At 42.2% G+C, this 72,089-nt stretch overlaps 1 protein-coding gene across 1 annotated transcript; it reads right to left on the reverse strand.

The window, feature by feature from the left end:
• Positions 1-11,228: 11,228 nt before the first annotated feature.
• Positions 11,229-60,231, reverse strand: LOC126336205 (uncharacterized). The gene is made up of 3 exons (XM_049999709.1): positions 60,181-60,231; positions 56,303-56,497; positions 11,229-11,820 (listed from the first exon to the last, which is right to left on the reverse strand). Exons 1-3 carry the CDS (start codon positions 60,209-60,211, stop codon positions 11,621-11,623), a joined length of 426 nt encoding a protein of 141 aa, XP_049855666.1. The 5' UTR covers positions 60,212-60,231; the 3' UTR covers positions 11,229-11,620.
• Between the last annotated feature and the right edge of the window lie 11,858 nt (positions 60,232-72,089).

Genomic DNA, 72,089 nt, shown 5'->3' on the forward strand with positions numbered 1-72,089 from the left:
TGGCACCAAGGCAGAAGCGACTCTCATCGCTGAAGACGACACGTCTCCATTCGTCCCTCCATTCACGCCTGTCGCGACACCACTGGAGGCGAGCTGCACGATGTTGGGGCGTGAGCGGAAGACGGCCTAACGGTGTGCGGGACCGTAGCCCAGCTTCATGGAGACGGTTGCGAATGGTCCTCGCCGATACCCCAGGAGCAACAGTGTCCCTAATTTGCTGGGAAGTGGCGGTGCGGTCCCATACGGCACTGCGTAGGATCCTACGGTCTTGGCGTGCATCCGTGCGTCGCTGCGGTCCGGTCCCAGGTCGACGGGCACGTGCACCTTCCGCCGACCACTGGCGACAACATCGATGTACTGTGGAGACGTCACGCCCCACGTGTTCAGCAATGCGGCGGTACGTCCAACCGGCCTCCCGCATGCCCACCATACGCCCTCGCTCAAAGTCCGTCAACTGCACATACGGTTGACGTTCACGCTGTCGCGGCATGCTACCAGTGTTAAAAACTGCGATGGAGCTCCGTATGCCACGGCAAACTGGCTGACACTGACGGTGGCGGTGCACAAATGCTGCGCAGCTAGCGCCATTCGACGGCCAACACCGCGGTTCCTGGTGTGTCCGCTGTGCCGTGCGTGTGATCATTGCTTGTACAGCCCTCTCGCAGTGTCCGGAGCAAGTATGGTGGGTCTGACACACCGGTGTCAATGTGTTCTTTCTTCCATTTCCAGGAGTGTACTTGGAAGTGCCCAGAGGACGCTGAAAGGTTGCACACTGATTACACATGGGTAAGAAAGAGATTTCCAAAATATATTTCAAAATCTAGGACACTCACAGTGGTAAATGAAGACACCGATTACAATTGTTGCAAGTATTAGAGGGAACAACGGGTAACGTTGGACTGAAACAACAGAAGACAAATTGGTAGCTTTGAGAGATGAAATACGGAAGTCGGCGGAGGATCACATTTGTAAAAAGAGAAGGCCTTTTAGAAATCTCTGGATAACATAGAATATTCTGAATTTAAGTGAAGAAAGGAGAGAATATGAAGTGCGGAAACTAAAACGAAAAAAGGAATTCAAATGTATGAAAAATAGCTGAACTGGAATTGCCGGAGGTGAAAAGTAGCGCTGTAGGACGTCCACAACTAGAAGAACTTATTATTTCATTTATTCTTCACATTTGCAGCCTATTAACTGAGAACATAAAAGAGGACATATAAGTCACATTTTTTGTGGCTGATAGTAAATGTGTATATTAATTATTTGCTCCTACTACGTAATAATAAAATGACCTAGGTGAAAAATAGATGTTGCCTAAAGCAAGATAAAAAAGACCTTTGAAAATAAGATAAAAAGCTGTATGAATATCAGGAGCTCAATAGAATATGAATAGTAAGCAAAGAAGGGAAAGCTGAGGTGTGAAAGGAATATAAGGAGTGTCTATATAAAAGAAACAGACTTTAAGTTGGTGTTATAGTTGGAAAAGAAGTAGGTGAAGATTAGACAAGTGATGATGAGATGGCAGATATGATACTAAGAAAAGATTTTGACAGAGCATTGAAAGACCTAAGTGGGAACAATGCCCCCGAGTAGACAACATTCCCTCTAATTTATTGAGATCTTTGTGAGAGCTATCGATGACAAAATTATTCTATCTGGTGTGATAAGTATATGTGGCACGTGAATACCCTCGCAATTCACGAAGGATCCACTAATTACAATTCAAAACAAGCGAGATAGTGACAGGAGTGTATACTACCTAACCATCACTAAGTCATGGTTGCAAAATACTAAGAAGGATTACCTTAAAAATGGATAATTGTTACACGCCAAACTTATGGGATCAGTTTGGGTTCCAGAGAAATGTTGGAACGTATGATCAAATACTTCCCTACGGCTATTCGTAGAAGTTAGGATGAAGGGAGGTAAAACTACTTTTACAGTATTTGTACATTTAGAGAAAGCTTGTGACAGTGTTGACTGGTCAAAACCGTCACAAAATTTTATATAGCAGGGACAAAACCTGGCTGGGAATGTTTATTTGCAGCTCGTGTAGAAACCAGACTGAAATAAAAAGACTTGAAGAACATGAAAGAGAGCGAAAGACTGAGAAACGTAAGATATAGGGCTGTAGCTGACCACCAATGTTATTCAATCTGTACATTGTGCAAGCTTTAGGTACTATTTGAAAAAATATATAAAGCCAATAAGAAGAAATACAAATTTTAAAATTTTGTAAATGACAATGTAATTCGGCTAGGGAAAACAAAATATTTATAACTTTAATAGAAATGGATAGTATTCTGAGAAGAGGTTATAAGATGAACATCATCAAACGTAAAACGAGAGCAATGGAATATTCTCGAATTTAGTAAGGCGATGCTGAGGGTATTAAATTAGGAAAGAAGACACTAAAATTGGTCCATGAGGTCTGTCATTTGGCCATTAAAATAGCTGCAGTTGCATGAAGTGGAGAGGATATAAAATGAAGAATGGTACTAGTAAGAAAATCATTTTTGAGAAGAGAAGTTTGTTGACATTTGAAATCTATTTTAAGTTTTACCCCTTTCAGACTCCCACCCAAACTTGAAATGAAAATTCTGAAAAAATGCATTTTTGTAACTAAAACAAATATAGAATTGTGGATCAATTGCTTAGAAAATTTTATTTTTTTAATTTTGATACAAATTTTGAACCCACACGATTGTGTGGGTCGGGATTATCTTACATATTTATGTCATTTCTTGCAGTGATATTCACGAAAGCAATTACTACCCTTTGACAAACACACATAAATATTACACTTCAAACATCTTGTTCTCGTCCTCTTCTTGCAATTATTTTGCCTGCAGCAACGAGCTGAAGACAAATCATCAACAGTTGGCCAGTGATGACATCCGTCTAGCCGCTTCTCATCACATGGTGTGTTTGCTGGTTTGTACATTTTATTTGGTGGCTTTTCATCGGATTCACTTTCATGTTCCTGTCCTTCACAAGAAGAAATTAGCGCTTCCCCAATCACTTGTCGGAATCCAAGAACATCTAAAGTGATTTTCTTTTGTATTTTATTGGCTTCGCATTCTACTTTGTATTATAACCAGGAATTGACGCAAGCCAAATCAAGTAAATGAATCATAAGTTCTAAAGTCCACTTTTTTGTCTTGAAGAAAGTCCTTTAGATCTCCATTATTTGATTGCAGAGGTCCACTCGTCCCATACACGGGTTGTACTTCACTACGATTGCAGAACATGGCACTAAGATGTACTTCTTTTCTGGTTTACTCGATCTCTCAACATTGCTTACCGGTTCACATCCTGTACAAGTAGAGGCAAGGGTCACAGCTTTTTAATGTTTCCATTGGACAATGACTATTTTATCATCGTCCCTGCAGAATTTTTCCATATCTCCTCTCTTCAGTCTTTTTTCTTCTGTCAGGTGAACTGGTTTCACTTTGTTTTTCATTATGGTTCCTGTTCCTTCCAGCCTTTGGTCAAGTACCTGTCACAATAATGGCAAAGCTGTAAAATATCTGTCAAAATATAGTCTTGCACCTTGAAGTAATGTTTGAGCAACGCGAAGTATTACAGATGGCCCAAGACCAAGGCCAACATCTGGCAGAGATAAAATTCAGAATCAAGTACTAAACCTTTCGTTGTTGCCAAAACAAAGTTTTTAATTCCCAAATGGCATGGTTTCTTTGGAACATACTGAGACAATGTGCAGCGTCCTATAAATGGTACCATTTGCTCATCAGCGGAATAATCATTTTCAGAGGGGCATTGAAGTCTCAAACAAGCACTGCGTACAAAATTAATTGCTGGTTGTACTTTCCACAATCCATTAGTTTCTGATTCACGTGGAATGTTGTTTGTGTCCACAACATGCAGTGCTGTTCTGAGAGTGAAGGACCTGTCTCTAGGTATACAACCTGCAATGGTTGGCATACGCAATGACTTCTGCCAGTACATACGTGTACGAGAATATCTACTGCATCCCATACGTCCATGCATGCCATACAGTTTTTTTATCTCTTATGATTTCTATGAAGCAACTTCCCATTCTTCGAAAAGTAGTAACTGTTACTGCAGTCAGATGCTAACTGAAATAGCTCATTGGAGTTTTAATTTCCTGTCCTACCTCACTCTCTGACTGCGCAAAAATTTGGGAGGTGAATGGTCTTTTTCTCCAAGTGTACAAACGTTGATGTGTTTCCACTGTGTTTTTTAGAGTTCTTTCTACTGTATTGTCTGGGAAACTTGTCTTGAACTTCTGGAGCAACTGGTAGTATTGTTGCAGAAGCCTTTGTTACAATTTTCCTCCTCGTCAGAAGATACAGAGCTTTCTCCAAGTCTAGATTTGATTGTTGGAAGAGTCCAAGTTGTATGTAACAATTCGTCATAATTACTGAAGACTTCCACTTATGAGTCACCTAATGTGGCTAGAATTTCCTCGTCAGTGAGCCCTAAAACGAAACAAACAAACTAACTGTGAAAATAATGCGTAAATACAATAGTAAATGACTTATCTATTCCGTAATCCGTTCCGAATCGGCCGAAAACGACCATGTGCCGGTAAAATAGCCCCAACACGCACAATAGTGCGTGTGGGTGTTAGTCATTGTAGCTATGAAAGTATTCGAATAATTGTGACGGACATATTTTTATTTTCTTCTGTACGCCTTTCTGAATCTCAAACACAATTTCCTAAATGTCAAAACGCAATAAATAAACCACAATAAACATTTACCTCCACAGACAAGCTTCCGACCCGCCACCTTCAAAATTACCAAAGATTAAGACACAATATCTCGCACATGTAACGAGATATCGATAAAAATCGAGTTGTATTCGAAACAGCGATTCCTGCACACTCGTGTGTGCGATTGGACTCAACTTCATAACGGAATAATATGATGCTGCAACGAAAATAAACCGCACACACACAATTGTGCGTATCGGGTCTGTAAAGGGTTAGAAAGTGCTGTCAGTTCTGAAGTTTTACTTTGATTTTTATTTCTTCTTTTTTGTTTTTGTTTATTTACTTTTTTAAGGTAGTCTCATATAGAAGTGGAACGTGGACGATAAGCAGTTCAAACGAGAAGAGAATACAAGGTTCCGATATGTTATGTGACAGAATAATGCTGAAGATGAGATGGATAGATCGAATAAGAAACGAGGAGGTACTGAGTCGAAAAACTTCATTAAAAGAACAGATCGATTGACAGGATACATCCTGAGCCACCAGGAATTAGCCTGGAGAATTGCATCAAACCACAGATCATAGCGAAAACAAGAACAATACCTTCTTAACATATATTTACTCAAACGTAACTTTACCTCTTCTACTATTGATAGTCTCACGGCAAGCCAGTATTTGAGTTTGGGTTTTGCACAAATTCGATTTCGTTGGAGGATGTTGTAACATCAGCTTCTGCTCAGATCAGTGCATGTTGAAGCTTTATTGTTGTATTTCGGAGAAGGAATTTCTGCCTCCCCTCTCGTCATCTAGAGCCACGTACTGCCAACGGCACCGTGTGCACTGGTAACTGCTGGCAAAGTTCTTGTAGCACTGTTGCGGAGCAGAGGAAACGCACGTTTCTGACAGGCACCGATAGCAGACGCATAGGGACCAAGCAAATCCAGCGTTACGCACTCTCTGAGCCACGTCTTCAGCAGTACGTTCTGTCATAGTCGCAGTGTCCAACAGTCTTCAGTCTTACTCAGCCTTTGACCGTTCGTGCCTTAGTACCGTGAGTATCTCATTGCATGATCCTCTTCAGTTTGCTGAACTTTATTACCATTTGTTCTTTTGCAATTTTTTTTGCAGTACTTGGAGAAAGACATAGGTAAACTTATTTTTATTGTATTTATCTGTTCACTCATTACTTCTGCTCCTGTCCAGCTTCCCTACGACGACAGCTGCTGCACCAGTCTATAGCAAACCTCTCTTCACCGTGGTATAGGAAGTAGTACACAAAACGATCTATTTGACCTTTTCCGCTAATGTTTACGGATCGGTTTTTACAAAATAAGTAAAAAAGAATAAAAATATAGGACGTGTCTTTGGAAAAGTACACTCTTTAGCCGTAATTGGATGCGTAACAGGTGTATTCTATCTTGTGGTACAGTGGACCCATCTGATGAGCTCTGCAATTAACGTTTTAAGACTCACATACCATATGTGATCTGTACTCGTTCTGACATTCCACTCCAGCTGGTAACACATATTTAACCTTTCACTCTATGTTTGGGTGGCTAGATCGCCAAAAATTAAGAAAACAACGTGTCTGATAGACTAAATTCTCGACTTACAGTGCCCTCCAATGAAGTTGGTGTGCGTAGGTAACAAATTTAAATCAAAGATAAATATGGGTCACACCAGAGTTCACTGAGCCTTTACGGAAGTGCCTAGTTCAATGTAATAGTCTTCGCACAGCACCAATGACAACTAGCCCATACAATATATGCTGTCACGTTGATATCCATAAGCTCTGATAGTGTTCAGCACCTAAACACCAAAGTTTCTCAAAAAATGGTTTAAATATCTTTGAGCACTATGGGACTTAACATCGAGGTCATCAGTCCCCTAGAACTTAGAACTACTTAAACCTAATTATCACATCACATTCAACACACCCATGCCCGAGGCAGAACTCGAATCAGCGACCGTAGCAACAGCGCGGTTCCGGACTGAAACGCCTAGAACCGCTCCACCACCGCGGCCAGCTCAAAGTTTCTCTATTGGTATTAAATTTCCACATGCAATCCTGATTATCTACTACAAAAGTATAATAAGAGAATAAGTGTAGCAGTCATTATCAGTGTCAGGGTGAAGACGACAGAAGCTTTGTTCACCAAGTCTAAACATGTAATTATTGTTGATACGAGTACGTCGCCCGGCTGGCGCCAGTACCCCTTTCTTGTCGTGTCATATTTGCCATCGATTTTGCTTTAGCCGGTCGCGAGTCGGTTGGCATAGCGGTTTCGGCTATTTGCAGTGTCGAGGCAACGGTCACTGTATGGTCTGTCGGTTGCTGTTACACGTTCGGGAGACTGGCCCTTACTTGGTGTGCATGTTCATTGCGCATGGTATTACTGGAGTGTTGCGGCTGGAGACGGGGGAAAGGTTATGGCTTGCGGCACGAGGTGTGTGGTGGTTTGGTTTTCTTCGCCACGCAGTACATGTTGAGAAGAAGGAGCCTGCCTGAGTGTTGCCCGGCGTTAAACGTACGCCTGGGCATATGGTGTGTATTTGATTTAAACAGGTGCACTTGTGTGCTTATATATATTTGTTGATGGTTAACTAATGTTGTCTTCAGTGACGAGTCTGATGTGTCAAAGTTATGTCACAGGTGACATGACCACAGCCGGCCGGCCGGTGTGGCTGTGCGGTTCTAGGCACTTCAGTCTGTAGCCGCGTGACCGCTACGGTCGCAGGTTCGAATCCTGCCTCGGGCATGGATGTGTCTGATGTCCTTAGGTTAATTAGGTTTAAGTAGTTCTAACTTCTAGGGGACTGATGACCTCAGATGTTATAAGTCCCATAGCATTTGAACATGACAACGGGACTAGGGCTTGCCATCTTAGTTTCATATCAGTGGATGACGGATCTGCAGCTACAGGTAAGGAAACCCGTTGAACTCTTCATTATTGAGTGGCGGTATATTTAAAATTGTTATAACCGTGGTGATTAAGTACCAAAATTTTCACCTTCGTTAACGAGTATCGAAATACTATGTTGCCTCGTAAAACTACATCAGATTCCTTTCTTGCCCGTTTAAAGTAATACTCAGTCGTTGCTATTACGTTTCTAGGAAGAATCTTAGTGGCTCAAATGGCTCTGAGCACTTTGGGACTTAACTTCTGAGGTCACCAGACCCCTAGAACTTACTTAAACCTAACTAACCTAAGGACATCACACACATCCATGCCTGAAGCAGGATTCGAACCTGCGACCGTAGAGGTCACGCGGTTACAGACTGTACCTCCTAGATCCGCTCGGCCACCCCGGCTGGCGAAAAATCTTATTTACGCATGTATTCCAGTGTTTAAATAAATTCTTAAGGATTGAGTAAAAAAAATTTTTTTTGACCAGGCTTCCTGTTTCAACGTCATATTTTATTATTTTATGTAATTTGAATGTGCAATCGCAAGTGTGCTGTTGCAGTTGCTTTATGTTTCAGTTGGGCGGAGCGCATTGTATATCCTTCGGTTCGGTGCGACGTGCAATCGGGGCTTCACGACTTGGCCGTTGCCAGTGGAACTGTGTTTCGTTAGACTGGGCTCCATGTTCCTGCCCTCTGGCTCCATCTCGTTCTTAAAGCGAGTATTGCTGTCCTCTTTGCTCCTGGCTCTATTGGGTCGTTTAGCTTTGTACCTCGTTCCTCCGCCGCCATGGCGGATGCAACTTTCGTTCGAAATATATATTAAAATTTGTAAAACTGGGTAAATCAGTAATTAGTGCCCGATCAGATTGCTGGAGGCTCCACCTTACTAATTCTGTATTCCCTTATCAGCCATTTGTATCATGCTTATACCTTGTGTGCTGATTGTGAAGTTTAATTCTTATAAGCGAAGGTTTCATATGCGTATGTTCTTAGGGAATGTTTAGATGACAAGGAAATGTTTTTATTAATTGTTTGTTAATTAATTAGTGGCTACTTTTACTGACATTAAACGGATAATTCCTTTGCGAGAAGTTTGTGTGCGCGGTGTCTTCATTTCCGAGCGTTCAAGTTTTACAAGTTGCGTTATAGTTACATGTGTACATTATGTAATGTCTTAATGTTATACCTTAGTATGAATTTATATTTCAAAGTCAATGTACAGGGTAGTCTTTCGGGTTCAGAATTCGGCATGTTTTGATTGTATTAAGTATTTACACTAACAGAAATTTTCTCAATTTTCATGCGTTTGTTATGCAGAGGTTCAACAGAGGTTTAAGAAAAAATTTTATTGTGCTTGTTAAATTGATCGATTTTATTGTATTTAAACTGTGAAAGATAATAAACATCGTTGAACACAAGCTGTGTAAGTTTAGGAATTGTGTCCCTCCTGCTTCCTGTCGTATTATTGGACGGAAATAGGTAGTTACAATTGTCACAGTAAAAAATAAATATTTTCCTGCCTCTTGTCGAAAGCTGTCATATAGATAACCATGGCTGTAGTGCAGTTACAGCGTCTATGATTTACACAGGAAACTGTCAAAATTTGGTTTAAATAAGTAATTTCATAACATATTTAGAAAAGCCACATCTGTGCCGGTTTGTTTTTTTCAATTACAAATCTTATAACCTTTTGTTCACCGAGGTGACGTCCTTCGCAACTGCAAGTAGATATACTTCCCAAACATGAGATGAACTAACAACAAAACGTACTGCGCCACTGAGGGTGATCTGGCACCGTCTACGCGGTACATGGCCTCAGCCAACAGCTGTCGTGATCGGGGAAGAATAGCGGAATAATATTCATTACTATTTTATAAATTTTTAGAAGAATGTGATGTCAGACACACCACTTTTCCTAATATTCATAATCTAGCTATCTTTACCGTATACAGCTGCAACTCACGTGCAGACTCACTTGGAGCACTTCTAAGAATTTTATAAAGTATCCGTCTACCACAAAACTCATATTTACGGGTGGACTATCTTGTTTCTTCCACGTTGCAGCTCCAGGAATGGGCCCATCCTGCTTTTGTTAACGGACGTTTTTTCACTGAAACTGTATCTTCCTTTTTATTTTCGAAATACGTTTTCCTGCGTCATTCAGTCGACACCTTTCGATGTGTTCTATCTGGTACCTCGCTTGTGTGCACTAAGTGGACTCACATTTCCCACAGGTGTGCCTCACCGTCTTATGTAACAATGCTCGAACGTGTCTGCTGGTTGCCTCCCAATACTCTGATGCGCTACTCGATTAAAATTCACATATCTCTTCAACTAAAAGACGGATTTACATCCAGGTTTCATCATTAAATTGCAAAAAGCGCAAAGCATGTTTTATTTCCTGTTCGAACACCAGTTATACTACTCCTCAACATAACGCATGTTTGGAAATGAGCATGGGAAGAGGAACAGTATGTCACTGCCATGTGTTAGAACAATGTTCTAAATACTGTGATTACTTGTATGATACATGATATTTTATTACACAGTAAAGATGTATACGCAATTATCACTTGACAGATAACAAGAGGAGTCCATGTTGGGTCGTCGTGAAGTTACAGAAACAACAATCCAGGTGGTCCGCCGTCATGCAAGTCTGTAAACACCCGTGTATTCACAACCCACAACGTAGTCCAAAAGATATCCAGTGGGAAGGTCTGCAAGTATGCACAATGTCAGCGAGGCAAATAGTACAGCAACGGCATGATATGAAGTGAGCTGACGTTGGCAAGGCGCTCGATCTTATTTCGTGCATGACGTCAGAGGCCAGGCCAGTGTGAGTGCTCGCAGGTACCTCTCAGTGGACAGAGGTGAACTATGTGGCAGAGTATATTGTAAACTATCGATTTTACAAGGTCAAGCAGATTTTCCATGTCGTGTTGCACCCAGTGACTATTTGATGACGCCGCTCCTTGGCAAACAAGAAGAATGTGTAGGAAGCCGTGCAAGTGTATCCAGTATTTGTACTATACATGTCATGATAAATTAACGTCCTTGCCTGGTGTAATTGCTAGTGTATGTTGGGTGGTTAGAGAGGACTTTGTACTGACTACGTGATGAAATTAATGTAATGATTAATTGACAGCTAAAATTGTTTTTGGGACCATGTGGACATCCTAGCTTCCTATTGCCATTCAGTTCTCCTTGGTTGTTTAGTATTAGCTTTCTCATGTATTTACAGTAGTTTAAACAATTTATCGGGATGATGCACTGTCCACATATTTCTTTAAGTAACACGTGCCCACGTATTTGATTGTGGACCTTCATCCATTGACCAGATATATTAAGAGTTCTGACGTACAGTGGAACACTTGGCATTTCAGAATATGATAAATCTAACCAGACTATTGGTGACTGATCTGTATCACCTAAATCCATTGTTTCTAACTTACTCTCAGCTACTTCTAAGGTCACAATTACTTCCCTACAATAGAGCGCCATGCGTAATTTATTCCACCTCTTAAATTCCAGCTGTTGAGATAACTTTGACACTGATGCGTCTACAAAAGGCAAAGAATGATTTCAGATAGACATCGATGCTCAAATTATTACAAACTGGTGTTATTTCACTTCATGAACCATTTCATTAAGAATTTCGTAAAACACATCGTTTATGGGCTCAACCAAATAGTGGAGACAACAGAGATTTCAAAATTACTTCTTCTGCTGTAAAATGGATCACTAATTGTCAGCAAAGAAAATGTAATCACACATTCATCAAAAATTACGAGTTCGAATGATTTTACTATCCAAAACAATTTTTCTGTAAGCGTAAAATTAAAAGCTACATATGACCTTCAGTTTATCTTGATTATTTTTCGTTTGATCAGAAATTCTTTCTATGTTACTGAACAGGTTCTTATCACATGTCGGGTGAGCGTACTTGCATATTAATGTTAACTTCACTTATGTTATTTATGACAGAAAGAGATCTTTCTTCAGGCCGCAGGCTTTCAATCGAAAACCTCTCCGCTCTGTTCCGAGCTGGTCGCGTAGCCCTGCGCTGTGGATCGCACGTTGTTTTTCTCCAGGGTTGGTGAGTAGGAGAGGTCGTCGTCGTCGTCGTTTGGCCTCAGCTGGCGCAGTTTGCCGCGCGCTGGACACACGTTTCTCACCTTGAAGAAGCAACGGAAGAGAGGCACCAGGGGGAATTCTGCAACAGAGAGAGGGAGCGACGTCCAAGTGCCGCCAATCTGTCCACAGTTACGAATAATGTTCACACAAGGTTTTTCATAATTATTGGCTAAAATTTAAACTGATGAAAATACATAACAGTAGAAGCAGAATGATCTAGTGAAAACGTATCGGTTGTGAGACTGTCGTGCAAGCGTGGTAACGACCCGCCGCTGACCTCAACATGAAGCGATTTGCTAGAGATTACAAGTATATTTGAAATTGAACTTCTCGAGTGAGCCCTCACCTAACTGGGTTCGGCTCTCATTCACGGCCCATGGTTGGAGAATGTAGTAGATGTACGATGTGGCACACTTTGCTGCTGATGGAACTGGATGTAACACGATACCTGGCGCGCCGCTATAGTTCAGCGGTACCTACATCAGGGAGTGTGCCTTGGTCTCAAAAAAAAAAAAAAAAAAAAAAAAAAAAATGGTTCAATTGGCTCTAAGCGCTATCTTGTCTGCTGTATAATTTGATCGTTTAGCACGTCGTATGACTGCACATTCATACGCTTACACTCCACAGTTCGGGCATCCATTTTTAATACTGTTTATTTTTTCAGATGCATCTGTCGACTTACATAGTTCCAATAGGCCATGGTTAATTCGCAGCCACGTCCAGGACCCACGGCAGAATGCTGTTGTCGAAGCATGACTACGATGTAGTTCATAGCAACAAAATCCCGTAGCGAATCTCCATACGTCAGGCTCTGAATATGTAATCGAAACATTTATAGGACAAAATAGCAATGCAAACCGACTTAAAATTTGGGAAATTGCGCGACCTTTGTCTCTCACAAAATTTTTCTCTTCAACAGCTCCTCATTTTCCATCAACTGTGCTCGTAAGTGAGTAGTGCAAGTGCCCGTTGTGAAAGTATTCATTGCGAGAGTGCTACAAACATATTCTCATTTTGTTCATTGGTTCAAATGGCTCTAAGCACTATGGGACTTAACATCTAAGGTCATCAGTCCCCCAGAACTTAGAACTACTTAAACCTAACTAACCTAAGGACATGACACACATCCATTCCCTTGGCACGATTCGAACCTGCGACGGCAGACGCAGCGCGGTTCTGGACTGAAGTGCCTAGAACAGGTCGGCCACAGCGGCCGGCTTGCCCTCCAATATCGTCTTCTAAACATGCATAGTGGTGTCTGTTTGTTCTATATCGTGTCTCCCCCCACTTTCGCGCAACGACGCTCTGAGCGTGTTTTTTAGGGAATTAACTAGTTTGAACCTGGGTCCTGTTGCTGGTAAGGAGACGCCAGACCATAAATGACATGTAGAATTCAGAAGAGTTCAGTGAGACTAGCGATGATATATCCAAATACTAAATGATCTCAGCGTCAGTTCCACTGCACTCCCTGTAAAAGAGTCTTAATACTAACTAAATTTAGTGGAAAGGGTTCAAGGCTTTCCTATTTTTAGTTAGCTGGTAAAATAACGTCGAAAAAGCAGTTAGGTTTACCATTGAAAATTTTATTCTACTTACAAAACATCTTTTATAAATTGCACTATTGATAAAAGGAAATGTTTTAATACAAGACGGTAAAAACCAACTGCGTTCAAAAAAAATGTGAACAAATATTCCCTGAATGGGTTTCCAAGTTCTACAATGGATCGAAGGATAACCTATGCCATATCACATCTATAATCTAGATTTAAGTTAAGTTTCATAAAAGAGAAAACTATAAAACTCTAAAAATGGTCTACAGTGACCCTCTATTATCTTTAATTACTTATCTAACTTGTCGTAAATTACAGTGGCTGATGTGGCTTCTCAATAATTATATAACAGAAAAATCATCGCGTTTCAGATCTTTACTTCAAGTGGCAAATGTGAGCACCGTGAGTTTTAATTAACGATCGACACTAGTATTACGCAAAAAAGGGGGTGTAACAGATGAGACTTCTGCAGTTCTGAGTGAAGCCTTGTGCGCTCAAAAATGCGGCATCGCGTGCGTTCATTACCTTGTCGGTGTTTAGGCAGCGTCAGGGCAGCGGCGGGCAGCACAGCTCCGCTCACCTCGCCATCTCGGAAGCAACTCTTCTCTAACTTCTCCTTACTACATTTACCGAAGTTGGTTTTAAAATAAACTATCTGGATGCGTTTTCATCTGACCAATCAGGGCCTCAATGTTAACCTTAAGCTCCGCCTACAAAAATTCTGTCTATCCAATGAGAAACGTTATACTTTTCGTGGTGGGGCAATGTTTTTAAAGTTTGCAACGTAACAGAGACATGAAAAAGTCTCACGCTAAAACCTGCAGCCGATGTGATCCTTTTAGCGTTATCGTAAGATCTATACTGTACTTCTGGAGGGCTCTATCTTTTAACATGGGCTGGAGGGTAGTCCTAATGGAACAGAGACACGAAAAAGTCTCACGCTAAAATGTGCTGGTGGTAGTCTTAGCGGTCGGCTGCCGACAAGGGTGTCCAGTCCGTCCCTTATCGTAGGGCCTTCTAGCTTAACGCGGTTCTGCTCTCGGCTTCTGGTCTCGTTTCTCCCCTCGGAACTGCGTCGGTCTCACGGTGGGAAGGTACGACATGCATTTAGGCATTCTTGTGTTAGTCTGTGGTATTACATTTGTTCACTCGTTACTCGTATTACTTTGGTTAATTTAATGTCACGATTTATTCGGAGGTATGTGACATACTACTAGATTTGCTTATCATGTCAGGGTTTTCATGGAAGGTGTAGGATTTGCATGACACCTTACAATCTGAGTAATGTCCTTGGGATTTTTATGAGGTTGCTTCAAAAGCGAAGTGTACCAGAATCCCACTGATAAGGTAGTGTACAAACATATCAAGATCAACGAGATGATCCGTCGGTGCTGGAATCCACTAGTGACTTATTATAGACACAAATACAGTGTTGCACTGAAAGGCGAGAGGCCACGTGGAACTTATCCTTTAACTGTCAAGACTGGCAGTAAAATATTATGTAAATCTGAAATGGATGGAGAAGAAAGGAAAGGAAAGGGAAGGAACTATCGATGTCAGCTGTGGCGGAAATTTATGCAGAATGAGCAGTGTTGAGCAAAAATATGAGGAAGACCGGAAGTCTAGCATGGTATTTGGAGCATGTTAGGCACTTTTGTTAATCACTGCCCCAACCAGACACAGTGTTTATCGCACTTGGATGGGCTATGTCGGTACACATCCCGGCCAGCCCACATTCCCACCTAGCGCCACCTATTTACGGTTTCTGTCCATGTCCTCCACGCTCACTAAGAGACTCTCATCATGAGATTCAGGAGGTCGACCGTAATTGTGCATCCACACTGAACCTTGTGGATTCATTGCTCATTGAGGCGAATCAGTTTTATGAAAGAGTGGTGTCCGTACGAGGACCGCACATAGGTGGCGCTAGGTGTGAATGTGGGTCGGCTGGGAGGCGTACGAGATAGTTTGCGCTATCATAATAAACGCTGCGTTCGGATGGCGCACTCGTTAACGCAACTGGCCAGTAAGCGGTAAGCGGGAGGTCCCGGTTTAGAGTCCTGGTCCAGTACACATTTTCACGCGGTATCGCTGATTCCATATCTAGTCCAAATGCAACTGACAACGGTTTTCTCTTTCCTTTTGTGTCTTCCCACTCTCATTTTCAATAGACGTATCACAGCTGCGGATTGTATGTGCTGTGTGCGAAAGAACAGACACCGCTCATTCACACAAATTGTAACACCTAACGTTGTGAAGTAGTGCTTGCTAAGGAAGACCAATAGTGAAGTTTGAGCACAATTAAGTAGTGATCTGATCATAGAGGTTACAGTTATACATTTGAACTGACTTGGACAACATTTCAGTCTGAAAACAATGGTAGCTTCTTACTTAGAAAATCAATCGTTTTTCGACCCATTTTTGATGACACATATTTGCTACTATTGTCACATACATTTACCCCATTTGATTAGTAAATATAATATCACCTGTATAATTGCATTTAATAAGTAGCATGTCCAATAATGTAAGCCAGTTAGCTATGTTATCTTCCATTACAAATACGAAACTTATCAAGAAAAGGGGAAACTCGAAGATAAAGAAAAATTTACATATATCGAAGGAAGGTAAGACACAACTTGTAGATACTTCACAAACACAGACGAAAGGCAAGTAAAGAAAGTTCCTTTTCCTTCTGAAGTTAATTCTGTCAGCCTTTGTGTTAATTAAGCTCACGCACAGTTATTACTACCACTGTTTACCTGCTTTACACTGATTTACATAAAGACCTCAGATACACAGAAAAAACTCCGTTTAATACCTAATTGTGTAAATGTAAGAAAAAATCATTATTGTCAATGCATTTCTGATCGTATTGGTAGGTGTGTCAGTCCCCTGAATTCCTACAATACTATTGCTGCACACCAGGGGCTCCTACACAGAAAACATAATATCAGATCCCTTAGTGCCTTGTTAAAAAATTGTTTTATTCGTGTTTTGTGGTTATTTAGGCAATTATAATAATTAATAAATACACGCATACAAGTTCAGAAATTGCAGTTAGATACAAGGGGGGGGCGGGGGGGGGGGGGGGGGGGGTGGAATTCCGGGAACACCAGAACACAACTTGTTACCATGCCTAAATATAAGTAAAAAAAAACGCTGGCATTCAAAATAGCTCCCAGTCCTTTCGGAATGGATAAATACAAGAACTGTACGGTTTTCAAGGGAATCATGTACCATTCTTCCTGCAAAATAGCGACAAGTTCAGATAGCGACGATGCAGGTGGATAATGACCTTGCACCCTACTCTCCAAAGTAGATCACAGAAACTCCATTATATTGAGATCTGGTGATCTGGTGACTTTGTGGCTAGGGAGGTTGCCACTACTCATCCTCCTGCTCACAAAACCACGATGCGTACTGTGTGGAAAAGGATGTTGTCGTTTTGGAACATAGCGTCACCACTGGGGAACAAACATCGTACCAAAGGAGGAATATGATCAGTCGTATTACTGGCAATCCTAGCCAGTAATGCGAACTTGCAGAGTAACCACGAGACTCACGCAATACCATGTTATGTCTGCCCAAAATACTCATTGAACCCTAGCCGTACTTCATTTTTGACACGTATACTCAACCAGATGTTGTGTACACTGTGAAAGAAAGTTCATCTACCGAAATGTATTTCTTCCATTGCTGCATGGTCCATTGTTTATGGCTTCGTCATCACGTTTCCAATTAATGTCTTTATATAGTGACAAGTGGTTGGTCTTCAGCTTGTGGTTCTCACTTCTCGAGCACAAGGTACCTCGTTCGATTTTCGACGGGTTCACGGATTTTCTCCTGCCTCGAGATGACTGGGTGTTGTTGTGCCGTCTGCATCATCATCATTCATTCCCATTACCGCCGTAGGAAGGTAATGGCAAACCACCTCCACTAGGACCTTGCCTTGTACGTTGGTGCGGGTCATCCGCATCGTCCCCTATGCTCTGTTACGGAGTATGGGACTTCATCATCATCATCAACATCAAGTGGTTTGAGGATTCCAGTTCGCCCTGCAGCTCTCTGCTTATGGAGCACTCTTCGTGTGATTTTGATGCTGACATTGTTCGCGAGTGGGAGATTCAGTTCTGCTACGACATTTGCCCTATTTATATTGTATCGTACGGAACTGGGGACCTAGAAACGACAGAGAGGCTTCGTCCCCGCCGTAGCCCGCAGTGGCACACAACCCCACAGATTAGATTAGATTAGATTAATACTTGTTCTATAGATCATGAATACGACACTTCATAATGATGTGGAATGTGTCAGGTTAATAAAAGATGTCTGTACAAGAAATTACATTACACAAAATATTGCATGACACTAATGATTAAGTTCTTTTTTTTACTTAGTTTATATCTAAAAATTCAGCCAATGAGTAGAAGGAGTTGTCATCTAGAAATTCTTTTAATTTATTTTTAAATGTTAGTTGGCTATCTGTCAGGCTTTTGATGCTGTTTGGTAGGTGCCCAAAGACTTTTGTGGCAGCATAATTTACCCCTTTCTGTGCCAGTCAGATTTAACCCTGCATAGTGAAGATCATCCTTTCTCCTGGTGTTATAGGTATGCACACTGCTATTACTTTTGAATTGGGTTGGATTATTATCAACAAATTTCATAGGGGAATATATATACTGTGAGGTTACTGTGAGGATCCCTAGATCCTTAAATAGATGTCTGCAGGATGACCGTGGGTGGGCTCCAGCAATTATTCTGATTACACGTTTTTGTGCAATGAATACTTTTCTACTCAACGATGAATTACCCCAGAATATGATGCCATACGAAAGCAGTGAATGAAAGTAGGCATAGTAAGCTAATTTACTGAGATTCTTATCACCAAAATTTGCAATAACCCTAATAGCATACGTAGCTGAACTCAGACGTTTCAGCAGACCATCAATGTGTTGCTTCCAGTTTAACCTCTCATCAATGGACACACCTAAAAATTTTGAAAATTCTACCTTAGCTACAGACTTCTGTTCAAATTCTATATTTATTACTGGAGTTGTGCCATTTACTGTACGGAACTGTATATACTGTGTTTTATCAAAATTTAAAGAGAGTCCGTTTGCTGAGAACCACTTAATAATTTTGTGAAAAACATCATTTACAATTACATCACTTAGTTCTGGTTTTTGGATGTTATTACTATACTTGTATCATCAGCAAAAAGAACTAACTTTGCATCTTCATCAATGTGGAATGGTAAGTCATTAATGTATATCAAGAACAGTAAAGGAACTAAGACCGAACCCTGTGGGACCCCGTGCTTGATAGCACCCCAGTCTGAGGAATCAGCTGTTGTTTTAACATTACATGAACCACTTATTTCAACTTTCTGCATTCTTCCAGTTAAGTATGAATTAAACCATTTGTGCACTGCCCCACTCAAACCATAATGATTTAGCTTATCTAAAAGAATTCCATGATTTACACAATCAAAGGCCTTTGAGAGATCACAAAAAATACCAATGGGTGATGTCCGGTTATTCAGAGCATTTAATATTTGATCAGTGAAAGCATATATAGCATTTTCTGTTGAAAAGCCTTTCTGAAAACCAAACTGACATTTTGTTAGTACTTTATTTTTACAAATATGGGAGGCTACTCTTGAATACATTAGTTTCTCAAAAATTTTTGATAGAGCTGTCAGAAGAGAGATTGGGCGGTAGTTGTTGACATCCGACGTATCCCCCTTTTTATGCAATGGTTTTACAATGGCATATTTCAGTCTATCAGGGAAAACACCCTGCTCCAAAGAGCTATTACATACGTGGCTGAGAATCCTACTTATCTGTGGGGAACAAGCTTTAAGTACTTTGCTGGAAATGCCATCAATTCCGTAAGAGCTTTTACTTTTCAGTGAGTTTATTATTTTACTGATTTCAGATGGAGAGGTTGGTGGAATTACAGTTGTTTCAAACTGCGCAGGTATGGCCTCTTCTATTAATAACCTTGCCTCTTCTAGTGAAGATCTAGATCCTATTTTCTCCACAACATTTAAAAAATGATTATTCAAAATACAGGATACAGCAGTCCACTCACCCCACCGCCGCCTCACATCGAACCCAGGGTTACTGTGCCGCTCGGCCCCCAGTGGACCCCGCTGGGAACGTCCCACACCAGACAAGTGTAACCCCAATGTTTACTGGTAGAGTAATTATGGTGTACGGTTACGAGGAGAAAGTCTTTGAGCAGCAATCGCCGAAACAGTGAAAGTATGGCGGCATAAGGGGATCGAGACCGCATTCGCCGAGGCAGATGGAAAATTGCCTTAAAAACCATCCACAGGCTGGCCGGCACACCGGACCTCGACACTAATCCGCCGGGCGGATTCGTGCCGAGAACCGGCATGCCTTTCCGCCCTGAAAGCAGTGCGTTAGATCGCACGGCTAGCCGGGCGCGCTTTGTACCCATAGTCCCCATATTTTTTGTCTCTACCCATTCTATGACCGTCAGTCACGGCCACTCAACACACAGTTTCGACAGAGTTATGACTTACCGCGTGGTTGTTTTTCCGCTTTCTCGGTATGCGGTATAAGTCTCCGGTACGGTGTCTCTCAAAATACCAAACACTTGGGCTCTCTAGATTACAGAAGTACCCACCAAACGAGCACTGACAATTTGCTGACGTTCGAATTCACTTGGCTCCGACATAATGCACTAGAAACGGTGCAGAAAACTCTTCCGATCACGATTGACACTGGCAACGTATTGACGAGATTGAACAGGTATCTTTAGTTGTCAAATGGAACAGCGCAACCAGCAGGCTAGGCTAGGAACTGCATTTATCTTCAGGAATGTGCTTCTCGCGATCTCTCCACATTTCTGTTCAGTCAGCATGTACAGGGTGAATATGATGTCACAGCGATTGTGTTATTCTCATTACGATTGAAAATTCCGTTCCTCACGCTTGCTTGTCTAAAGAAACAGGCACTGCAGCGACTACAGCCGTAATGAAATTAACTGAATTCGCAATTGCGAAGAAGGACAACCTTCAGCTGTAGAATGGAATGACGTCAACAAAAATCTGTGCCACACTGGGACTCAAACTCGGATTTACCGCTTGTCAAGAGTAGTCACTGTGCCATTTGGCTACCCGTGCATGATTCACGGCTGGACCCGAACTTCCATGCGCCGTCAGCCATGCGTCTACGACCTGTACTCGTACATCCATTGTGCACCGGGTGATCAAAAAGACAATAAATTTGAAAACTGAATAAATCACGGAATAATGTAGATAGGTACAAATTGAGACACATGCTTGGAATGACATGGGGTTTTATTAGAAAAAAAATACAAAAGTTCAAAAACTGTCCGATAGATGGCGCTTCATCTCATCAGAATAGCAATAATTAGCATAAAAATGTAATACAAAGCAAAGATGATGTTCTTTACAGGAAATGCTCAATATGCCCACCATCATTCCTCAACAATAGCTGTAGTCGAGAAATAATGTTGTGAACAGCACTGTAAAGCATGCCAGGAGTTATGGTGAGGCACTGTCGTCGGATGTTGTCTTTCAGCATACCTGTCGGTCGATCACGATACACTTGCGACTTCAGGTAACCCCAAAGCCAATAGCCGAACGGTCTGAGGTCTGGGAACCTGGGAGGCCAAGCATGACGAAAGTGGCGGCTGAGCATACGATCATCACCAAACTACGCGCGCAAGAGATCTTTCACGCGCCATCTGTCGGACATTTTGTGAACTTTCTTTTCTTTGTTTCTAATAAAACTTCATGTCATTCCAAGCCTGTGTGTCAATTTGTACCTCTTTATCTACATTACTCCGTGGTTTATTAAGTTTTGAAATTTATGCTGACATTTTGATCACCCTGTATATTCACGTATAGGTCAGACGTTGTTTTTTAAAGTCGCTTGCCCGCTTTCAACAGATAAAAATGACAAAGCAGTTCCTGTTACTCTGGACATTCGTGTACCTCGAAAGGAACTTTGCATTGTAATCAGAATGACAATGGCACTGTAACTTGAGTGAGGAAAAATTTGTTTGCATTCTTGTGGCGACGAACACGCTGAAGTCTTTTCTTCAATTTCCTCAGAGTCGATGGTTGCACTTGAGGCAGAACATAGAACAGAAAAACCCCATGAGAATCCCAGCAAAGTGTGACCATGATTTTACCGGGTGAGCATGAGGTTTTGAACTTTTTCTTCGGAGGAGAGTTATTGTGGCGGTTAGAAGTGACGAACCCAGGTTCCACCGATTATAACGACGTTCGCCAAATAATTTTCCCGCTCAGCCTCTTAACGCTTAAGCAATTCCTCAAAGAAGGTCCTTCGTTGCTGGTTACGGTCTTTCTTTATGCAGCGGGAAACCCAGCAGGCACACACCTTTGAGTATCCCAGCTGGTGGACGAGTGCGCCAGCCAATCAACAGAGATGTTTAGTTAAGTGGCGATGTGGTTCATTGTGATGCGTCTATCATCTCGAATAAGATGTCCTGACCTTCCTACAAGGCAGGAGTCACAGTTGTATGAGGTCAGCCGGCACGCGGGAGATTGGACAGGTCTGCGAGGACCTTTTTGCGATGATGACAGACGCCTCGCCTACCGACTCACCGTGGTTTTGTCCACTGCTAGGTCTCGGTAGACATTCTCCAATGCCTATAGATATCTGCAACGCTCTGTGAGAGCTCTTTATTAGGAACGCTCCTCTTCCGAAAACACCCTTTCGAATGCTAAGTGTAGCACCGTGAACTATCGTAACTTCGTGAAACCTTAGGGGCTAAATCGAGAATATTGCACACTGCCTCACAACCAATTTTGCATTTTTTCAACTGTAATTGGTGGCGAGAAAAAGTGTTTACTAGTAAGCTAACTGGTACAGATTTGGTGGTTGGCTGTGAGGTCATTAGTCTCCTAGAACATAGAACTAGTTAAACCTAACTAACATAAGGACATCACACACATCCATGCCCGAGGCAGGATTCGAACCTGCGACCGTAGCAATCTCGCGGTTCCAGACTGAAGCACCTAGAATCGCACAGCCACTTCGCCCGGCCAGATCTCCTGTCGAGTAAATTCAAACAGTAATATGTCTGCTATTTGCAGAACTTGAAACTTCCTCTTGATTAAAACTGGACAAAACACTTGTCCTTTTGACTTATTATTGTTTCAGTGTCTCTTTTTCACTTCCTATGGACTGTTACAACGTGGAATACGGACATACCCCACAGTAGTTGCAGGTAGTTAACTTTCTCACCAAGCAGTGTGAGGTGTCTACTTATGTGACGCTGAGAGTTCCGTGAGGACTCGCCACCCAAGTTTCAAGCAGAACGTTGAAACAGATGTTTCCAACATATGTAGCCCATTCAGTAGCAAATCAATCTGTCGTCTCTTCCAGCCAGCATACCTCGCAGTGAGTCTTCTATACGACTGTCGAGCATTATTTTCCTTTTCAACAAATCGAATGGTTTTTTGCAAAAGCATCGCTTCAGACTTTTCACTCCCAAATACAAAAAAAAATTAAAAAAGAATGTGCATTGGCAACTCATCATGTCAATACCACTTCCAGAAATGTCCGCTTCCGCATGTTGTTTATAATTCTAATCGTGTAACTCAATAAATTCCCCTCAACTTGGCGCGACCATTACTCGTCTGCGCCGACAAATCAATAAAGTGAGATTTATCTTACAAGCGTGAACATACAAAATTGTGAGTACTTTGGGCATATTGGATATTAGTGAGTTTCTTTATATATCGAGACCATAATCATACACTATGTGATCAAAAGCATCCGGACACCTGGATGAAAATGACTTAGAAGTTCGTGGCGCCCTCCATCGACAATGCTGGAATTTAGTATGGTGTTGGCCCACCCTTAGCCTTGATGGCAGCTTCTATTCTCGCAAGCATACGTTCAGTCAGGTGCTGGAAGATTTCTTGGGGAATGGCAGCTCATTCTTCACGGAGTGCTGCATTGAGGAAGGTCTGGTACGAAGTCGGCGTTCCAAAACATCCCAAAGGTGTTCTATAGGACTCAGGTCAGGACCCTGTGCAGGCCATTCTATTACAGGGATGTTATTGTCGTGTAACCACTCCACCACGGGCCGTGCGTTATGGACCATTGTTCGATCGCGTTGAAAGATGCAGTCGCCATCCCCAAATTGCTCTCCAACAGTGGGAAGCAAGAAGCTGTTTAAAACAACATTGTAGGCCTGTGCTGTGATAATGCCTCGCAGAACAACAAGGGGTGGAACGCCCTCTCCATGAAAAACATGACCACACCAAAACACCACCGCCTCCGAATTCTACTGTTTGCACTAAACACGCTGGCAGATGACGTTCACGGGACATTCGCCATACCCATACCCTGCCATCGAATCACTCCACACAACGCCTTTTCACAGTTCAGTCGATCAATGGTTACGCTCCTTACACCAAGCGAGGCGTCATTTTGGTTTTACTGGTGTGATGTGTGGCTTATGAGTAGCCACTCGACCATGAAATGTAAGTTTTCTCACCTCTCGCCTACCTGTTAACATACTTGCAGTGGATCCTGATACAGTTGGTAATTCCTGTGTGATGGTCTGGATAGATGTCTGCTTGTTACACATTACGACCCTCTTCAACTGTCGGCAGTCTCTGTCAGTCAACAGACGATGTCGGCCTGTACGCTTTTGCGCTGCAGGCGTCCCTTCACTACCACCACGGAAACAGTGAACGGAGAGATGTTTAGGAGTGTGTAACTCTCGCGTACAGACGTATGTCACAAGTGACAACAAATCATCTTGACCACGTTCGAGGTCCGTGAGTTCCACGGAGCGCCACATTCTGCTCTCTCGCGATGTCTAATGACTACTGATACGGATTACCTGGCAGCAGGTGTCAGCACAATGTACCTAATATGGAAAACATATGTTTTGGGGGTTGGTCGGATACTTTTGATGACATATTTTAGGTTCGTGCGGCCCAGTGCTAGTCTCTCGACTGGATACCACGTCGGCTACTTACTTTTTCCTAGTGTACTTCAGTTTTCCAATTAGGGAAAGGGGACCAGCTGGGAATTCGCACCACGTGCCATTACAGTGAATCCTCAGATCTTCTCTGAGACGTGATTGCTAGATTAGAGGCAGAATGGAAAGATCCATTTGGTAATTGGGGTTCAACACCAAGATCTTTCGGTTTCGGCATACACGCTTTACTGTTAGACAACCAGGCCATGCATTTACCGATATAACAAGCAGACTGTGGAATTAGCATTCTATATCTTTTGAAATGGAGAATGTAGCGATACGACGCTTCCCTTTGCCTGGAGAGAAGTATTTCCAAGGAATAACCAAGAGATGAGTTGAAAGTGAGATACGAGATTGCCAAACTATACCGCTTTACGACGTGCGACAATAAAATAATGAGACTGATTTTTTTGCAACATTTGGCAACCCTGCAGACTTACGCAGGGACAATATCTTTAACCTTGATCTATAAGCTGCTTCTAGTCCAAGCGGCACATAGATACAACTGCTGAGTAGAGAGTAGTGCTGTAACACGTTAACACGTGTTTGTGTCACTCGTCACGGAAATGGAACCGCATAATATTGCGCAACGGTATGCTATTTCTCTTTGGGTTAAATTGGGTGAAAACGCGACGACAACTTTCGGTAAGCTTCAGAAGGCTTTTGGAGAGGAGGTTATGTGAAGATCTCAAGTTTAGCGAAGACAGAACTAATACTGAAGATGAAGACAGCAGTGAACGACCATTAACCTCACGGACTGAGGTGCGTGAACTGGTACGACCTGATCGAATATCATCCATGAAATAATTGCAGAAGACCTGAACTTTAATGGAGAAACGGTTCGTCTAATAATAATTGAAGATCTCGATATGAGAGAGATTTGTGCAAAAATTGTCCCCAAATATCTCACGCCACAACAGCGTGAAACACGGAAAAATGTGGCAGCCGATCTGTTAGAGCAAGCGGAAATCAATCGAGAATTGTTGAGCCATGTTATCACTGGTGATGAAAGCTAGTTTTTTCAGTATGATCCAGAGACAAAACACCAAAGCTAGTAATGGTGCTCAAAGGTATCACCCAGACCAAAGAAAACTTGCATGTCAAAGTCAAAAGTGAAATGCTTGTTTGTGTGCTTCTTTGACACCAAAGCTAGTAATGGTGCTCAAAGGTATCATCCAGACCAAAGAAAACTTGCATGTCAAAGTCAAAAGTGAAATACATGTTTGTGTGCTTCTTTGACTCCTAGGGAATTGTTCATAAAGAGTGGGTGCCTCGTCGACAAATAGTTAAACAATATTACTACGAATAAATTTTAGAAAGACTTCGTAAAAGAGTTCTTCGTGTTTGTGCCAACATTGCTGATAATTGGATTCTGCATCACGATAATGTGCCGTCCCATACTGATCCGTCAGTACAGAAGTTTTTAACCTGAAAACAAATTTCAGTACTAGCACAGCCACCTTATTCCCAGATATCGCTTCGTGAGACTTTTTTCTATTTCCGAGAGTCAAAACGTCGGTCAAGGGAAACCATTTTCAAACAACACAAGATGTCCAAGAAGCTGTGACTAGGGTCTTGGAGAATATTACAGAAGATAAGTTGCAGAAATGTTACCATCAATGACAGAAGCGCTGTAAAAAGTGTGTGCAATCAGAAGGGAACTACTTTGAAGGAGAAAACACTAAACGTGACTAAAACGGTAAGCAACATCAGTTTCATTATTTTACTGTCGCACCTCGTATTCCTGTTGCCTAAAAAATCAGCATAAACGTTTTCTTATCTCTCTCCTGTTTTCTCGTAGGAAAATCTGTACTTTCCTTTTTGAGGATTAAGTGAACAAACAATATGATGAACTGTTTTAGGAGTTGTAATGACACATTCCGACGCAGAGCCATACAACACCTTAAAGGCTGCGCCAAAGATGAAATTGAGAGGGATGTAGAATATAATCTCTGTAATGTGCATATTGGATTCTCTTTTGTTTCATACTCCAAGAAGGAGCTAAGAGACACTTTCGATTGTTGCCTTTATGAGGACGGACGTAATTTTGGAGGGTGCGGAAAGGCAGCCATGTTATTAGCAATTATGGTATGTGCGACGAGCAGAGCAAGTCTTATTGTCTTGTGAATAAAAAATAGTGAGAAGTATCGAAGTGTTACGAATATTATTTAAAGTGACGTAGCATTGTATTTCCTTGGTTTCCACCGTCTTCGTGAAGTGAACCGATGCCGACTTAAGAAGATACCCACGGTCAACTGAGAGAAGAACATCGATGGCGACTAATGACTTCAAATTGTGGCAGAAGGACTACAACAGTGACGTAGAATTCAAAAATGTAATTAATCGGAATGGTAAATTATATTACAGGCATATTTCACGCACCACTGAATTTGTCGGAATTCAATACGGTCAATACAGTCCGTTAAAAAGCCTTTCAAAAATTCTAAAGCTACAGTTCCATGTCCGTAATTTTTCCTCTTTTTCAAAAAACCAATAAAATAATTTTTTTAAATTTATTTCGCAACAGAGTACACTACGGCAGCTATTTTTTCTACAAACAATGTAAATACTGACTCCAGAGCCGTAATGTTCAAGTTTATTATAGTTTGTGTTGGATGGTGCACCACCAACAGGGCTTAAAACTAAAATCGAATAGAAATATTAATTTATCAGTTAAAAAAAAAAACGAAAGAAAAAGACTGAGGTTCTGTAGTAGGCATTTAACTGCCGTTAGATGAGTTCGGCTACTGCGGGCCCCGTTAAAATCCAAAATACATGACTAAATTACGAAACAAGGAACAAAGAACTGTCTCAGCTTCACGCAGCAATTTAACTAATGCATCCCCTGCAAACTGAGGGATAGTAAATATTCTCACTTTCAGCCACTGCGTATTCTGAGTTGAAAGACTGACTATGTTATTGAGTTAAACGTTACAGATGCTACGCCTGGTATCTTTTAAGTCTCTTACAGTCTTTGAAAAATAATGTAAGATACCAACAATAGCCAGCGTAAATAAATGTCGGTCAGACCATAAACGATACAGAATAACTAATATACGACTTTTATCCTTTCACCATGGCAACATGGATTATGGACTCTGTGCTGATCAGCCAATTGTTCCACGCCTACACGGCATGTAGCCACCATTAGTCTTGTGCCTGGCAGAAGAAGGTGAATGGAGGCTTGCAGCTTCTTTATCGACTTAATATAACAAACTTCTGTACAGATCAATAATAAAAGGACTTTCTCTCGTTTATCTTTTCCTCCGATCAGTCATCAACGTTCTGAATGTAATATGTTTCTAATTTATATTTAAAATTAATATTTTAAAAGGAATATTATACAGACGTTACTGGACCGCTGCACTGTGACAATGGTACTTCCGGTTCCGGAATGATTATATACTTTCGTGTTGTTATGTCCACTAAACTTTTAACTAGTAAAAAATCTTTTATACCCTCCAAGCTACGATCACTATTGCAAGAAGCCATAATTTTGTGTATCGTGCTGCGCCTTAGTATTGGGCGAGTGCCACATCAAATCTTCACACCATCACGAACAGTGACCTACACGTGTCCAGGTACAACACTCTGACAACACGATCAAATAAACGGTAAGGTTCTTTCTGTTTATCGGTTTACAGGGTGGTCAGAAACAATCTGAAACGATTGTAATGGTTTGCATGGTAGTTTGTGCTGCCAAATAATCGTTAAGAAATATATTTCATACAGTATGTTACATCGTCCTCGAATTGATTAAAGTTGAAGTTAACAAACTAGGCCCCGGGAAAGTTAAAGGGCCTGCGTGACATGGTGTCGCCAAAGGCGTTAGGCGTTCTTCCTAACACTGGACATGAGAGCGACGCGGCAATTGGGCACTGGACGGTAGGAAGGACTGAACAAGGGACAAAGACTGAGCAGAATCGCGCGCAAATACCTCACTATCAAATCAACGGGCATGAATTGAATGTGATTCAATTCTGACTGGCTCACTGGAATGCTAATGAACTCGGTAACGGCGCAACCTATTGATATTTTTTTCGTGACATTTATTACGCAGCACAACCTACCATACAGCATCCTACAAGCTTTTCAGACTGTTTATGGGCATCCTGTATACATCATAATCCATTAAGCAGGATAAGAACCTTTAGCACGCTAAATGACCCTCCTCACCGGTTGAGCAAAGATTATACGAGAGAGAGAGAGAGAGAGAGAGAGAGAGAGGAAGAAGGAGAGCTTTGTGAAAAGTCCATTCTGGTTGACGAAATACGAAATTTGTCGGAGACCAGATTTTTTGCAGATGATGCTGTCATTTACCCTGTTGTAAAGTCAACAGAAGACCAAAACGAATTGCAGTAAGATTTAGGTAAGTTATCTGTATGGCGCGAAAAGGGGAAATTGACCCTGAATAAAGAAAAGTGTAAAGTTATTCACATGAGTACTAACTGAAGTCCCCTACATTTCGATTACGCGATAACTCACAGAAATCTTAAGGTTGTAAATTCAACTAAATACCTAGAGATTACAATTACAAATAACCTAAATTGGAACGATGACATAGATAATGTTGTGGATAGAGCAAACACATTGCAATTCATTGGCAAATCACTTAGAAGGTGCAACAGGTCTACTAAAGAGACTGCTTACACCTCGCTTGTCCGCCATATTCTGGAGTATTGCTGTGCGGTGTGGGATCGTCATAAGGTGGGACTGACGGATGACATCGAAAAAGCACAAAGAAGGGCGCCTCGCTTTGTACTATCGCGAAATAGGTGAAATAGTGCCACAGACAAGATGCGTGATTTGGAGTGGCAATCATTAAAACAAAGGCGTTTTTCGTTGCGACGGGATCTTCCCATGAAATTTCAATCACCAGTTTCCTCCTCCGATTGTGAAAACGTTCTGTTGGCACCCACTTACATAGGGAGAAATGCTCATCACGATAAAATAAGAGAAATGAGGGCTCTCACAGAAATATTTAAGTGCTCGTTTTTCCAGCTCGCTATTCGATAGTGGAACGTTAGAGAAACAGGTTGAAGGTGGCACTTTATTGTGAATTGCAGAGTAATCACGTAGAGGTATACGTAGACGTAGAGCATCCTACCAATACAGCCATGTGGAAAGTGCTGTAGAAGAGTTGCCCATGCATACACACAAATATTTCCATTGCTTCTGCTACCCATCTTACCAAATATTTGCTAGCAATGAATATCGATACAGGGAACTACAAGCAGAGGTATACAGACAAGTTTTTCCAAAAACCTCGTCAGAGTGGCCCAACAGAGAGTTGAAGGATAGTCGCCCAGCTGTCTGCCGTTAGCTGGCCGCGGTGGTCTCGCGGTTCTAGGCGCGCAGTCCGGAACCGTGATACTGCTACGGTCGCAGGTTCGAATCCTGCCTCGGGCATGGATGTGTGTCATGTCCTTAGGTTAGTTAGGTTTAAGTAGTTCTAAGTTCTTGGGGACTAATGACCACAGCAGTTGAGTCCCATAGTGCTCAGAGCCATTTGAACCATTTGTCTGCCGTTAGAGCAGCACAACAGCAAGCCCAGTGTGTGATTACAAGAATGCCTAGATTTAATACATTCCACGTGTCTTGTTCCTACTATGGGAAGCCGGTTAATGTACTGGGATTTAAATAATGACCATGGATCATCATTAGTTTTCTCTCTCTCGCTACTTCTGGTTGTAAGGATGTACTGGTTGAAAGATTTTCAACACTTTCAACTCGTAAAGCTACACCAAGTTAATTTTACAGAATCAATTGTGATACTGCTCCTTTACATCACCTATACATTGTGACTATACTTACATCGATTTATTTCCAAAGCTTTATTATGCGGTACTATGTGCTTCTTCTAATGCTGTAACGACCTCCTTGTGCTGCGATCAAAACCACTGTTATCGATGCAGTGACGCTTTATGTTTCGCTTGCAGAATGTAAGTTACTAAAGATGTTTCGAGTCTGCTCAGCGCTCATCTCACCCATTATTAAACCACCGCATAACTACAATCTACAAAGGCTTTCTTCCCATCCATTCAGGACATCAGGAGGCTAGGAAAAGTTTCAGCAGCAACCGATAAGTGGTGTGTTGTGCACCGTCCTGTTCTGACCTGCCGTAAGACAGATTCTGAAAATCGTGAGAAGAAAATCGTGAGGGGGGTGGTGAAAGAGACTGACTAGGTGAAAGTGAGAGTTCCTTGTTGTGTAATTACGGGAAATTTCCGGTAACTATTCCACTATTACAAAGAACTATATCGACGTCCCGCGTGTTTTCTGTGATAGCATTAATTTCTCCCTATTAAGTAACATGTTTCTCAACAACAGTAATAATATTTGCTTGTCAGTTGAAGAGGTCCTTATCAACGATTGGAAATATAATCTTCCATTTAAAGTCAATGACGTATTCAAGATCCGTATTATTTCGTGTATTAGCGATACGGCACGAGACATGCTAGCCACTATGGCTACATCACATGCCGAAACCTCCTTTCTATCTTCTGAACCATATGTGAAGTGGAAGTGCAGTCCACGGTGCCTGGGCTAAACTACAAGATGTCAACCAAGAGTAACAAAGGTGTGACAAATTCGATATGGCTAGCAGCGAACAAAGAATTCGTGGAAATTAATGTTCTGCTGAAGACTGTGCTGGAAAGCTCCGACGCGTGAAAGACAATAATAATTCATTAATACAGTTTGCAGGCATAGGAAAAAAATTTTCTCACCAGAGCTAGTTTGTTCATAGGTCAGGCACCAAAGCCTTCCTGAATTGTGACAACCAAACCACGACAAATTCAAAGAAATACTTAATTTTGTGACGATTGGAGATGTAAAATAGATTACGAATCATTTTTCATTCAGTTTCTATCAAAATTGCGTGAAGAAAGGCAGAATTCGTCTTCCTCGTTCTTTGGTACGTAACAGCATGCAACGTCGAATTAAAGATCTTTGAGCTTCTACATTTTCATATTCTACCAAAAATTTCAAGTGGCTCTGAGCACTATGAGAGTTAACTTCTGAGGTCATAAGTCCCCTAGAACTTAGAACTACTTATACCTAACTAAGGACATCACACACACCGATGCCGGAACCAGGATTCGAACCTGCGACCATAGCTGTCGCGCGGTTCCACACTGTAGAGCCTAGAACCGCTCGGCAATCCTGCCCGGATTATTCTACCATTTTGAGACTCTGAACAATGGCGTGGTTTTTGTGGAGTCAGCAACTAGGGCGCGTCGCGAATTGTCAGCAGTAGCGCGTTGCCTGTGTTAAACACGCACACTCACAACACATGCAAAAAGCTTCAGCGACGACGGAGGGAGCGCGTGAGAGACAGCAGAGGACGCACTCCGAGTTGGCGAAGATCCAGCACTTTCCGAGATGCAGAGAAAAACAGGTTAAGGCAACAGAACTAGAATATGATTCAGAGGTCCAATAACGAAGATACGAATATAAGAAACCGAAAGACAAGAGAAGAGAACAGAAAAACACCTATAAACAACAAATAGTGCAACTGAGTAAGATCCTGTCCCTTTCTTCTTCTCACAAGAAGAAGATACGAACAGTAAGGAACCAATCAGAAAGACAGCGATTGGACTAGAGTCCTAAACGAGGTATTTACGCCGATAGTATGAGACAGTGAATATTGCACGACTTCAAAATGAAATCCACAAGCTAACTGAGGATCTTCTGCTTCTTAGCTCTTCAACAATCAGGTTGGTCAGCAGCACGTTACCGTAAATTTCCGTCTTTTCTGCCTTCGTCCTTCCTTTTGAGAGCGGTAAAGGTGGTGCAGCTGGTAGCCTCCAGTTGTCTAGTCTCGGACTGCCTCTCTTATTTTCTGCTTCTACTGTCCTTCCTATCATACTTGAAATGATACTATCATGTCTCTGCAGATGGACGATCCATGAATCCCGTAACTGATTACCTGCAAGAGACTAGGCTTCTCTTCCTCAACTCCGTAGTACCTCTTCATTTGGTAGCTTGTCTACCCAGGAAATCTTGAGCACTTTGCTGTAGCACCACATTTCGAGCGCTGCTACTGTACTTCATGTCTTTCGCTTTCCTAGCTGTCCATTCTTCATTTCCGTACAGCAGCACAGTCCAAACAAACGTTTTCATGAGATTTCTCGTGAGATATCTATCTATGCTCTTGGATGTGAAAAGACCTCTTCTCTTGTTGAAAACAGCTTTTGTCTGGTTGATTCTGCTTGCAGTATCTTTCCTTGACCTTCCATCTGATAAAATTTTGCTCCCTAGGTAGCAACGTATTCGACAGTATCCACTCGCTCATTGTTAAGTGTATGCTCTCCACAAAAATTTTTGATTTACGATTATTAATTTTCATACTGTAAGAAGAGCTGAGGATGTTTTCCCTTATAATTGTTCGGCATCATCACTTAACAATGCCATACCATCAGCAACAAGTTCGGCGAGAAGATATAAAAACCTTGAAGTTTTCCAATGACTTTGTAATTCTATTAATTCTGTCAGAGACGGCAGAGGACTTAGACGAGCAGCTGAAAGGAATGGACGGTGTCTTGAAAGGAGGCAATTAACAAAACCAAAACAAGAATAATGGTCTTTAGTCTAATTAAATACCGTCATGCTCAGGAACTAGATTGGAAACGAGACAGGTAATGTGGTAGATGAGTTTGTTATCTGGGCAGCAGTGTAATGTATGATGGCAAAAGTAGAGAGGATGTAAAATGTAGACTGTCAATGACTAGGAAAGCGTTTCTGAAGAAAAGAAATTTGTTACCATCGAATAAAGATTTAAGTACTAGGAAGTCTTTTCTGAAAGTATTTGTATCGAATGTAGCCGTATCTGGAAGTGAGACATGGACGACGAACAGTTCAGATAAAAAGAGAATAGAAGAATTTGAAATGTGGTGCTTCAGAATAATGAAGATTAGATGGTCAGATCACCTGACTACAAGAAGGGTGGCTTGGTAAGACATATTTTGAGACATCGAGGATCCACAATTTAGTTTTAGCGAAAAAGAGTGTGAGGGTGGGGGTTAAATTGTAGAGGGATATGAGTAAATGAATGTAAATTGCTTTATTTATTCGGACAGGAAGAGGTTTACTCAGATTATTGTAGCATGGGGAACTTCATCACACCAGTCTTCGGACTGAAGACCACAACAACTACAGCAACAGTAAATTTCACCATGTCTGTTTTCTTATCATTAATTTAAATTCCTTCCATAGCTCCTGGTTTCTCCCTAGCTTCACCTACTGCCGTCTGAAAGAATCCACTGAACTAGACAGTAGAGAGTGTGCAACTCTTGCATCCTGCTTAATAGTGGGTTTTTCTTGATATTCTTCACGCCTTATCACATCTTCCAAAGATCTCTCAATCGCCGACTCTAATACAGAAACTCCTAGTTCTGCCACATAATATTTCCTCTAATTTTAGCATCAGGCAAATATAAGCTTTCAGTGTTCGCTTTTCACTTATCCACATTTTCCTCCGCGCTTAACAATGAAATTCTCATTGCGTTTTTAATGTTTACGCTCTTGCCTTAAATTTCATGGAAGGTTGTTTCGACTTTTCTACACCCTGAATTAATGCTTCCGACGGCTGTTTCTTGTTTGATTTCTTCACATTTTCGCGCAACCATCGCGTCTTGACGTCTTTGCACTTCCGTTTATTTCATTCCTAAATGATTCATATTGCTGGATATATCACCGTTACTTCCCCCTAACCCTGCAGATTAGAGAGGGGGACTATTCGGGACCTGTAGCCAATGGAGAGATCATCATGACACTTCTTCAATAAGAGACCACATGTCCTGCAGTACGTAACATGTGTTCTCAACGAAGTTGTTTCCGTTGCCTTCTGCAAACTCATGCGGTTGATCATTATTGATTCTTTCGTTGTGTAGTGGCAGTTCCTCATCTCAGCGGCTAGAGACTGCCCTGAAACATTCACCAATCTACCGTGCTTGACAGTTCATCAGTGTTGATGATTTAAGCAATGGCTGGGAGTAGTAGGACTAGGAGAGCGACACCCCAAAGTAGGTCACCCTACAGTGGATTACCCCAAAGTACAATTATCCAAGATGCCAACCGTCACCTCAGGGGCGGCGTCACACTAAGCACCATTATTCAAGATGGTGGCCGCGACGTCACGTGTCGTCGGCTTGTGATGCGACTGACATCAGCTGATGACGCGAGTGCCGTTATCCAAGATGGCGGCTATTGGAGGGAAGATAGCTCAATTGCGCTACCTCTACTAGCCTAAGAAAGTGCCATGCCTCCCTGGCGGCAAGCTTGAATTTTGGAGGGAAGATAGCGAAGATAGCTCAATTGTGCTACATCTACTAACATAAGAAAGTGCCATGGCCTCCTGGCGGTAAGTTTGAATTTTGGAGGGAAGATGGCGTAGATAGCTCCATTGCGCTACCTCTACTAACCTAAGAAAATGGCAGGAAAGATAGGCTGCCTCCACTAACCTAAGTCGACTCTTCCTAGGAAGTGCGAATAAGTCTTTATTGAAGCAAACAGGGGCAGTACCACCATCAAGAGTGTTTGTCATCCTCTTCGAATTTCGAATTTTGCTCTAAGAGCTAACTCCTGTAGCTGAGGCAAGTCAGTATGGTATTACCTTTCAATTCGAATACATTTTTTATAGATTTGTTTAAAGTTGACTAAATGTGTTTGTTACTGCCACAAGACGCAGAGATATCGATAGCTATATTACATGCATTCATTCAGCGCCGGACGTAAGTCTTTATTTAAACAATTAGCGGCAGTACCACCACCAAGTGTGTTCGCCATCCTCTTGGAAAATGTTCATTTAGCTCTAAGAGCTTATTCCTGCAACTGACGGAAGTTAGTATTGTGTTGCGTCCACTAGAGCCAGCTCATTCAATTTATACATAATTTGTTCAAATTTATTATCTACCTACAGCATTAGTATCGTTTTATCACCATAAGAGGATGAGATATAGACAGCTGTATCACTGGACATAAATCCCTATTTGTCCGCCCCCGGTAGCTGAGTGTTCAGCGCGACAAACTGTCAATCCAAAGGGCCCGGGTTCGATGCCCGGCTTGGTCGGAGATTTTCCCCGCTCAGGGACTGGGTGTTGTGTTGTCCTTATCATCATCATTTCATCCCCATCGACGCGCAAGTCGCCGAAGTGGCGAATCGAAAGACTTGCACCAGGCGAACGGTCTACCCGACGGGAGGCCCTCGTCACACGACATTTCATTTCAGTCCCTATTTAAACAATTAGACCCACTACAACCATCATATCTGTTCACGAAATTTGTTCTAACAACTGTTGGGAGTTAGTATTGTGTTTCCATTGAGTTCGAATATAAATTATGTAAATTTTTTTAAATTTCTAAAAATTTCTTTAAATTTGTATTAATTTCTTTAAATGTGTTTATATTTTCAAAAATTTATTATCTACCTACATCATTAGAGGTGTGTTACCGCCACTAGTGGCGTAGATATCAGTATTTTATTAGCTGTATTACATGCCCTCGACGTAAGTCTTTATTTAAACAATTGGAGCCACTACCACCATCACGTGTGTATGCTACCCTCTTGGAAACTGTGCATGAATTTTGCTGAGGGGTGTTAGTATGGTGTCACCTCCACTAGAGGCTGCTCATTCATATAGGCAAGAAAAGGTGTTCACTACGCTTCTAAATACCTAGTTTCAACTACTTTTCAACGTCATCCTACTACATTTCCTACATACATCGAATTACGCATCTCACCTAGTTTATTATTATCACGAGAAAGAAAACTGGCATTCTACGGATCGGAGCGTCGAATGTCAGATCCCTTAATCGGGTAGGTAGGTTAGAAAATTTAAAAAGGGAAATGGATAGGTTAAAGTTAGATATAGTGGAAATTAGTGAAGTTCGGTGGCAGGAGGAACAAGACTTTTGGTCAGGTAAATAAAGGGTTATAAATACAAAATCAAATAGGGGTAATGCAGGAGTAGGTTTAATAATGAACAGGAAAATAGGAATGCGGGTAAGCTACTACAAACAGCATAGTGAACGCATTATTGTGGCCAAGATAGACACAAAGCCCATGCCTACGACAGTAGTACAAGTTTATATGCCAACTAGCTCTGCAGATGATGAAGAAATTGATGAAATGTATGATGAGATAAAAGAAATTATTCAGGTAGTGAAGGGAGACGAAAATTTAATAGTCATGGGCGACTGGAATTCGTCACTAGGACAAGGGAGAGAAGGAAACATAGTAGGTGATTATGGATTGGGGCTAAGAAATGAAAGAGGAATCCGTCTGGTAGAATTTTGCACAGAGCATAACTTAATCATAGCTAACACTTGGTTCAAGAATCATAAAAGAAGGTTGTATACATGGAAGAATCCTGGAGATACTAAAAGGTATCAGCTAGATTATATAATGGTAAGACAGAGATTTAGGAATCAGGTTTTAAATTGTAGGACATTTCCAGGGGCAGATGTGGACTCTGACCACAATCTATTGGTTATGACCTGTAGGTTAAAACTGAAGAAACTGCAAAAAGGTGGGAATTTAAGGACATGGGATCTGGATAAGCTGAAAGAACTAGAGGTTGTACAGAGTTTCAAGGAGAGCATAAGGGAACAATTGGCAGCAATGGGGGAAAGAAACACAGTTGAAGAAGAATGGGTAGCTCTGAGGGATGAAGTAGTGAAGGCAGCAGAGGATAAAGTAGGTAAAAAGACGAGGGTTGCTAGAAATCCTTGAGTAACAGAAGAAATATTGAATTTAATTGATGAAAGGAGAAAATATAAAAATGCAGTAAATGAAGCAGGCAAAAAGGAATACAAACATCTCAAAAATGTGATCGACAGGAAGTGCAAAATGGCTAAGCAGGGATGGCTAGAGGACATATGTAATTATGTAGAAGCTTATCTCACTAGGGGTAAGATAGATACTGCCTACAGGAAAATTAAAGAGACCTTTGGAGAGAAGAGAACCACGTGTATGGATATCAAGAGCTCAGATGGCAATCCAGTTCTAAGCAAAGAAGGGAAGGCAGAAAGGTGGAAGGAGTATATAGAAGGTTTATACAAGGGCGATGTACTTGAGGACAATATTATGGAAATGGAAGAGGATGTAGATGAAGACGAAATGGGAGGTAAGATACTGCGTGAAGAGTTTGACAGAGCACTGAAAGATCTGAGTCGAAACAAGGCCCCCGGAGTAGACAACATTCCATTAGAACTACTGACGGCCTTGGGAGAGCCAGTCGTGACAAAACTCTACCAGCTGGTGAGCAAGATGTATGAGACAGGTGAAATACCCTCAGGCTTCAAGAAGAATATAATAATTCCAATCCCAAAGAAAGCAGGTGCTGACAGATGTGAAAATTACCGAACTATCAGTTTAATAAGTCACAGCTGCAAAATACTAACGCGAATTCTTTACAGACGAATGGAAAAACTGGTAGATGCGGACCTCGGGGAGGATCAGTTTGGATTCCGTCGAAATGTTAGAACACGTGAGGCAATACTGACCTTACGACTTATCTTAGAAGAAAGATTAAGAAAAGGCAAACCTACGTTTCTTGCATTTGTAGACTTAGAGAAAGCTTTTGACAATGTTGACTGGAATACTCTCTTTCAAATACTGAAGGTGGCAGGGGTAAAATACAGGGAGCGAAAGGCTATTTACAATTTGTACAGAAACCAGATGGCAGTCATAAGAGTCGAGGGGCATGAAAGGGAAGCGGTGGTTGGGAAAAGAGTGAGACAGGGTTGTAGCCTCTCCCCGATGTTATTCAATCTGTATATTGAGCAAGCAGTAAAGGAAACAAAAGAAAAATTTGGAGTAGGTATTAAAATTCATGGAGAAGAAATAAAAACTTTGAGGTTCGCCGATGACATTGTAATTCTGTCAGAGACGGCAAAGGACTTGGAAGAGCAGTTGAACGGAATGGACAGGGTCTTGAAAGGAGGATATAAGATGAACATCAACAAAAGCAAAACAAGGATAATGGAATGTAGTCAAATTAAATCGGGTGATGGTGAGGGAATTAGATTAGGAAATGAGACACTTAAAGTAGTAAAGGATTTTTGCTATTTAGGAAGTAAAATAACTGATGATGGTCGAAGTAGAGAGGATATAAAATGTAGACTGGCAATGGCAAGGAAAGCGTTTCTCAAGAAGAGAAATTTGTTAACATCGAATATAGATTTATGTATCAGGAAGTCGTTTATGAAAGTATTTGTTTGGAGTGTAACCATGTATGGAAGTGAAACATGGACGATAACTAGTTTGGACAAGATGAGAATAGAAGCTTTCGAAATGTGGTGCTACAGAAGAATGCTGAAGATTAGATGGGTAGATCACGTAACTAATGAGGAGGTATTGAATAGGATTGGGGAGAAGAGAAGTTTGTGGCACAACTTGACTAGAAGAAGGGATCGGTTGGTAGGACATGTTTTGAGGCATCAAGGGATCACAAATTTAGCATTGGAGGGCAGCGTGGAGGGTAAAAATCGTAGAGGGAGACCAAGAGATGAATACACTAAGCAGATTCAGAAGGATGTAGGTTGCAGTAGGTACTGGGAGATGAAGCAGCTTGCACAGGATAGAGTAGCATGGAGAGCTGCATCAAACCAGTCTCAGGACTGAAGACAACAACAACACAACAACAACACCTAGTTTATTATGCTGATACGAAACATTCACCATGCCAGCGGTCTGGAGGTGATGAAAATTGGCGTGAAAAAAGGAATCAGCCTGTTCTCGGCTGGTGGTGAGAGAAGGGAGTGTGTTTTATTAATTTTTTGAACAATTTATTTAGCTACGGATTTCACCTAATTTATTTATTACTGTGATCCAAAACACTCACCCTAATGTGTTTAGAGTCACAATATATAGCCTACAAACCTGGAAACTGCTCCTAAATAATAATACATTACACTGATGTGCCGAGACGCAAACAACTCATAAATTACGACGTCGCACAGTGGCTAGCACACTGGACTCGCATTTTGGACGCCGACGGTTGAATCCCGCGTACGGCCCCATCCTAATATATGTTTTCTGTGATTTCCCTAAATCGCTCCAGGCAAATGCCGGGACTGTTCCTTTGAAAGGGCATGGCCAACTTCTTCCTTGTCCTTCCCTAATCTGGTGAGACTGATGACCTCTCTGTCTGGTCTCCTCCTGCAAACAACTCAACTCCTAAACTACCGAAATAATTCAGTACATACCATGCAGACGTGCAATCTACTCGTAGATCACCAAAATTATGCATGCAAACAAACTCATAAGGTTTAATCACGCCAAAATATTCAATGTACAAACACTCACTGCAAGTAAAAAGCGCAACTTATCAACCACCTGAAACCTACAGAAGTAAGCTCATAGAGCAAAATTAACGTCCATATTTTGCAAGAGGATGGCGAACACACTCGATGGTGGCACTGCCTCTAGCTGTTTAAATAGGAGGTGCATTCAAGTTCTAAGGCCTCCGATTATTTTTCTCTAGACTGGAAAGAGATAGAAACATGCGCATTGTTTTAAAATAGGGCCGCGTTCATTGTCAATACGTCCCAGAGATGGCAGCACCGTACTGAATATGGAATTTTACCGCCAGCGGCAAGAAAGAGAACTGTTTTAAAAACTTAAAATGACGACGTTTTATTTACTTGAACAGCGTGCAATCATTCGTTTTATGAATTTGCGTGGTGTGAAACCAATTGAAATTCATCGACAGTTGAAGGAGACATGTGGTGATGGAGTTATGGATGTGGCGAAAGTGCGTTCGTGGGTGCGACAGTTTAATGAAGGCAGAACATCGTGTGACAACAAACCGAAACAACCTCCGGCTCGCACAAGCCGGTCTGACGACATGATCGACAAAGTGGAGAGAATTGTTTTGGAGGCTCGCCGAATGACTGTTGAACAGATCGCCTCCAGAGTTGGGATTTCTGTGGGTTTTGTGCACACAATTCTGCATGACGACCTGAAAATGCGAAAAGTGTCATCCAGTTGGGTGCCACAAATGCAGACGGACGACCTCATGGTTGCCCGTGTGGCATGTCGCCAAGCAATGTTGACGCGAAACGACACCATGAATGGGACTTTCTTTCCGTCGGTTGTGACAATGGATGAGACGTGGATGCCATTTTTCAATCCAGAAACAAAGCGCCAGTCAGCTCAATGGAGGCACACAGATTCACCGCCACCAAAAAAAATTCGGGTAACCGCCAGTGCTGAAAAAATGATGGTGTCCATGTTCTGGGACAGCGAGGGAGTATTCCTTACTCATTGCTTTCCAAAGGGCACTACGGTAGCAGGTGCATCCAACGAAAATGTTTTGAAGAACAAATTCCTTCCTGCACTGCAACAAAAACGTCCGGGAAGGGCTGCGCGTATGCTATTTCACCAAGACAACTCACCCGCACATCGAGCTAACTTTAAGCAACAGTTTCTTCGTGATAACAACTTTGAAGTGATTCCTCATGCTCCCTACTCACCTGACCTGGCTCCTAGTGACTTTTGGCTTTTTCCAACAATGAAAGACACTCTCCGTGGCCGCACATTCACCAGCCGTGCTGCTATTGCCTCAGCGATTTTCCAGTGGTCAAAACAGACTCCTAAAGAAGCCTTCGCCGCTGCAATGGAATCATGGCGTCAGTGTTGTGAAAAATGTGTACGTCTGCAGGGCGATTACGTCGAGAAGTAGCGGCAGTTTCATCGATTTCGGGTGTGTAGATAATTAGAAACAAAATGGGAGGCCTTAGAACTTGAATACACCTCGTAGCTGAATGAGTGCATGTAATACAGCTATCGATATCTCAGCATCTTGAGGCGGTAACACGACACTAATGCAGTAGTTACATAATAAATTATAATAAATTTAATCAAATTTTTAAAAAAATTATGAAATTTAAGGAAATTTAAACAAATTTATAAATATTTTATTTTAATTTAATGACAATATGATAGTAACTTGCCTCAGCTGCCGAGGTAAGCACTTAAGACAAAATTCGTGAAAATTTTCAAGAGGATGACGAGCATACTTGATGGTGGTACTGTCTCTAATTATTTAACTAAAGACTTATGCCCAATTCTTGGGAAGAGGTGACTTAGGTTAGTGGATTTGGCCCTTTCTTTCCCGCCATTTCTTAGTTCAGTAGAGGTAGCGCAATTGAGCTTTCTTCCCTCCAAATGCCACCATTTTTGATAACGGTACCCGCATCATCTGCCGGCTTCAATCGCATCATCAGCTGACGTCAACTGACGTCAAGTACCTGTGTCACGGACGCCGTCTTGGATAACGGTACTTTGGGATGACGCTGCCCCTGGGGTGATGGCCGCCATCTTGGATAATGGTACCTTGAGATGACACACTTTGGGGTGACCTACTTTGTGGTGACGCTCTCCTTGGCCTACTATTGGCTGGGATTAGATCCGAGACCCAGAGGGTTTTAATTACATCGGAGATAATACCTGAACAACAGTTAATAAATTAACAAGATGGAAAAAGCATCTGAAAAATTGGGAGAGTCGTTCGTTACTCTCTGGTTTAGGGAAAGAAAGGGCTGTGTAAGATTAAATTGTCGCTAAGACATTAAACAACACTGTATACATTGCCGCGGATATATAGTGCGGTCAGAAACACTGGAAATGTTGGAAGGATGTTGCAGGATAGGTTGTGAGGAGAAGAAATTATTAAGGAAAACAATGGAGTAGTTACTCTGTTTCTTTGTAAAGTAGCAAGTTAGGTTATAACGAATTCTGCACACTCAAATTCAAGGGGCCCGCCAGAAATAAGTTGTGTCAGTTGTTTTGACAGAACGGAGCATGGTGGCTCAGTGGTTGGCATACTGGACATGCATTCGTGGGGACGGCACTCCAAAATTGCGGCGAGCCATCGAGATTTAGGTTTTCCGTGATTTCCCTATATCGTTCCTAGCAAGTGCCTGGATGTTTCCTCTAAAAGAGCAAGGGCATTTCCTTCCCCATTCCTGAAACATTCCGAGTTTGTCCTTTGTCATAATGTTGTCGATATCCACAGGGCGCTAAACCCTAACATTCCTTCCTGTTTCTGTGCTCTCCAAATGCCGATGGTAGTGTACGAGACTGCCCAATGTTTAGCTCCTGTCAGATTCTTACCACCTTTCCATGTCCAGTATTGTATCGCTCTCTCGTTCGATTTTAAGAAACCAAAGGAAGAACACGTTTATCCACGCCATCTCTGACGGGCGTCTTGAATTTGTGCGCACAAAAGCCTGAGTGGCCAACTTCCATTATAATTACCTAAGAAACGGTGTAACGTATCGAATTTCGTTCTCAGTATCTATTTCGCAGCACAGTCCACCCTGAAACAGCTTCACTAGTTTGTCAGTTCCTGACAAGCTTTACGACCGTATAAAAATAGTACTTCTGACAGGAACATAAAATGAGGTTCTGACCTTTCGAGGCAACACTCCTGGAGACGTCTCTTCACATGTACGGTTAAGGACCTCAACAGGTGCAGCACAGACAGAGGAATGTCCGAAACCCGGCAATTTCAACAGTCAGGTAGATTCGCGAGAGCACAAACAGCCACAGAGTAAGATAATCGTTGTGGGTAAGCCGTTGCCCTGCCGTGTCCTTTCTTCCAAGGCTGCTAGTCAGCTAGCTATGTAGAGGGTATCTGTAGAGCTTTAATCTGGAAGGGAAGTTTCCGTAGCTACTAAGATGTAAACGCATGTACTGAGTTGTGCCCTAGGGCGTCAACAGTTAAAGGCGCTCAGACAGATAAGGGTTTGCCCTCGAGTCCCTATCGTGTACAAAACGTACAGCTGTTAGGACATTACACAGACATATTACTAGCGAACATGTTCGAACACGTCAATAAAATGGGGGACATAGTAGAGAATTCCGGAAGTCGTCGAATTAGTTTAGTTCAATTTTACGGCGTTTGGTGAAGTTTCAGTTAGTATTAGGATGATTTAGAATTAAATTTGTGGGCACTATGACAGCTTGCACCCCCCCCCCCCCCCCCCCCCCCATGGAACACGGACCTTGCCGTTGGTGGGGAGGCTTGCGTATTGCGTACCTCAGCGATACCGATGGCCGTACCGTAGGTGCAACCACAATGGAGGGGTATCTGTTGAGAGGCCAGACAAACGTGTGGTTCCTGAAGAGGGGCAGCAGCCTTTTCAGTAGTTGCAGGGGCAACAGTCTGGATGATTGATCTGGCCTTGCAACATTACCCAAAACGTCCTTGCTGTGCTGGTACTGCGAACGGCTGAAAGCAAGGGGAAACTACAGGCGTAATATTTCCCGAGTACATGCAGCTTTACTGTATGATTTCTGAAGAAGAGAAATTTGTTAACATCGAATATAGATTTATGTATCAGGAAGTCGTTTCTGATAGTATTTGTTTGGAGTGTAGCCATGTATGGAAGTGAAACATGGACGATAACTAGTTTGGACAAGAAGAGAATAGAAGCTTTCGAAATGTGGTGCTGCGGAAGAATAATGAAGATAAGGTGGATAGATCACGTAACTAATGAGGAGGTATTGAATAGGATTGGGGAGAAGAGACGTTTGTGGCACAACTTGACTAGAAGAAGGGATCGGTTGGTAGGACATGTTTTGAGGCATCAAGGGATCACAAATTTAGCATTGGAGGGCAGCGTGGAGGGTAAAAATTGTAGAGGGAGACCGAGAGATGAGTACACTAAGCAGATTCAGAAGGATGTAGGTTGCAGTAGGTACTGGGAGATGAAGAAGCTTGCACAGGATAGAGTAGCATGGAGAGCTGCATCAAACCAGTCTCAGGACTGAAGACAACAACAACAACAACAACAACAACAACATGATAGCTTGGTAACACTCGAAAAAGTTTGAAAAACCTGTCATTAAATGGTACTGGGAAATCGTATTCCGTTATCAAAAAGTAATAGATACTTTGTTTTTAGAAGTTTCAGAGGCTAATTCTGACAAACGAGGCTTTAGCATTCAGTGCCCTTTCTTATACAACTTCACATATGACATATCTCTATCTGTATTCTGTGAGTTTATTGTTTATAAACTGTTGTCATCCTGTATAAGTATTGATTCATTCATCAGTTATGTTTATTTGATATTACTACACCAAAGACTAATAAATAAGATATTACGTACATCACATTATTCGTTTTCAAAACGTGTAAAAGCTTTTGGGGATGTCTGTTATTACATACAGATATTTCAATGAGGTAGGGATGAAGAGCTTAGCAAACAATTCATGATTCCCTGTGACACTGTTACAAAGATCTTTGTTTTCTTTAATTTTGAAAGTTTAGTAAATCGACAAAGAGATCAGAAAATGAAACCTGCAGGTGTTATACCGTGTTTCTAACTGCAGAACCATAGTAAGTATCAACTTCCGAAAGAAGTAAATGTTTTAGTGCGGGGTATTGCAAAGAATATGCGTTATATGACTCACATTGAAATTGTTAAGGACGTGCACAACAGACTGATTTATAGATCAGTTACTAGCGCTCTTCGAGTACATATCAGTTGTAGTATGTACAGTGTTGAGCTACCTCAAAGCTATCGTAAATGATGGGCCCTGTTCCTTACATTTATAACCGTTCTGGTCAACGAATAGTGACATAAGTGGAACAGACAAATTACTTCTTTGCTGTTTATTATTTGTGGCTAGGAATTTTAAGCTGTAATTTAAACAAAGTTGCCCGAAAAAAATACAGTTGTATAAATTATGGAACTGTATAAATTAATAATTTCTTTGCCTTCTCAGGGGACACCCGACAGAAAATGTTTCCTCGTATTTAGTCTTTCCATTTTCAGGTACTATTTCCTCGTATGTATTTTACATCCACAGAGACGTTCTTTTTACCATAAACCTATCCCAAGTTACTCATTGTAGAATAGCGCGAAGCTACGCTCAAATTCAGGCATTCTGTACTGCGAACACACACCATTTGTTGTAGCAGGTGTATAATAGAATGGGGGCAGATGTGCTGCACAACCTCCCTTAATCTGATCTACCGACCTCACTTCAAGTAAAAACATTACAGCTATCATCTCTCGTAAGAGAAATGAAATCAACATAAAAAACTACAACAAACCTAATCTTTCAAGTGGTTTTATGTTACTTAACTACACAGCGAGACAGAATTTGCAAATCGATCATATCTCAACCAGGAGAAAAATGCTTCTATTGGAGCACTAATAAGGCGAATATGCTCCTGCTTATTAAAAGACTTTGACTCAAAATTCGGGTACCAGCTGCCTCATTCTACCTTCCTCAGCAACGTTGGAATTTTATCAAAACTTTTCGCGCTCTTTTTAACATACAAATACCCTCTCACTCCCACAAGCTCCAAAAACTGTGGCTCGCTCACCCATCAACCAGTTAATCGTCCAGCCCAACTCTTTGTGTCCCCGTCACTGCCCGCAGCCTCGATGTCACAAACTCCTTCGTTATTAGAATGAGATTTTCACTCTGCAGCGGAGTGTGCGCTGATTTGAAACTTCCTGGCAGATTAAAACTGTGTGCCGGACCGGGACTCGAACTCGGGACCTTTGCCTTTCGCGGGCAAGTGCTCTACTAATATTGCCTTCTCTCACCGCCACGTCTCCCTCTGGCTCTCCCTTATTGTTACTATCTCGTTCATTCCTACCCTCTGCTGCTGTCTCTTCTCACTATCTCTCTCACCGTCTTTGCCACTATCATTGACTCTGTGCCTCATTATCACTGGCTCCTCCCAACTTAACTTTCTCCTTCTCTTTAGTTCTCTCCCACTGGCACTGTCTGCTTGAATCTCTTCATAGTACTGTTGCTCACTGTCAGCTACGTTCCATTGTAACTGTGCCCTCTCTTTCTATCACACAGCAAATTTCTCCTGCGCTGTTTGTGCACAACAACTGCCGTCTAAGATTTTCCTGTATTCATTGTTTTTCCTTCTCCAGCTGCCTCTGTATCCTTCTCCCTTAGAATAAAACGTGCGAATACATTCGCACGCCAAAATTCTTGGGAAAATGTTTAAAAGTAGAATGAGGAAACAGGAACACCACCTTATAGTCAGAATTTCTTAATAAACAGTAGCGTATTTATCCTTCATGTGGCTTGATAGAAGCCTTTTCCGGCTGGTTCCCTTCTTTCCCCTTCTACAGAAGGCATGCACCCATATGAAGAGAACTTCATACTCAGTAAAGTTTTCGTAGTTTGCTTATGTGAAATTTAAATGACGCATAACTACATTATTTTACAACTCATACCGGCTTTTATGTGCAGCAAAACTTTGCATGCGCTTCTATACTACAACAACATGGTGTTACCAGAACCATCGCGATGATAACGGAGACACTGTACAGCATATTTCTCCTTGCTATGTAACTTTACAAACTACGTTTCACCTAACACCGGATTTTACGTGAATACGTAGTGTGAATTTGAACCTCTGTACCTCCGAAACGGATCAAGATATCACGAAACTTTTAAAGTCAATCGAGATCTGAATCTTTAGGAATGTGCTGCAAAAATTACAGCCATTTTCTGGGCATAGCCGTCTTGGAAATAGCGGCTTAGTTTCGGTACTCGAAAACCATTTTTTGTTGTTGTTTCCTCAGGAACCGGACTCTACATCTACATCTACATCTAAATTTGTACTCCGCAAGCCACCCAACGGTGTGCGACGGAGGGCATTTTACGTGCCACTGCCATTACCTCCCTTTCCTGTTCCACTCGCGTATGGTTCGCGGGAAGAACTACTGCCAGAAAGCCTCCGTGCGCGCTCGAATCTCTCTAATTTTACATTCGTGATCTCCTCGGGAGGAACAAATAGGGGGAAGCAATTTATTCGATACCTCGTCCAGAAACGCACCCACTCGAAACCTGGACAGCAAGCTACACCTTGATTCAGAGCGCCTCTCTTGCAGCGTCTGCCACTTGAGTTTGCTAAACATCTCCGTGACGCTATCACGCTTACCAAATAACCCTGTGACGAAACGCTCCGCTCTTCTTTGGATCTTCTCTATCTCCTCTGTCAACTCGACCTGGTACGGATCCCACACTGATGAGCAATACTCAACTATAGGTCGAAAGAGGGTTTTGTAAGCCACCTCCTTTGTTGATGGACTACATTTTCTAAGTACTCTCCCAATGAATCTCAACCGGGCACCCGCCTTACCAACAATTAATTTTATATGATCATTCCAATTCAAATCGTTTCGTACGCATACTCCCAGATATTTTACAGAAGTAACTGCTACCAGTCTTTGTTCCGCTATCATATAATCCTACAATAAAGGATCGTTCTTTCTATGTATTCGCAATATATTACATTTGTCAATGTTAAGGGTCAGTTGCCACTCCCCGAACCAAGTGCGTATCTGCTGCAGATCATCCTCCATTTCGCTACAATTTTCTAATGCTGCCACTTCTCTGCATACTACAGCATCATCCGCGAAAAGCCACATGAAACTTCCAACATTAAACTTTACTTCCAGAAGATTCTTAAGGCACACCGAAGACCATATAAAATGCAAAAAGAACCAATCGATTTGCTCCATTTGCCTAAGCTGGATGTAGTATGTAATATTGAAACTTTGACAATGTACTGTAGGATAGCTGCAGTAAGACGATCCTAATGCTGGGTATACAAAAGGTCCCTAGCCGAAGGGCTATCCAGAACACTTGAGCCTATCTTTCTGTCACTAATAGACCCCGATGTGTGAGCTCCGGAAAAATCGAGTTTTGTACACACCCGGTACAGCATCGGCCAGAATAAATAACCTAGTCTGAATAATTTTTTATTAATATTTCCTCCTGAAGAAGACGTTTTTTACGAGAATTCAAACCATGGTCAAGGGGTTTAAAAAGACTATCCAGTTTGCAGTTGATTGGCTGTTCGTTAATTCCTCAAATAGATTTCCCCCTACGATTGCTGCTGCAACCATGAACAAAAGTAAGAAATAAATTAATATACGCTACCAGAATAGGAGAAAAGATGCATGACATAGTAATCTGAAAGCGTTTGTTGAGCTGCGACTAAGGAAGAAATAGAGACTGTTTTCCTCGTTGGTAGATGATATATATATATATATATATATATATATATATATATATATATATATATATATATATATATATATATATATTAATGGGCATGAATGCTGACGTGTACAAATCTTTTCTACGATAGAAAACGTTTTCGGCACATGAATGTACCGTGTGTTCACGACATCGGACTCGCTTGTTCTGAATTGGCAGAAATTGACGTCTTTCATTGCGATAGCCTTATCTTTGACCTGTGACAACATTAGCGATTAGCGACCTTAAGAAATTTTGTCTATGTGTACAGTATGAGCTACATAGTGACTGTACAGGGGGATACTAAAGTATTAAGCACATCTGGAGTGACAGTGCTGCTTTAGCAAAATGCACATTGTAGCCGCGCATCCAAGACTGCACCGTTAGTTTCATATATAGGTGGAGCCTGCTTCCTCCATTCCCCGCAGCTCAGACAGAACTCGGTCAGGGCATCGTAAACAGACAGTTTATCCACGACGCTCGTTTACGCAGAGCACTTTTCTCAGGAACCGTTCTTGATAGAGCTCTACAGAGAACGAAAGATCAGTACTCCCTTCTATTGAGAGCTCTCACAAACTCCACGGCACCTGCTCGGCGAGTGTCTTTGCGCGATGAACATATTTCAGTATTTGTGCAAAGGGAGTAAATTTTATTACTCAGATATCGAACCTCCTTTGGTACATTTTACAATTGAGGATAGAAAAATATATCTTCAGTTACAATAGATTATTTTAATTTGCAAGGTACATTTTTACAATTTCAAAGGCCAGAAGTTACAGTTGCAGCTGAGAAACTAAGCAAGCATGGGCGCGTTACGCATATCAGCCGGGACACGTTTAAGCATTATTTTGCATTGCCATCTTTACTGATATCGCACTAAGAAAACTTTAAGACATCAGAAGTTGGAAAAGCAATCTAAAAAAACAGAGGAGCAAGGGAATAAAAGATAGACATTGTTAAAAAAAGAGCCTGTTAAAAGCTAATGAACCTCAAGCTGAAAGAATTAATATAAGGGTGCAAAAATTAATGAGGCTAACATACTGCTAGGAGCAAGAACAAGGGAATTTCCTGATGGACCTACTTTTGATATCGACGTCAGTGCTCTGCCAAAGAACGGTTTTCACACGGCAAGTCTCCATGTTCTCCTGTCGTCAGCCATCCTCTTAAAACCCGCGAAATTTCCACCTCCGTTTATTTCGTCTATTACTTTACATTTCCTTCTTTCTCCCAATCTCCTCTCATAAACTTATCCTTCCAAAGCGTCTGTTAGTAAGCACTCCATTCTCAACGGATAACCCATAAAGTATTCCTTTCTCTGTCTTACAGCCTGCAACAGATTGATTGAGAGGATGTAAACTGGCTTTGTATTTGCTTGTTGAAACGATACAGCCAATCAAAAAGAAATGCCTCCAGTTCTTTCGATGCAAAATTGGGTCTCACTGCGATTGTACAACAGGAGGGACAATAATTTTTTATTTTCTTATTTTGCAACTGGGACGTAATGATGGATGGGCCTATGTAGGCCTATGTAGGCCGTATTATGCTTACTCATGGAATTTCGCTAAAAGATTTCTTTATTGCCAATGATTTTTTTGTTATTTTACTATGTTGAGTGCTGTTAGCAAGTTTGTAATTTTGTTTACTGCCAATAAAACATATTTCGAAAATTGTAGAGCACTTCATTGTGTTCAACGATATGCATAAATGTGTCTCCGTAGGGACATGAACCTGCCCCAAACAGGGGGCTGCTTGAGCCAATATAAAGTTATTTTACACTCTTAAGTCAGATGTTTAAATAGAACTACATATACCAAGCTACACTTTAATAAATGTGTTATACACTGAAGCGCCAAATAAACTGGTATAGGCATGTGTATTGAAATACAGAGATATGTGAACAGGCAGAATACGGCGCTACGGTTGGCATTGCCTATGTAAGACAAGTGTCTGGCGTAGTTGTTAGATCGGTTCCTGCAGCGACAAGGGCAGGATATACAGATTTAAGTGAGTTGGAGGGTAGTGTCATAGTAGGCGTACGAGTAAAGGGATACAGCATTACTGAGGTGGTGATGAAGTGGGAATTTTCCTGTACGATCATGTGGCTAGAATATCGAGAATGTAAGTAATCCGGTACAACATCAAATTTTCGACATCGCTGCAGGTGTATAAAGGTCCAGCGACAACGGGACCAACGACGACTGAAGAGAATCGTTCAACGTAATAGAAGTGCAACCCGCCCGGAAATTGCTGCAGATTTCAATGCTGGGCCATCAACAGATGTCAGCGTGCGAACCATTCAATTAAATGTCATAGATGTGGGCTTTCAGAGCCGGAGGCCCACTGGCGTACCCTTTGTTGCCTGCACGACAGAAAGCCTTACGCCTCGACAGGGTCCGTCAACACCGATTTGGGATGTTAGTGACTGGAAACATGTTGCCTGGTCGGACGAGTTTCGTTTCAAGGTGTATCGAGCCGATGGACGTGTATGGGTATGGAGACAAACTCATGAATCCACGGACACTGCATTTCAGCAGATGATTCTTCATGGTGGTGGAGGCTCTGCAACGGTGTGCAGCGTGTGCAGTTGGAGTGATATGGGACTCCTGATACGTCAAGAGACGACTCTGACAGCACGTACGTAAGTATCCATTCATATCTATTGTGCTTTCCGACGGACCTGGGCAATTTCAGCAGGGCAAAGCAACACCCCACACGTCCAGAATTGCTACAGCGCGGCTCCAGGAACACTCCTCTCAGTTTAAACACGTCCGCTGGCCACCATACTCGTACTCCCCAGACATGAATGTTATTTAACACATCTGGGATACGTTGTAGTGTGCCGTTCAGAAGAGATATCCACCCCTTCGTACCCTTACGCATCTATGGACAGCCCAGCAGGATTCATGGTATCTACATCTACATCTACATCTACATGACTACTCCGCAATTCACATTTAAGTGCTTGGCAGAGGGTTCATCGAACCACAATCATACTGTCTCTCTACTATTCCACTCCCGAACAGCGAGCGGGAAAAACGAACACCTAAACCTTTCTGTTCGAGCTCTGTTTTCTCTTATTTTATTTTGATGATCATTCCTACCTATGTAGGTTGGGCTCAACAAAATATTTTCGCATTCGGAAGAGAAAGTTGGTGACTGAAATTTCGTAAAAAGGTCTCGCCGCGACGAAAAACGTTTATGCTGTAATGACTTCCATCCCAACTCGTGTATCATATCTGCCACACTCTCTCCCCTATAACGCGATAATACAAAACGAGCTGCCCTTTTTTGCACCCTTTCGATGTCCTCCGTCAATCCCACCTGGTAAGGATCCCACACCGCGCAGCAATATTCTAACAGAGGACGAACGAGTGTAGTGTAAGCTGTCTCTTTAGTGGACTTGTTGCATCTTCTAAGTGTCCTGCCAATGAAACGCAACCTTTGGCTCGCCTTCCCGACAATATTATCTATGTGGTCCTTCCAACTGAAGTTGTTCGTAATTTTAACAACCAGGTACGTAGTTGAATTGACAGTCTTGAGAATTGTACTATTTATCGAGTAATCGAATTCCAACGGATTTCTTTTGGAACTCATGTGGATCATCTCACACTTTTCGTTATATAGCGTCAACTGCCACCTGACACACCGTACAGCAATCTTTTCTAAATCGCTTTGCAGCTGATACAGGTCTTCGGAGGACCTTACTAGACGGTAAATTACAGCATCATCTGCGAACAGTCTAAGACAACTGCTCAGATTGTCACCCAGGTCATTTATATAGATCAGGAACAGTAGAGGTCCCAGGACGCTTCCCTGGGGAACACCTTATATCACTTCAGTTTTACTCGATGATTTGCCGTCTATTACTACGAACTGCGACCTTCCTGACAGGAAATCACGAATCCAGTCGCACAACTGAGGCGATACCCCATAGGCCCGCAGCTTGATTAGAAGTCGCTTGTGAGGAACGGTGTCAAAAGCTTTCCGGAAATCTAGAAATACGGAATCAACTTGAGATCCCCTGTCGATAGCGGCCATTACTTCGTGCGAATAAAGAGCTAGCTGCGTTGTACAAGAGCGATGTTTTCTGAAGCCATGCTGATTACGTGTCAATAGATCGTTCCCTTCGAGGTGATTCATAATGTTGGAATACAGTATATGCTCCAAAACCCTACTGCAAACCGACGTCAATGATATAGGTCAGTAGTTAAATGGATTACTCCTACTACCCTTCTTGAACACTGGTGCGACCTGCCCAATTTTCCAATCTGTAGGTACAGATCTATCGGTGAGCGAGCGGTTGTATATGAGTGCTAAGTAGAGAGCTATAGTATCAGCGTAATCTGAAAGGAACCTAATCGGTATGCAATCTGGACCTGAAGACTTGCTCGTATCAAGCGATTTGAGTTGCTTCGCAACCCCTAAGGTATTTACTTCTAAGAAACTCATGCTAGCAGATGTTCGTGTTTCAAATTCTGGAATATTCCATTCGTCTTCCCTGGTGAAAGAATTTCGGAAAACTGCGCTCAATAACTCCGCTTTAGCGGCACAGTCGTCGATAACAATACCATCGGCAGTGTGCACCGAAGGTATTGACTGCGTCTTGCCGCTTGTGTACTTTACATACGACCAGAATTTCTTCGGATTTTCTACCAAATTTCGAGACAATGTTTCGTTGTGGAACCTATTATAGGCATCTCGCATCGAAGTACGTGCCAAATTTCGTGCGTCTGTAAATTTTAGCCCATCTTCGGGATTTCGCGTTCTTCTGAACTTCGCATGCTTTTTCCGTTGCCTCTGCAACAGCGTTCGGACCTTTTTTGTGTACCACGGGGGATCCGTTCCATCTCTTACCAATTTATGAGGTATGAATATCTCAATTGCTGTTGCTACTATATCTTTGAATTTGAGCCACATCTCGTCTACATTCGCATACTCAGTTCGGAAGGAATGGAAATTGTCTTTTAGGAAGGCCTCTAGTGGCACTTTATCCGCTTTTTTAAATAAAATTATTTTGCGTTTGTTTCTGATGGATTTGGAAGAAATGGTATTGAGCCTAGCTACAATGACCTTGTGATCACTAATCCCTGTATCAGTCATGATGCTCTCTATCAGCTCTGGATTGTTTGTGGCCAAGAGGTCAAGTGTGTTTTCGCAACCATTTACAATTCGCGTGGGTTCGTGGACTAACTGCTCGAAATAATTTTCGGAGAAAGCATTTAGGACATTCTCGGAAGACGTTTTCTACCTACCACCGGTTTGGAACAAGTATTTTTGCCAACATACCGAGGGTAGGTTGAAGTCCCCCCAACTATAACCGTATGAGTGGGGTATTTATTTGTTACGAGACTCAAACTTTCTCTGAACTGTTCCGCAACTGTATCATCGGAGTCTGGGGGTCGGTAGAAGGAGCCAGTTATTAACTTAATTCGGCTGTTAAGTATAACCTCCACCCACACCAATTCGCACGGAGTATCTACTTCGACTTCACTACAAGATAAACCACTACTGACAGACACAAACACTCCACCACCAATTCTGCCTAATCTATCTTTCCTGAACACCGTCTGAGACTTCGTAAAAATTTCTGCAGAACTTATTTCAGGCTTTAGCCAGCTTTCTGTACCTATAACGATATCAGCTTCTGTGCTTTCTATTAGCGCTTGAAGCTCAGGGACTTTTCCAGCGCAACTACAACAATTTACAACTATAATTCCGACTGTTCCTTGATCCAAGCACGTCCTGTAATTGCCAAGCACCCTTTGACATTGCAGCCCATCCCGCACTTTCCCGAGGCCTTCTAACCTAAAAAACCACCCAGTCCACGCCACACAGCCTCCGCTACCCGTGTAGCCGCCAGCTGAGTGTAGTGAACTCCTGACCTTCACTCAAGCACTACTTCAGACATTAATTGAGACCATGGTACTTGGTGTCACAGCACTTCTGGGGGCTCACCTTATTATTCACTTGTACTAGTTTCTCTGTCTCTTCATTATAAGACTGAACAGTTTAACACAAGATAAGTGTAACAATAAAAAATTAAAAACTCGCGAAGTTGATCCTAGTAAATCTGCCCCAGTCTTCAGATGTTTCTATTCTCCCACCTTTCAAATGGTTCAAATGGCTCTGAGCACTATAGGACTCAACTGCTGTGGTCATTAGTCCCCTAGTACTTAGAACTACTTAAACCTAACCAACCTAAGGACATAACACACATCCATGAACGAGGCAGGATTCGAACCTGCGACCGTAGCAGTCGCACGGCTCCGGACTGCGCGCATAGAACCGCGAGACCACCGCGGCCGGCTCTCCCGCCTTTACGTGATCAACAAAACCATTCCTTTGCTCCTGATAATGAAACTTAAAGCAGACACTGAAACACCGAATGCCCGAACTAATTCCACGCGATGATATTGCCGAGTGTATTTTACTCATGGAACCCCTATAATGTCTGTGATAGCTCAAATGGTTCAAATGGCTCTGAGCACTATGGAACTTAACATCTATGGTCATCAGTCCCCTAGAACCTAGAACTACTCAAACCTAACTAACCTAATGACATCACACAACACCCAGTCATCACGAGGCAGAGAAATCCCTGACTCCACCGGGAATAGAACCCGGGCCCGGGAAGCCGGAACGCTACCTCACTACATCTACATCTACATCTACATCTACATCCATACTTCGCTAGCCACCTGACGGTGTGTGGCGGAGGGTACCCTGAGTACCTCTATCGGTTCTCCCTTCCATTCCAGTCTCGTATTGTACGTGGAAAGAAGGATTGTCGGTATGCTTCTGTGTGGGCTCTAATCTCTCTGATTTTATCCTCATGGTTTCTTCGCGAGATATACGTAGGAGGGAGCAATATACTGCTTGACTCTTCGGTGAAGGTATGTTCTCGAAACTTTAACAAAAGCCCGTACCGAGCTACTGAGCGTCTCTCCTGCAGAGTCTTCCACTGGAGTTTATCTATCATCTCCGTAACGCTTTCGCAATTACTAAATGATCCTGTAACGAAGCCCGCTGCTCTCCGTTGGATTTTCTCTATCCCTTCCATCACCCCTACCTGGTGCGGATCCCACACTGCTGAGCAGTATTCAAGCATTGGGATAACAAGCGTACTATAACCTACTTCCTTTGTTGTCGGATTGCATTTCCTTAGGATTCTTCCAATGAATCTCAGTCTGGCATCTGCTTTACCGACGATCAACTTTATATGATCATTCCATTTTAAATCACTCCTAATGCGTACTCCCAGATAATTTATGGAATTAACTGCTTCCAGTTGCTGACCTGCTATTTTGTAGCTAAATGATAAGGGACCTATCTTTCTGTGTATTCGCATCACATTACACTTGTCTTCATTGAGATTCAATTGCCATTCCGTGCACCATGCGTCAATTCGCTGCAGATCCTCCTGCATTTCAGTACAATTTTTCATTGTTGCAACCTCTCGATACACCACAGCATCATCTGCAAAAAGCCTCAGTGAACTTCCGATGTCATCCACCAGGTCATTTATATATGTTGTGAATAGCAACGGTCCTATGACAATCCCCTGCGGCACACCTGAAATCACTCTTACTTCGGAAGACCTCTCTCCATTGAGAATGACATGCTGCGTTCTGTTATCTAGGAACTCCTCAATCCAATCACACAATTGATCTGATAGTCCGTATGCTCTTACTTTGTTCATTAAATGACTGTGGGGAACTGTGTCAAACGCCTTGCGGAAGTCAAGAAACACGGCGTCTACCTGTGAACCCGTGTCTAAGGCCCTCTGAGTCTCGTGGACGAATAGCGCGAGCTGGGTTTCACACGACCGTCTTTTTCGAAACCCATGCTCATCCATACAGAGTAGATTTCTAGTCTCCAGAAAAGACCACGAGCTGCGGACAGTGTCTGCGACTTAGATGTAATATGCACGGACGAGATGCCTACTTACGGTAGTTGAGAGTACATAGGCACTGCTGGTACATGCAGTAGTTGCTGAACGAGTAGTAGTAGTGTCGATTGTCAAAGGTGGCGCAGACGGGGTCGTGCGTCGCCGGGCAGGGCCCCGGGCACGGCGCCTCCGTCACTGACGAGTCGTCGGACGCCGACTCCCTGCTGAAGACCGCCGTCGTCGGCGCCGCCAGAACTACAAGCAAAACAAATTCTGCTGTGAGCTTTCCTCCCACATCGTCCATACTACCACTACTACTAGTAATACTACTATCCCGACGTTACTAAGTTACTTTTCCCAATCGATTCTGTGTCCGTCTGTTCCCTCACGTCCACTGGTGTCACGACCAACAGTATAACTCTAGCACCCTGTATCTCTGTGCTTCTACTATTCGAAAACATAGGTAAAGTGTGATTACTGACTGTTACTGATTTCGTACTGTCCTTAATTACTATTTCTAAAATTTAGATTTTATACAAAATACAAGACCTACGGTAATATACGTGTAACAATGAATATACTGTTAAAACATTGATACTGTTTCGGTGTTTCTAACAGAGGTCCTTGAGGCTGTGACACTGATGGAGCAAATAAATAAACAAATCAATGAAATTTAATAAATAAAATATACGAACGACTACTCATATATGAAGATCTTACTTCAATAGTGGTACAAGTCCCTTTTGGTTCATTCTGAGATACAGAGTCCTAAAGTTAAATGAGCGCTGAAAGAAAGTCAGTTGAGATACTAGAAAAATTCAAGTATGTGTACTTGTATCTCAACTGCAGATTTTTCAGTACTCTTTTAACCTTAGGACTCTGTATCTCAGAATGAATAAAAAGGGGCTTGTACCATTATTGAAATAAGCCCTTCATACCCGCGCTGCCGGAAGTCTTGTTATTAGAGTCTGTTGATCTGTCTGCAGCTGTGGAAACAAAGAAAGAGCACTCGGCTCTGAGTGTTTCAAGGAAATGCAGTTCTTTTCGGTGGGAGTTGGAAAGGGAACACTCTGTCAAGCGTAAATGCATATCGACACATTTGTATATTTAAAGTGGTATTGCTCTTAGAGGAGACTTAGGAACAGATATTGCGGTCGTTCATCAACTGTTTTTATAGCGTAGGGTCACTTAGAGACAAAAAATGATTTGGTCTACACATACATGATGTTGCTATTTTAAAATGGTTCTTAGATTCTGTTCTTCTTTGCACAAGAACGGAATTAGAAAGTTGTGACAGACACGAAGTTAGCTGAAACATTCTACGTCAACAAAATATTAGAAGAGCGTAGAAATAACGGTGCAGTTACATATGGCAGTGCTATAAAGTCACTGCCTTCTTGAGACTGAAATATGGTGAAGCCGCTGTGAGCTGAAGCTAGCACTAGCACTACCTTCTAGTAGTTCATAGAGAGAAGATTACGAAGCAGTTGAATGTCATTTTGTGCGGCACTAAACAACACAGGAGAACGGAAGCTGCAGGTGTTTCTACCCCAACGAGGCGCCGTCCCTTCATGTCCAACAAACATTCAGTGCGGGTTGAGTTTCAGATCTGGCGATTGTAACTGCTGAACGGAGGCTATCGGTAACACTGGAGAACCGACAGAAAAATGGATTGGATGACTTCGGTTGCCTCCTGCCCAGTTCAGTGTTTCGTCAACCAACTCCAGAGGAGAAGAGCCGTTCTAAGCCACGGGTCCCCGCTATTGAGATTTCTTTTAATGACCTGGATGACAACGGACATTAAACCCTAATCTTCCTCTTTCGCCCTGAGTAATGGTCGGATCTAGTCGGGCATGTCGTTGTTACGTTCAAACAGTTATCCTCCCCGGGCCATTTCCTGAAATTTGAGAGATTGGACTGAGCAAAGGTTGGGAATTAGCACAGGCGCTGATAACCGCGCACTTGAGCGCCCAACAGACCAAAAATCATCATCATCATCATTATCACGTAGCACTCGAAGGTGTAGCACACCGAATTCGCTAATCTTCCCTCTAGCAGCGTTTTTGTGTGTGTGTATACACATAACTGCGCAAATGGTTAATGGAAGATACTTCCGACCGACAATGGTGAACGTCTGTTCATTCCATTCGTATTGTGAGTGACAGAAAATGACCATCAATACGCCTATGTAACCGCTCTTCTCATTTTCTCACTGTCCCTTAGCAAGACATATGAGGTTACCAGCTGTGTTGTTGCATGATAATTCTGAAACAAGGATCTTCTAAATAGGGCCGGTTGGTGTGGCTGAGCGGTTCTAGGAGCTTCAGTCTGGAACTGCTGACCGCTACTGTCGCAGGTTCGACCCCTGCCTCGGGCATGGATGTGTGTGATGTCCTTAGGTTAGTTAGGTTCAAGTAGTTCTAAGTTCTAGGGGACTAATGACCTTAGATGTTAAGTCCCATAGTGCTCAGAGCCTTTTTTTCTAAATTAGCACGACAAGATTTAGAGAGGACATCGTTGTTTTTCTTCCTAAAATTCCAATTTAAATCTCCTGAGGGCGTCTCTATAACACGTTCCTTCGGCTTACAACGCCATATCAGCATCCCATCACCTCATCTCCGAATTACTTCTGTTTCTTCCTTCATATCTACTTTATAGGACTATCACCTAAGACAAAAGCGACTCTCCACCGCTGTCAGTCACTTGCATACACAGCAAGGACAGCCTCCGACGTGGCTGCTAGCTTCTATAACATTCTTCGTACGCTTCGAGTGTGACGTAGCGTAGTAGTTAACAAAATTTAGAAAAAAATTAAATTCCTGCTCTTCATGTTATAACTGTAGGAATGAATAACAATGTCATTAATTCTATATGATGTAGCTAATATTTCTTCGTTAGATTAATACTCGGCAGTTGCTCTCATTAACACCCTGTATGTGATACCTTTTCAAGATGCGCCGTATTTCATGTGGAAAACAATATTCACTGTAACTTTGGTCGTCAGCTGGCTGTCTAGCCAAGTGTACTCCGCCACTATTCTAGTTCGAGCTTAACTTGCTGATGTCACGTAATGTGATACAAAACGTTGTACGTTTTTCTTTCCACACAATCTAGCAAGGGCGCAAATCCTGTGTCATCCATTTTACATAAAAATCGACGAAAAGGGACAATGATTATATTTGCCGAAAAACATATTTCGTGTTATGTTGTCTTATATAAATTTTATTCTATTGAAGTTACAGCCATTCATGATTTCCTTAAATCATATAAATATATATCTAAATAGTCTGTACTTAGATTGGGAAAAATCATTGATTAAAACATCGAAGGGGCATTACAGATTGCAGCCAATATTCAATATCATGAGAAATGAACAAAGTGAAACAAACTTTCGAAAAGAATATTAGACGGGAAGGTGCCACTTTTTCCGATGATCTATCTAGCTAATGTAAGGATGGTGAATTCGGAATGTGTTCAGTGCTGATCAAACAACCTTTACGGTGTTACGCATCATGTTCAAAAACTCCTAAGACATCTAAACACTAGCAGTCTACGTCCCGCACAACCCTTTCAGTGCCAACGCACGCTACTTTGGTCAGTCTCCGTTTTCAAAGTTTGCTTTCCGAACATGAGGTTATTATCGCTATCACGTCTTGAAAAAATGTTCAACAAATGTCAGGTAGTTTTTTAAAACAGCAGTTACTTTTCGAGGCCGTGCTATTAATACACCCGTGAGTTAATGCTTGCGATGACTAGCAGTAGCCACGTAATCAACATAACATTGAGATACCAGTGATTAGAAGATGGACATAATTCTCCAAAACCGATCACGTCTGCCTCACTTTCATAGAAACTTTTCCTGTTGTGTAGCAAGATTACCAAAGAAGATCAGCAATAACATAGCACGATTACAGTTTAATAATGTCCGATACGAGTACCTGCGACCACAAGCAAAGCACGAAACTTCATGTTGAACAGGCGGGTTGCTTTCTGTTGCCAGCTGCAGTCTGCAGTCTGCTGTTATAAATCTTCCACAATCAGCTCAGCAATAGCGGCGTACTCTTTAAGACCTTTCGGGGTTATCATTAGACCCAAACCTGGAGATGAAACACTCTTTCGGAGATTACAAAGCCGTTTTCTGTGTAAATTGGTAAGTATTCTGAAGGGAAGACGCGAATATTCTGTACAGTTATAAATATAAGTATTTTTTGCAGTTTATTAGTTAGATGGTAGCCACAGTGGTACGGGTTATGGCTTTTTATTAAGAATTATTTGTAAATTTTGTAAACAGTTACATATGTATATCGCAGATCATACATACGATTTATTAACATGGTGTAAATTACGTATCATAAAATTAAATCATTTTGCCCTTCAAGCCTACTACTGCTTGTATATGAAGCGATAGTTATTTAGTTATGTTGTTAAAGTACCTAGAGACATTTAACGATTTACGCCATATTATATTATTTAATCACGATTTTGTAATTTCGACCGTTGTTTTAAGTTGTTTTCATAAATAGTTTCTTTCTGTCCACCATTTTGACTCGTAGGAAAGCATTACAAACGGCAAACTGCTTATAGAACACATTATCATTTCTCTCTAAATTGAATGAGTTGGCAAAAAGAAATTGAATGAGAAAAATTTTGTATTTAGGATTACCAGGACAAGTATCAGCAGCTTAGGAACGAAGATAAGGATTTTACACCTAGACGATGGCATCATTATAAATGTGGTGCGGGCTCTGATTGGGAAAAGATGAGGACAGAAATCATTCTGTGTTCTTTACAGCGAAACAATTCCGGCATCTGGCTTAAGCTACTTGTTCATGCTTCTCAGATTACAGCTTGCACATCTTTTTGACGTCAGCCTGTTTGCGTGGATATATGTATGGGAAGAGGATATCAAAATGAACATTAAATCAGGACGTCACGTAACGTTGGTATGACGCTGTTCATATTTTGTGCTCAGACCGAAATTTTATTGATACGAAACTAGCCATACGTTCAGTCATTTATATGGCAGTAACTGAAATTGCGGTGAACTGTTGCTTCTACGGAAGCAAATAGAATTTTCTCTCAAGTCAAGTAATAAGTACTAGTAAGGAAGTAAGAGGCGCCTTCTGCATTAATGATATTGAGACACAGCGAATGTTGCTGCAACAGTCTTCAGTCCAATGACTTGTCTGAAGCAGCGCTCCACGTTACTCTAGCCTGTTCAAGACTCTTCATTTCCGTATAGCTGCTGTAATCTAAGTATACCGTAATAGCTTACCATATTCAAGTTTTGATCTCCTAATACAATCTTTATCCCCAATACCTCCCTCCAGCCGGTCGTCATGATACCTGAACTGTATCTGCCGTTGTTGTCCGGCCAATGTGGCCGAGCGGTTCTAGGCGCTTCAGTCTGGAACCGCGCGACCGCTATGGTCGCAGGTTCGAATCTTGCCTTGGGCGTGGATGTGTGTGATGTCCTTAGGTTAGTTAGGTTTAAGTAGTTCTAAGTTCTAGGGGACTGATGACCTCAGCTGTTAAGTCCCACAGTGCTCAGAGCCATTTTTAGCCACTTCCCTCCATTACAAAAGTGATCATTCCTTCATACCTTAAAATAAGTCCAATGAACCGATCCTCTCTTTTATCCAAGTTTTGTTATAAATTTGTTTTCCCACATTTGTATTCTGTTCATGAGTTATTCGATCTACCTTTCTTACCACGCGTGCAATTTATATCCTTTGCACTTCACCCATCATCAGTTTTTTCTTGACTAAATAGCAAAAGTCATCTACTACTTACAGTGTACCATTTTATAATGTAATTCTTACACAATCACCTGACTTAGTTCTACTATATGCCAATACCCTTCTTTTACTTCTTCATCTAAGAAACTATTTTCAAGACTTTATCCAGTCTATTCATCTGCTCTTCCACGTCTTTTGCTATCTTTAACAGAAACATTAGTTTTCATTTCTTCTCCCTGTAATCTGATTCCCTCTCCGAATCTTTGCTTGCTTTCCTTTAGTGCTTCCTGTGAGTATAAGTGTAGAGAAATGAAAATGGAACACATGGGAAAAAGCAAGAGCACTGTTTATAATATCAAAAGTAAATGCCGTAACTGTTAATAAACTTATCCCACTGTAGTCAAATGAGAATGAAACACATGGAAAACAGCAAGTGCACTCTTTATTATCTCAAACAGTAAATGCCGTAACTGTTAATAAACTTTTCCCACTGTCAGACAAGATGGTCAGTGCGTTCATGGGAAAATGTTTGCAGCTGCCTACGGAACCAGTCTTGCATCTCTTCGAGCAAAGCAAATCGACAGCCAGGTATATCTTCCGGCCTCAAAAAATATAAAAATGGCTTGAGCAGAAATAGGGACTATAGACCATGTGTAAGAGCTTTCCCGCGAAACTTGCGCAGCATACTCTAAAAAACACGAGCAACATGAGATATCCATGTTTTTGGCGTCCTGAAGATGGACAGTCGTGGACATCGATTTCCTTCGAAGTGCTGTACGCCTGAGTACACTTACGATTGCATAGGCATCCCCAGGCACTTTTGCATGGCAGCAATGATCACCTTGTCTCGCAAAGGGATGGTATTAACATCTTGGCGATTACATTTGACATATTAAATAGTTTACTTACTTCTTTTACATGTGACTTGTATAATTTTGCCTCTTACACATATTGAATAAGGTCGCGTGAGAAAGATACAGGTGTATTACCTGTAATCATACAGCTAAGGATTGTGTCCATAGCCTCCCTACATGAAAAATGAAAGGAAGTAATAATGGGCAGGCGAAAGGGGAATACTTTTCAACAAATAATGGTGGTTCAACAGTATGGACTGAGCGTGCACTTCCCAAATCGTAGACAATATTGCTTTTCTTGGAACTGCTTTTGTTTCTGAACTGGCCCGTCAATCCACATTACAGGAGATGACATCGCACACCAATCACTATCCATTTTTACCCCGATTGCTAGTGTATCTCGCTGTCTGCGTTGGAGTTCGCTACAGATGCCTTCTACTGCATTACTGTAACCCCTACTCGACAAACGCCCACGAGGCCTGTGCTCGAAATTCAAATATAAAGTGCCCTCTTTATTTCTCCACAATTTCGATCTTTCCACTGCCCCGGAGAGGTTATCTTGGTACAGCTGTTGATGAAATTGTACATAAATACGTGGTAAGAAGAAATATGACAGCAGATGATCACTGAACTGTGGGAAGAGTTGCCTCCTACCGTTCTACAACTGTAGTGCGGCTGAGGAACTGCTTGCACACAGATACGTGGTAAGAAGGGATAGGGCAGCAAACTACCACGGACGTGCAGGAAGATCTATACACGCCATCACAACTAATGGAAAATACTGCACTGCTTTAGTTACCCATCACCATGAAAAAACCAGCACTCTTAAGTAGTGGATCATAAAGCAACACATGCATTGATGATTGAGGACCCCAAAGATCGCACCGGGAGAGAGTGGGGTCACATACATACAGGGTGTTTCAAAAATGACCGGTATATTTGAAACGGGAATACAAACTAAACGAACAGCGATAGAAATACACCGTTTGTTGCAATATGCTTGGGACAACAGTACATTTTCAGGCAGACAAACTTTCGAAATTACAGTAGTTACAATTGTCAACAACAGATGGCACTGCGGTCTGGGAAACTGTATAGTACGATATTTTCCACATATCCACCATGCGTAGCAATAATATGGCGTAGTCTCTGAATGAAATTACCCGAAACCTTTGACAACGTGTCTGGCGGAATGGCTTCACATGCAGATGAGATGTACTGCTTCAGCTGTTCAATTGTTTCTGGATTCTGGCGGTACACCTGGTCTTTCAAGTGTCCCCACAGAAAGAAGCCACAGGGGTTCATGTCTGCCGAATAAAGAGGCCAATCCACGCCGCCTCCTGTATGTTTCGGATAGCACAAAGCAATCACACGATCATCGAAATATTCATTCAGGAAATTAAAGACGTCGGCCGTGCGATGTGGCCGGCCACCATCTTGCATAAACCACGAGGTGTTCGCAGTGTCGTCTAAGGCAGTTTGTACCGCCACAAATTCACGAAGAATGTCCAGGTAGCGTGATGCAGTAATCGTTTCGGATCTGAAAAATGGGCCAATGATTCCTTTGGAAGAAATGGCGGCCCCGACCAGTACTTTTTGAGGATGCAGGGACGATGGGACTGCAACGTGGAGCTTTTTGGTTCCCCATATGCGCCAGTTCTGTTTATTGACGAAGCCGTCCAGGTAAAAATAAGCTTCGTCAGTAAACCAAATGCTGCCCACATGCATATCGCCGTCATCAGTCCTGTGCACTATATCGTTAGCGAATGTCTCTCGTGCAGGAATGGTAGCGACGGTGAGGGGTTGCCGCGTTTGAATTTTGTATGGATAGAGGTGTAAATTCTAGCGCATGAGACGATACGTGGACGTTGGCGTCATTTGGACCGCAGCTGCAACATGGCAAACGGAAACCCGACGCTGCTGTTGGATCACCTGCTGCACTAGCTGCGCGTGGCCCTCTGTGGTTGCCGGACGCGGTCGCCCTACCTTTCCAGCACGTTCATCCATCACGTTCCCAGTCCGTTGAAATTTTTCAAATAGATCCTTTATTGTATCGCTTTTCGGTCCTTTGGTTACATTAAACCTCCGTTGAAAACTTCGTCTTGTTGCAACAACACTGCGTTCTAGGTGGTGGAATTCCAACACCAGAAAAATCCTCTGTTCTAAGGAATAAACCATATTGTCCACAGCACACTTGCACGTTGTGAACAGCACACGCTTACAGCAGAAAGACGACGTACAAAATGGCGCACCCACAGACTGCGTTGTCTTCTACATCTTTCACATCACTTGCAGCGCCTTCTGTTGTTGAAAATTGTAACTACTGTAATTTAGAAAGTTTGTCCGCCTAAAAATATACTGTTGTCCCAAGCATATTGCAACAAACGGTGTATTTCTATCGCTGCTCGTTTTGTTTTTATTGCCGTTTCAAATATACCGGTCATTTTTGAAGCACCCTGTAGTGTTCACGCCGATTTGTGGACACTAACCAGCTTAAGACCTGCCCTTCTACCTCCCCTCATCCCTCCCTCCACTCCCCTCCCATACCCACACCACAACGCCCCCCTCCCCCCACGACACCATATGTAGGGATACAGATATTCCAGGATACAGATATTCCAGGCCTGTTCTGTTCTGTCACTGTGTTACACAAAGAGATTGATCAGCTGGCAGTGCTATACAATTTCCAAGCTGCTGAAATCAGTCACCGATAGACAGAAGACTCAAGAACAGGACTTTTCCTGAAAGCCGTTAAACGTATTTCGCGGTAAGACTGGCCCACCTGCAGCAGTAGCGAAATACCTGACTGTCCGTCACAGATGAACAACTGAACGGTCAACAGCAGCGTGCTTTCACACAATCTGTATTTCTGGGCAGTGTCTGAAACTGGTTCTCGTGTAAGTAAAAATCAACATCATGTAGGGAAAACCATTGAATTAATACATCCCGTGTAAATGAGATACACACAATCTTCATATACTACTAGTCATCTCATTGTCGCCGGTCCCCCCGCTCTGTTTCCTTGATAGGTTCAGAGCAGTGTCCGCCGCTCATTCGGTCATAACTCGTCATCGCTCGCACTTGTTCTGCGTCTTCATATTAAGTGTCTAAATTCTGTCTCGTAGAGGTTTCAAACGCTCCACTGTCCGAGTAAAAGCTTTTTGTTTACGTCTGTGTGTTCTTGTATGCTCGCCTAACAGAATGCCTCCTTTAACAACATCCACCCAAGTAAAATACTTGTTGACAACGCTCTGGGTATACTTGACGGTGTTTGAAACCCACTCCGGAAAGAATACCCTCATACAACTATTGAAGGATGTTGGTGTTGAAAGAGCTCCATTCCTTCTGTACGGACATTGGTTGAATACATGGTGGAGAAGGTTACACAGCTTATTTGCTGCTCATGGAGTAACACACTGAGTGTCTGCCTAAAGTACTAGAGTTCTTAAGACCTCAACTGCTGTTGTCAGCTCATTTATTTTAAAAAAAAATGTGACTGGATAAAAACGGACACTTATTTGCTGCATGAAATGTTACCATCCTATATTCTCCAGGTGTGATTCTTGCGCCATCTACAACGCATATTGTACCGTCAGACTTCACATCACGCCATGCAAAGAGTGAAGTCTTAAGGATTTAAGACGAATACTGTGCAAATAGTGAATATAGTATTAAAATCAATAAAATCTCCAGCTAAATAAGAACTAACTCTCATGATATCAACTAATCCTTGTTGCAATGGCTATCGAACCGAGAGCATTTGCTCTTAGTTTGATTATACTACAAAATAAGCATTTAATACCGTCGAACAGTCCTTAACCGTTTAGTTAATTAGTAAGTTCCACACACTGTGGGGACTAGATGACTTCATCAATAACGAAATGCTGGTAGGACCAAACAACAACAGTCAAACACTGAGCAAACGTTCCAAGATGGATAAACTTGTTTTCCTGTGAGTGGTACCAGTGCATCATAGGAGGAGAGAGATGTAATCCTCAAAACATCTGTCTTATCCACATCAGCCTGGGTTCTACAGGAAGTCGTAACAAACCACTAGGTTTGGATGTGCAGGATTGCGTCGCCAGAAAGCTGGACGCCACATGGACTGTCACAGTAAACTTACCGAATTTATTGAGTAATGACGTGCCCACATGGTTGCAGGTGATAGAGAATGATGGTCGACGGAGAATGATTAGTTACAAAAGATACTATGTTGTGTGAGGAGTCACTCAAAATGCAGCCGTTGCTTGGGCATTAGACTGTGCTCGTAAGAACTACACAAAATCCAATGACTAATACCATAGCTTTATAGCAGAAGAAATGTTGTCTTCGACTTGGAATCATGTTTATCCATTCAACCACACGCTTGTGTTGTAGATGTAGCTTTAGTGATTACCATCCCAAATAGCGAATCATATCCTATTGGCACACGCGTCCCCAATTCGAAACGAGCTGCCGTTCTTTGAAGTTTTTCGAGCCTGTCTGCTAAGTATCTCGTTAGCCTCTTTGCGTCGTACCTTAGTCTTAGATCCAACCTCCTTGCAACATTGTCTATGTGATAGCTCCAATTTAATTTACACATTGACTGGAAGTCGGAGTGCTGTATACGTACTGCTTTCTGCGCCCCAGAGTGAGCTGCGTTAATGCGACTGGACATTGTATGAACCACTCAATGGAAATGAGAACATCTTCTCATCGATCGTGTACATGGTGGAACCCCACCGTTAACCGGTGGTGCCTCCCACGACATGAGGCTGAGAGAAGAGAGTTTGAGCAGTTCTGGTGATGTATCTTGTAAGTAGGCTGTTTAGGTTTTCCTATTGGTAACGCCACGTAGCGCTGTGTATGAAAATCACTGGCTGCGCTGTGTGCTGTCTGTGGCTAGTTTGCATTGTTGTCTGCCATTGTAGTGTTGGGCAGCTGGATGTTAACAGCGCGTAGGGTTGCGCAGTTGGAGGTGAGCCGCCAGCAGTGGTGGATGTTGCGGATTTTTGAGAGCGGATGATCTGGACGTATGTCCATCAGAAACACTACATTTGCAAGAATGGATGTCATGAACTGCTATATATATTATGACTTTTGAATACTATTAAGGTAAATACATTGTTTGTTCTCTATGAAAATCTTTCATTTGCTAACTATCCCTATCAGTAGTTAGTGCCTTCAGTAGTTTGAATCTTTTATTTAGCTGGCAGTAGTGGCGCTCGCTGGATTGCAGTACTTCGAGTAACGAAGATTTTTGTGAGTTAAGTGATTTGTGAAAGGTATAGGTTAATGTCAGTTAGGGCCATTCTTTTGTAGGGATTATTGAAAGACAGATTCCGTTGCGCTAAAAATATTGTATCAGTTTAAACACAGTCATGTATAATTTTTCTAACATTACTGTTGAATAATTTTACATAATGAATTTGCTACTGCTCATAGCATTGTGATGTGTTTACAAACTACAGATACTGCCGTCCGTTGGAGACGACCTCTACATTGTGCAAGAGCCCCGCGTCAAACTGCAAACCATTTAACAGGACCCAATATCACAAAACAGCGTACATGCGAGAGGGGGAAATTTGTGGTCACCCGTACTTTGTGTTCTGCCAATATCAAAACCGTTTGCCAAGAGCTCAAGGTCACAGGGCTGGAAACGTGTGCGAATCTCAGATGAGAGCAGAGTAGTTACGGCGGGAGCTGGAAACGTATTATGCACCGAGGAACAGGAACTCTTGTTACGGTAGGATTTCGCAAGACTTGAATCTCAGCAAGCACAAGAGGTATACAGTGCACTACCGATTGTCAGTCGCGCTGGAGAAGGAATCTAATGATTTACCAGAACAATTTCCTACCAAACGTATGAGCACTTTGCAGAGAATGCATTAGCGTATCACTCTGCCTTTGGCTATCACTTCTAAGATTATAGAGAGGCCAACATTTAGCAACTTGAAGGTAGCACCATAATGCACTGGATATATGCACATGTGTGACACCTTCACCACATTATGGACACCGAAAGTAACGTGCACTGTAATCCAATTCAATTGCCGTAACAACCATTCTGAGAAAAATAGTTCGCAATTTGAACAGCACAACTCCCTCAAATTGACCACCCGTCATTCAGATCAGAGGAATTCAATGGTTAAGGAGTGCTCCTCAAATGACCAGCAATTACACAGTGATGTGGGTGATGATCGAAGGGTGCGCGTGAGTGTAAGCGTGAGTGTGGTTTGATTCGTATCTAAAATGCAGCGAAAGTGTTAAAGGGCAGTTTATCAACTTCGACTGGAACGAGCACACACATTTATTGTACCGGTGAAACTCTATTTATTACAGCAACATGGCGCTGCACACCTAGTGAAATACACAACTGGCCATTAAAATTGCTACACAACGAAGATGACGTGCTACTGAAGCGAAATCTAACCGACAGGAAGAAGATGCTGTGACATGTAAATGATCAGCTTTTCAGAGCATTCACACAAGGTTGGCGCCGGTGGCCACACCTACAACATGCTGACATGAGGAAAGTTTCCAACCGGTTTCTCATACACAAGCAGCAGTTGACCGGCGTTGCCTGGTGAAACGTTTTTGTGATGCCTCGTGTAGGGAGGAGAAATGCGTACCATCACGTTTCCGACTTTGATAAAGGTCGGATTGTAGTCTATCGCGATTGAAGTTTATCGTCTCACGACATTGCTGCTCGCGTTTGTCGAGATGGATTGACTGTTAGCAGACTATGGAATCTGTGGGTTCAGGACGGTAATACAGAATGTCTTGCTGGATCCCAACGGCCTCGTATGACTAGCAGTCGAGATGACAGAGATCGTTTCCGCTTGCTGTAACGGATCGTGCAGCCACGCCTCGATCCCTGAGTCAACCCATGGGGACATTTGCAAGACAACAACCATCTGCACGAACAGTTCAGCGACGTTTGCAGCAGCATGGACTAGAGCTCAAAGACCGTGGCTGCAGTTACCCTTGACGCTGCATCGCAGAAAGGAGCGCCTGCGATGGTGTTCTCAACGACGAACCTGTGTGCACAAATGGCAAAACATCGTTTTTTCGGATGAATCAAGGTTCTGCTTACAGCATCATGATGGTTGCATCCGTTTTTGGTGACATCGCGGTGAACGGACATTGGAAGCGTGTATTCGTCATCGCGTTACTGGCGTATCACCCGGCGTGATGGTATGGGGTGCCATTGATTACACGTCTCGGTCACCTCTTGTTCGCTTTGACGGCGCTTTGACCAGTAGACGTTACATTTCAGATGTGTTACGAACGGTGGCTCTACCCTTCATTCGATCCCTGCGAAACCCTACATTTCAACAGGATTATGCACGACCGCATGTTGCAGATCCTGTACGGGCCTTTCTGGATACAGAAATTGTTCGACTGCTGCCATTCTCCAGATCTCTCACCAATTGAGACTGTCTGGTCAATCGTGGCGAAGGAACTGGCTCGGTACAAAACGCCAGTCACAACTCCTGATGAATAGTGGTATCGTGTTGAAGCTGCATGGGCATATGTACCCGTACAAGCCATCCAAGGTCAGTTTGACTCAATGCCCAAGCGTATGAAGGCAGCTTTTACGGCCAGGGGTGGTTGTTCTGGGTACTGATTTCTCAGGATCTATGCACCCATATTGCGTGAAAATGCAATCTCATGTCAGTTCTAGTATAACTGATTGGTCCAATGAATACCTGTTTATCATCTGCATGTTTTCTTGGTGTAGTGATTTTAATGGCCAGCAGTGTACGAAAAGCGAACTTACTCAGAGTAAGGCTGGTGGTGTGCTATCATTGGCTCCTCTAATTGACCGGCGTCCTGGTAGGAAGCGCAAGTCCGCCCTCATTCGCTCCCTTTATCGTTGTTGGAGAGTGAGGAAAAGGCGGGACCCCTAGCCGTAGTTGACGAGTTGGTGTTGGTACCATGAGGCAGCGGGTACGGACTGAGGGACCTGTCTGTTGACAGGGTGACCTTTGGGGCCTCTTGGTGTATTCAGAGCCGTAAGCACTATAGCGTCCATTGTAGCTGATTTCTGAGTTATGGAGAGAGAGGCACCAGCAGTTTGCGTTGTGGAATGGCCTCACCGTGTGCAGTTTTGACGGTGGCGGCCAAAGTACTGCTTTGAGTGATGGCAGATGGAGTACTAATCGTGCATATTGTGTTTATTTCCTCAGTGAACCTCGCCTCTGGAGTCTTAAAGGTGACGTTTTCTTGCAGTTACTGCAACCTATTTAAAGCTGCGAGTGTGACTTTGTAGATTTGCTTAGTTATTTCTATTTATGTGGGATGGGAAGTGTTGTAGAGGCAGCTGTTCTATTAGAATCTCTGCGTTACTCTCGGGTTACATGAATGTTTTCATAAATGGGCCACTAACTTCAGTGGTAAATTTGTCTAAGAACTTATCTGCTTCGATTGTGACGGCCATACTTAAAGTGCACTGGTGTTTCCGTTTTTGTTCCTTAGTTTTTTGTCATTTCTTATCTGTTGCAAATTTTGAGCAATGTTTAATCAGCCTTTGATAATTTAAACTAACATTCTTTTGAATTTTGTTTAGATGGGTTTAAGTCTTGAGGCTCTGCAACCTCAATCTTATCTGTATATGTGCATCCTAAGGTCCATGTCAGGCGGGTAAACTTGTCTCTGTTATTCTGTAGGTTCAAAGGAGCGTTCGGTGTCCGTTGGTAGATCTGCTATTCGATATCACAAGAGTCTTATCCTTTTGTATTAATACTTCTAGTACAGTTATCGAAATTTCTGCTTGTAATTAAAATTTTAAGTCTTGTTCACCTAACTTAGAGTTAAGTAATTGCTTTGCGAAACTTACGTTACTTTAAGGGCTACATAGACTTGAAAGACCCGAAGACCGTATTGCCATAGCACTTGACGTTAGTGTCGTAATATGTATGCCATTCTTTCACAACATTTTCTTCTGACCTTACAATAAACGCGGCGCTTGCTCTCGTGTACGTACTCCTGTATTTCGGTCTCAGCATGTACCCAGGCAGAGTCTCCGGTGACCATTACCTCTCGCTATAATTTTGATTCCAGTGCAGCTTCTAAACAAGTTAAGTGTTCCGTATACTTTGTTCGATGGGCGGTTTCAAGTAACTGCCGTTTTAACATTCCTCTGTCTTGTGTTCTGACGTAACGAGCCTAAGAATTTTCTCTCCATGAGTTTACGAACATTTATTGTTCTTAAGTTTTTGAACCCGTGGTCTAGGCGTAAAATCTTTGGTTAGAAATCAAAACGTCATCAGT

This window comes from Schistocerca gregaria, chromosome 2 (genome assembly GCF_023897955.1).
Source record: "Schistocerca gregaria isolate iqSchGreg1 chromosome 2, iqSchGreg1.2, whole genome shotgun sequence".
In the NCBI taxonomy this organism is placed as follows: Eukaryota; Metazoa; Arthropoda; class Insecta; order Orthoptera; family Acrididae; genus Schistocerca; species Schistocerca gregaria.

What these genes read in the sequence shown, in the direction of transcription:
- LOC126336205 (XM_049999709.1), bottom strand. Translation starts at nt 60,211, where the DNA reads ATGAAGTTTCGTGCTTTGCTTGTGGTCGCAG. An exon ending in TGCTTTGCTTGTGGTCGCAG is followed by an intron (nt 56,498 to 60,180) that starts GTACTCGTATCG and finishes TTTTGCTTGTAG; the next exon opens with TTCTGGCGGCGCCGACGACG. An exon ending in CCTATGTACTCTCAACTACC is followed by an intron (nt 11,821 to 56,302) that starts GTAAGTAGGCAT and finishes TCTCTGTTGCAG; the next exon opens with AATTCCCCCTGGTGCCTCTC.